At 43.8% G+C, this 62,498-nt stretch overlaps 1 protein-coding gene across 1 annotated transcript; it reads left to right on the top strand.

The window, feature by feature from the left end:
• Positions 1–1,918: 1,918 nt before the first annotated feature.
• On the top strand, positions 1,919–17,693 carry LOC139745748 (lysozyme C-like). The gene is made up of 5 exons (XM_071656310.1): positions 1,919–2,005; positions 11,205–11,332; positions 13,415–13,570; positions 15,205–15,304; positions 16,499–17,693. Exons 1-5 carry the CDS (start codon positions 2,001–2,003, stop codon positions 16,785–16,787), a joined length of 678 nt encoding a protein of 225 aa, XP_071512411.1. The 5' UTR covers positions 1,919–2,000; the 3' UTR covers positions 16,788–17,693.
• Positions 17,694–62,498: the final 44,805 nt, after the last annotated feature.

Raw genomic sequence — 62,498 nt, 5'->3', positions numbered from 1 at the left:
GAAATACTTAGATAAAGTGGCTTATATTCGGTATTTATGAAACTGGAGAAAACACTCATTAGAGATCAAAGAGGTACCTAGCGAAAGCTGCAACAAATATGCAGTAAATATAGAAACTTACTGAATGCAGGGAGGGGGTCTCAGCCGGAAGGATAAGACATGTATAGCTGTAGGAAGGGAGGGGCAGTGAGTGGCTTCCTATGAGGGTGTGTTCGACACTTTAGTCTGTTTATAGACAATGTTGCTTAAGTCTAACAGAGAGATCTTTACCAGTCTGTCCAACATAAGAATTATCACAAAATCTACATGTTACTCTATAGATGCATCCTGCAGAACTTTCTGGTGAGTTCCTGATTAAGATATTCTTTATAGTACTGTCGTTGCTGAAGGCAACATTTACATTAAAGGATCTAAGCAACATGGGAAGCAAAGTAAAATTATCATTGAAAGGGAGAACTAAAAGGTTCTTGGTGTCAAGGGGAGGTTTGGTTCAACTCTATGCTACACTTGATCGCCGTTTCCGTGTTAGCGATTTAGAGCCAGGAACACACAAAGAATGGCCACATTCGCTCAGATTCATTCTGTCATGTATAATGCATTGCAACCACATCTCCGTATACATAACCAGGACCCACACACTTTTCCATGATTTTCTCCGGACGCTTCGTACATCGATCCATGTATACCTCATTGTTCCAGTTCACTTTATCCCGTGCACGCCTTTCACCCTCCTGTATGTTTAGGCCCCGATCGCTCAAAATCTTTTTCGCTCCATCCTTCCACCTCCAATTCGATCTCCCGCTTCTCCTTGTCCCCACCACTTCTGACGCATATATACTCTTCGTCAACCTCTCCTTACTCATTCTCTCCAGATGTATGACCATTAAACATGATGGCTTGCCCTTCGACTCTCGTGCTCAAAGGTCGTACCCTTGTGCTCAAGGGTCGTACCCTCGTGCTCAAGGATCGTACCGTCGTACTGAAGGATCATCCATTCGTGCTCAAGGGTCGTACCCTCGTGCTCAAGGGTCGTACCCTCGTGCTCAAGGATCGTACCGTCGTACTAAAGGATCATCCATTCGTGCTCAAGGGTCGTACCCTCGTGCTCAAGGGTCGTACCCTCGTGCTCAAGGATCATACCCTCGCACTGAAGGATTGTCCCATCTCGCTAAAGGGCTTTTTTCAATTGATAAACTTTTTCTCACAGTTGAGCGAGATGGTAAATGTTCAATCCCTTCCTAGTATCACCGTGTATCAACAGCCATGATGACGTCATCATCATCACGAACACTCCTCTAAATCCTTCAGTGCCACCTGCATCAGACAGTCCGCCAAGACATCTCACGATGTAGCGGTAATCCCCGCCACGCGACACAAGAACGTGTTAGCGAACAAACAGACACACAGACGCCTCGGCAAACTTAAGTACCACGTAGAGTAAAAAGAAAAAAAAAAAAGTGGCTGGAAAATGAACCAGTCGCTATTACGTGATCTTGTGTGTGTGTGTGTGTGTGTGTGTGTGTGTGTGTGTGTGTGTGTGTGTGTGTGTGTGTGTGTGTGTGTGTGTGTGTGTGTGTGTGTGTGTGTGTTCGAACTTCAACATATAGGAAACGGGTGTGTCTTCTAAAGCCGTCCGTTCTCTGAGGTTTCCAGAAACCTTAATATCTTTCCTAGGTTTGATAGGATCCTTATCAGCCTCCATCAACAGAACGTCTTGAACACAATCGGATTTCAACTGGCGTAGAATAAACTAGATAACGTTCAGGTCGACTTTGGATTGTCCAGTTCTTGAGAGTCTCGATCAGACAAGTTTGGTAGATAACCTTGCTAATCTTGAGGGTCACAAAAAAACAAATACAAACTCGCGCTCGGGGTCCCCGCGTCGAGCATATAAAGCTGGGTGTCCCTGTGGCCTGCTGTATGTTAGCCCACGGGACGTGCTAGAGTGCGGACGAGGCGACCCAGACCCCGAGCGAGAACCCTGAACACAACTCGACGAGATGAGGTAAGCAGGAGGAGGAGGAGGAGAAGGGTGTTTGTGTGTGTGGTGCCCCGTGTGAGAGGTGTCTGAGAGTCGAGACCTGGGTATACTGCTCGCTATGAGGGGCTGGTTTGGAAGAGAGAGAGAGAGAAGTGATGGTACTTCGTGGGGTGGAATGAACCGTGGTGCTCAGCGGAATGAACCGTGGTGCTCAGTGGAATGAACCGTGGTGCTCAGTGGAAGGGGTTGTGGTACTCAGTGTAAGGGATGGTGGTGTTCAGTGTAAGGGGGTGGTGGAGCTTAGTGTAAGGGAATAGTGGTTGTGCTCAGTGTATAGGATGGTAGTGCTCAGCATGATCAATGAACAAGAACCCGCAGGAAAAAGAAAGACAGAGATGCTATACAAATACTTGTTGTTCTACGTTTTTCTCACACATTCTTTAGAGCAAACACCTGAACCACATATCCTCTATTACTCCGAGATTCGCTCTGATCCTCCCCAGTCCGATGCTGTTCATGCCTTCAACCTGTCAGTCACCATTCTTCCATACATTCTACGAGGTATACCCATCAAACTCATACCCCTGTAGTTTGAAGACATATTTGTCCCCTTTGTCTTTACATGCATTCCGCTAATCCTCAGGCACCTCACCATCATTCATACATGCATTGAAAATCCTAACTAAGCAGTCAACAACAGAGACATCTTATTTCTTTAGATATTCAACTGCAATGCCGTCTACACACGCCGCCTTGCCGCATTTCATCTTCCGCAAGGCTTTCACTACCTCTTCTCTCTTCACCAAGTCACTTTCCATGACACTCTCACTTCGCATACCTTCCAGTCCTAAGCACATCATCATGCACATTCAGAATTCCTTCAAACTACTCACTTGAGCTCCTAATCTCATTACTACCTGTCATCCCTTTCTAACTTGCCCCTTCCACCGATGTTCCCATTTTTCTATTGTTTTTTCTCATAATATCAATCTCCTCCAATAACATCTTATCATCCCTGAAGTTTACAGATAATCATTCACTCTATTTCTCATTTTCCCTCCATGCAATCCCTGCACTTTCCTCTTGACCTCCTGCCGCTTTCTCTTGTACGTATCCCAATCATCTGCACCCCTTCCCTGTAAGTACCGCCTATACGCCTCTCTTTTCTCTTTCATTAGCAACTTTAGTTCATCCCACCACTCGCTGCCCTTTCTCACCTACAGTTCTACCTTCCACATCCCACTCTCTCCTCTTACACATGCCATCGCTGCTCTCTCTCTCTCTCTCTCTCTCTGAGATGATAGCATCGACCAACACTATCGCGTCGAAGCTAGCACGTGAACAATAAAGCAACAATGGGAAAACTTGTATACTGCGTCTTAAGCAGCATACAGCGGGAAGTCGGAGGATCAGGAAGACTTGGGCCTGTTGCGTCAGCAGCGGCAGGCAGCAAGAAACATCAGCATCACCCTCAGATACAGCCTTCGGTGCTCCCCAGCCTGCGAGTTATTTCCTACCTTACCTCGGTATCTCCTCCCGCCCATACCTTGCCCCAGGCTCACCTGGAGTTCAGCCAAGCTTCCGAGTTTTCGACCTTTGACTCCTCCTCGTCCATTCATTCCGGCCGAGGGAAGAGGTTCTTGACCTTCGCACGTACATACAGTGGCCTCGGGGGACGACACTATCTAACTAGGGCCATTCAGTGTCAGTGAGAAGGTCACGTGCCTCATCTCTTGGCCTGGACGAACGTTTTGAAATTCGAGACACGTTTGCGGTTTCTGACGAATCTCCTTGAGACTTCCACACATCTTAGCACTACTGATCCTTCTCTGGATACATTCAAATGGCCTTTAAATGGTCTCGACACCGGTACCTGTAGCCAGAAAGCCCTTCACCCTTTTTTAAATCCCTTCATCAGTCTTTTGACTTCACTTAATCCCAATGACATAACCTTACTTGATAAACGATGTGTGATTGCCTCAGGGGATCATCTGGATTTCACACCTTCGAGCACAATAGGACTCTTGAACAAGATGTTATCATCCTTGATGACCTGAACTGTTATCTTATCCCCAGTGGAGGTCAAAGGTCTTGCCATCATACCCAAGGCCTTAGAGTCGTGCATAAGAGGTTTTAAGACGATCTTAGGTTTGTAGATACGGTCGAGTTTATGAGGGAAAGTATTTGATTTCCCGACCATCTCTTCCAATCCACTTGCCTGGTTTAGGTTGAATGCACCCTCTCGCTACCCAGTGGTCAGGCGAAGACTCTCTCGCTACCCAGTGGTCAGGCGAAGACTCTCTCGCTACCCAGTGGTCAGGCGAAGACTCTCTCGCTACCCAGTGGTCAGGCGAAGACTCTCTCGCTACCCACTGGTCAGGTGAAGACTCTCTCGCTACCCAGTGGTCAGGCGAAGACTCTCTCGCTACCCAGTGGTCAGGCGAAGACAGACTCGCTCTACCCAGTGGTCAGGTTACGAGTGACATTAAGAGAACTGTCGTCTGCACGAACGATATCACGAGGCAAAAAAATAAAAAGAAAACTGAATGAATAAAAACTCGACAATTCACACCTACGTTAGAGTGTTCTGGTTATCAATTTCTTCTCAAGTTACGTGGACGAAGATACCGTTAGCGACCGACACAGTTATCATTGTCGTTCATAAAGTGGAGGTTATGATGGCGGGAGGTTGTCGTTCATAGAGTGGAGGTTATGATGGCGTGAGGTTGTCGTTCATAGAGTGGAGGAGGTTATGATAGCGTGAGGTTGTCGTTCATAGAGTGGAGGTTATGATAGCGTGAGGTTGTCGTTCATAGAGTGGAGGAGGTTATGATAGCGTGAGGTTGTCGTTCATAGAGTGGAGGTTATGATGGCGTGAGGTTGTCGTTCATAGAGTGGAGGTTATGATAGCGTGAGGTTGTCGTTCATAGAGTGGAGGAGGTTATGATGGCGTGAGGTTGGCTCTTGTCCCTCATCATCCTCACCTTGATCACATGAGCCTCCTTATCCCCCAATCGTTCATCCTGGGTTCTAATATTCTTGTCTCCGCGCGAGTCCTTGTTATTTATAGCTGGTTATCACCACAGTGCCTTCAGTCCTGTGAGGCAAATATGGTTCTTATGAGAGTAACCGTTGGAGACAAATATAATTCTTATAACAGTAAGAATCACCTCTAAGGCACTTCGCACTTGTGTGACCCCGACATTAAAGGGTTTTTTATTCGTCTTCCGAACAAGTTTTCTCTTTTTTTTCCTTTACATTTTTTTTCTAGTAAATGAACAGGTTTCAAAGTGCATTCGCCTTGCCGCTGTTGCTCTGTGGCACCACCGCTTCATGTCGTCTGGGTATTCAGGACGTGTGATGACTCTGGCCTGAGTCGGTCTCGTCTCGCAAAGGAGGAGGATGTCGAGTTTTGACTCTGAAGTTCCACGAAGATGTTTTGTGAGGTAAACCAGTGATGCGCTTTCCACCCCCTTCCTCTTTCCACCTTTATTTGATCTGAACGCCAGCCATCTCACAGCATTTTTGGGTAATCTCTCTCCGTCTGTCTTGTCTTGCCTCTTTGACGACCTCTCTCTCTCTCTCTCTCTCTCTCTCTCTCTCTCTCTCTCTCTCTCTCTCTCTCTCTCTCTCTCTCTCTCTCATACACACACACACACACAGAGTCAGTAGATCTAAGACACCGTATTCCTGAAAGGCAAAGAAAAAAAAATATGAAAAAATAATCTTGTTTTCCTTTTTTTTCAAGAGGGAAAGAACAACAGATTACGTTCTGTGCTGAACTAACGGAGTAATAACATTCACCAGACAAAACTCAGTCGTGATATTTTCCTGGTTATCACAATCTCTCGAATCCACTTCTTCCGTTGATCTGTTCGCTGTTCGCTCTCAGGCATGAAGTTGCATTTCTCGAACGAATCCTGCGCCGGTAAGATGTATCATTGATCAGGTCAGAGACCTCACACAACCAAGTAGCTTCTTCAGCATTTTCTCTATGTCTTGATATGAAGCAAATGATCATCAGTCATCTCCACTAGATATAATCCAGCCAACCATTAGGTCTCCCCACTAGGTACGATGGAGCCAACCCTCTTCACCAGATATAATGGAGTCAGCAGTTAACCGTCTCCAGTGGATATACTGCAGCCAACCATTACCCCACTTCACTAGGCATAATGGAGCCAACCATTAGCTCTCTCCACTGGATATAATGCAGCCTAATACCATCCCTCTCCACTGGATATAATACCGCCAACTATCGACCCTCTCCACCTGATATGATACAACCAACGAACAGCCCTCTCCACTGGATAAGATACAGCTAACCACCAGTCCTCCCCATTAGATACAGCGTAGTTAACCATGAACCCTCACCACTACGAGACTTTTGTCCGCTTCCGTTGTGATGTGATGGTATCTCATACTTCCTTTATAAGCTCCCTGGAACCTACTCCTCCTTACTGATCTTATGCTACACCAGAGGAACCCTCCCTCAACTTCTGTCTTAGCGTCCCTCTAACTCTATTCTAAGGACTCCCTTCCCATCCTTCCTTTAGATTCCTCCATCATACCTTCTTCCTCGGGATCTTTTCTCCTCCTCCTCCTCCTCCTCCTCCTCCTCACCCAGCACCTGCCGAACCCGCTGGACTTGTACAGCTCCCGCGGGTAAAACAGTAGCGACTCCTCCTCCCCAACTATTTACAGCAACAGTCATAACCTCACCCGGTCGACCCTCAGCGCTAGAACTCGTTTTACAGTGAACAGTCCTCCTCCCTCACTCCCTCCCTCACTCCCTCCCCGACCTAACCACCTCCACTCCTGACCAGGTATGAAGAAGTGTTAGGTCAGACGCAACAACAGTTGTTACCCAACATCTTAATAACCAAATGGCATAAGATCTATAACTCTAACGTGGACTTTACTTGAGTTATGTCTCTTTTACACAAAAGGTTTTACTTTGACGCTAACACGGCTCTGAAGGAAAGATATTCCTCTTTGTATCGCTGAAGATTATTTAGATAATTCTTGATATTTTCTCCTCTTTGCCTCACTCCCAGTAACGACGCAGCACGGCAGGCAAAACCATCATTCCTCAGAACATCCTTATGATATCTGGTAATTGAAAAAAACAGGTCATCGTGTGCATATAAGGCTACACGACTACGTTAACCACTTGATCACGAAGGTACGACCACTGGGCACGGTGGCGGCACGACCCCCCATTGAAGATGACGACCTGGTTCTTGACCAGGGTTAAAGCTAGACTGTCGCCATCATACCAGAGGGGTCGACCCCTCGTACTCAAGGGAGTCAAACACTGTCAGCCTGGGATCCGGTACAACGATCTCTCTCTCTCTCTCTCTCTCTCTCTCTCTCTCTCTCTCTCTCTCTCTCTCTCTCTCTCTCTCTCTCTCTCTCTCTCTCTCTCAGACGTTAAGAAATGACACCACACTCATCCACTAACTGTCTCTCTCTCCTCTTGGCTCATCCTTCTTCATGCCCTGCACTTTAACTTCTAGTGATCTTACGTGTGTCCCAACTTCATTTCCTCCATCCTCCCACCTGTAATGGAGTCGTATCAATTCCCCCAAAGTACGACCAATGCTTCACAAAACGAGTAGGCCTCCCGTGCTTCAATGAGGGGAAAAATACGTTAATCCTTGCGAAGGAGGAGTTAAGGTCTAGCAGCTTGAGGGAGGGAGAGGTGGTGTTTCCTTCAGTATGCTAGTGTGATCTATGGAATGCAAAGACTCAGGCCCCCCGAGTCTGATGACGACTCCCCCCCCCACACACACACACACCTTCCACCAACCACGACGACTCGCCTACTTCAGTACGGTAACTTGAGGACAATGGCAACAACTTCATCATCGAGGACAAAGAGATCTCGACTACCCAGATCATCTGTCCTCTTGTGAGTGTGACACATAACATAGCTCCCATGTCATACTCGGCCCCTCGAGACAGCGGGCCGTCAAGGTCAACGAGGTGTCAAGCTAAGGTTAACGAACGAAGGGTGAGAACTGGGTGTTAATAACGAACGAGGGTGAGAACTGGGTGTTAATAACGAACGAGGGTGACAACTGGGTGTTAATAACGAACGAGGGTGAGAACTGGGTCATAACAACGAACGAGGTTGAGAACTGGGTCTTAATAACGAACGAGGGTGAGAACTGGGTCTTAATAACGAACGAGGGTGAGAACTGGGTGTTAATAACGAACGAGGGTGACAACTGGGTGTTAATAACGAACGAGGGTGAGAACTGGGTATTGATAACGAACGAGGGTGAGAACTGGGTCTTAATAACGAACGAGGGTGAGAACTGGGTATTGATAACGAACGAGGGTGAGAACTGGGGGGTGATTATAACACGTTGCCTATTATGCTGTTGTGTGGACGACGTGTTAGCTCAAGCATTGGAGGAGGCTATGGTATTATCAATTACATTTTCATCTTTGTCCTTTGGTGGGATTATATTAATTACTTCTCCGATGTGTTGATAGATTTTCCTTCCACTAGGAGCAAGAATTATCTTCTCGCTGACTTACGATTATTACGATCATTTTGCCCAAAAGGCAGAGCTAGCGAGTAGCTCACGTCACAGGGGAGGTATACTGTTACAGAAAACGGGTCGTGGGAGTTACGTGTTGCCAAGTGTGATGGCGTTTTGAGAAGCCTAGAGTGCACGGTTGTGAGACTGAACCTTCGTCTGTTGGTCACACGTAGGTTAAAGGCAGGAGGAAGAGATTTTTCCCTGAGTCTATGGCGTGGAAAGTGACATTCACTGAAGTACTGTCTCGCTAAGCCGTCACTAACCTTCCCTTCCCGCTGACGACCAGGAGGGTAGTACCCTACACCCTCCTGGTCGCTGGCTGCCCCGCCACCTGAGAGAGAGAGAGAGAGAGAGGAAGGAAGGGGAGGGTCACCGACCCTGGTTAACGTGTCGTAGGTTTGGTATGGACACTCCGCGCAGCACTATGTCTCCTAAAAGGAGCAGATATCTGTTGCCTAGGGGGTTCCCGCCTCACACACCGTGGGTCACCTTGGAGGGTAGGTGGGTTCCGATCCCTAGCCCAGCCTCGTCCTCCTCCTCCTCATCAGCAGCAGCAGCAGCTGGCCAGCCATCATCTCCAAACCCCTCACCAAGGTGAAGGGAACCTTGTTTTTCGCAAGTCGTATTGCGACACTTCGTTCGCAACCCTTCGGGGAAATACGAACGCCAAGGTAGTCATTCAAGTCATCATCTCCAAACCCCCACCAAGGTGAAGGGATCTTGTTTTTTCGCAAGTCGTATTACGACACTACGCACGCAACCCTTAGGGGAAAATACGACCGTCAAGGTAGTAATTCATTCAAGTCCCATTACCAGCAGCGTCTCAAGGGTAAGACGTGGTGCTCATTCCGCTTAGGATGCAGGTAGTGAGGGGCGTCAGCGAGAAGAGATTTACGGGAGGACTACTTAATGGGAGGAGGGAGGGAAAAGGGGGGCATTCTTCTTCTTCTTCTTGAGAGCCTGTGTTTAATGGGTGTAAAGCAGTATTATCTGATTAACAGGTTTCCTTGTATGAGTGGCGGGGGCAGGTGGGCTACGTGGAAGGAGGAGGAGGAGGAGGAGGAAGAGGGGTAAGGGGGTGTTCGGCAGGTGGGTTAGGGAGTTGGTCTGGATGGGGAAGGGAGAGAGAGAGAGAGAGAGAGAGAGAGAGAGAGAGAGAGAGAGAGAGAGAGAGAGAGAGAGAGAGAGAGAGGGAGTGGTGGTAGGGGGAAAGGTGGAGTGAGGAGGCCTTATGAGACGTGGGATCTACGTACGGTTGACGGAGCCGCGTGAGATTAAAGGCCATGCCACCGAGATGAGGGTGGGACACGCGTAAAAACACTAGAAGTCTAGCGTGTGTGTGTGTGTTAACCTACGTGTGGCCGAGGCAGCCGGACGCCCTACCCAGGGTTCGAAGCCGACCTGTGGTATATATATACATACATATATATATATATATATATATATATATATATATATATATATATATATATATATATATATATATATATATATATATACATATATATATATATATATATATATATATATATATATATATATATATATATATATATACACGCATATACATTTGTACATATTCATACTTCTTCGCCTTCATCCATTCCCAACCCCATCCCGCCCCACAGGAAACAGCAGAAATACATGAAGGAAAAGAAAAAAAATTAACATAAACATTTCCTTCTTTTGCCCCTACAATCGACACCGTCACCTTGCATCAGCGAGGCAGCGCCCGGAAACAAATGAAGAATAGCCACATCCGCTCACATCCACACACAAGCCATAGCTAAATATATACATTATATATATATAGTGTGAACGAATGTGGCCTTTTTTTGTCTTCTTAGCGCTACCTCGCGCACATGCGGGGGAAGAGGGGGTTGTCAGGTCATGTGTGGCGGGGTGGCGACGGGAATGAATAAGGGCAGACAGTATGAATTATGTACATGTGCATGTATGTATATGTCTGTGTGTGTATATATATGTATACGTTGAGATGTATAGGTATGTATATGTGCTGTGTGTGGACGTGTATGTATATACATGTGCATGTGGGTGGGTTGGGCCATTCTTTCGTCTGTTTCCTTGCGCTACCTCGCTAACGCGGGAGACAGCGACAAATGATAATAAATTAAAATAATTATATATATATATATATATATATATATATATATATATATATATATATATATATATATATATATATATATATATGATGGGAGATTCTGGAATTCTGGAAACAACCAATGCAAGTTGCCTTTTACTTTCCATACCCATGAAGCAACGTTTCCAAAGGTCAGAGAAGCTTGCGTTTTTACCCATAATGTTAGCATGTGTTTCCTCAGAGAGTGTGTTACCGAAACGTTGCAGAGGAAGAGTTCACATCGGACTTCAATGTCCCATAACCATCCTCCCTGTCCTCCTATGTCACGATGGATGACGTGTGTGTGTGTATGTGTATGTGTGTGTGTATGTGTGTGTGTGTGTGTGTATGTTTAATCTCTTTACCATCTTGCTTCTTCATCATCTCTCTGTGTCCTCTCAAATATCTCGCTCACACAGAGAGAGAGAGAGAGAGAGAGAGAGAGAGAGAGAGAGAGAGAGAGAGAGAGAGAGAGAGAGAGAGAGAGAGAGAGAGAGAGACCTTCTAATCTTCCCTTATCTGGCAGGATGTTCGTGTCCCTGGTGTTGGTGGCGACCGTCCTGGGCGTCTCCACGGGCAAGATCTTCGAGAAGTGTGAGCTGGCGTCACTGCTGGAGAAGGTGTATGGCGTAAGCAGAGAGGACGTCAAGAAATGTGCGTGAACATATCATATTTGATCTTGATCATTTCCGTCTCTCTGCTGGCGAGTTAGAAGCATTTTGCGAGCAGCTCGTGATTAACTTACACCCAATTCACCAAACGTATGCTGAATTAAGATTATGACCCGTGTAGATAACTTGTAGTACATGAATATGTCTGTCTGTCTGAGTATTCATCAAATTTCTTGTATTCCATCATTTTCTCTGTCTCTGGGTATTCAGCCTACATAATGTTATGGAAGAAGTTTCTGACATGAAAGTTGAAAAGACAGAACTGGGTTTGGGGGTTTCACAGCTGTCAAAATGACCTGCGTGAAGTGTCAGGCCTCATGTATACAAATACACACAAGCTGAGGGATCATTAAGAAGGAAATAACATACATTTTAGGACTAGCGAATACACGTCAAGGAAATCATCACCAGAGTATACCATAGATCATATATATATATATATATATATATATATATATATATATATATATATATATATATATATATATATATATATATATATATATATATATATATATATATACATATACGAATAAAGTGCATATGAACGCGCACCTTCATAGAACATACAAACCTTCAACAGCCAGGATCGAGCCCGAGACCCCTGTGCAAGAGGCAGGCATGCTAACCGCTAGCCATAGCCTAGCGGTTAGCATGCCTGCCTCTTGCACAGGGGTCCCGGGTTCGATCCTGGCTGTTGGTAATATATATATATATATATATATATATATATATATATATCATTAACATAATATCACATGTATATCATGCACAACTCATCACATACACGCATCAAGTCATATACTCATGTACCAAATCACTTCTGTCACTAATAACTGGAGTTGAGTGCGTACGAACACAAGACTTTTCTCATGCATTTCCTCTTGACCCAACAGCTGGCCAGATTGCATGGTTGCCGACGCCTTGTTCATGACGTCTGCATGGCTGCCTGTGCGTCAGGATGTTTATTCATGACATCCGGACATGGTACTGGGCGTCATGAAGTACTCTAGAGTCGTAGGATATGCTATTTGGTAGAAGGGGGGGAGGGGACGGTGGGAAGGGAAAGGGAGAGAAAGAGAGAGAGGAGGGAGGGGCGGTTTTCCGCTGACCTTCTAAACGCGTGAATCCAAAAGTTCGACACCCTTCCTGTTGACAACCCAGGACGTGGTGGCTGTAGAGAGCCACAGGATGCTTGGAGGAGATAAGGTTTTATATATATGGCAGGGAAAGAGCAAGTGTCATGGTACTTGGTGCTTGGGGGAAGGTTAGTGGATGTCATGGTTTGGTTGATGCCTGGTGAGGTTAATGGATGTCATGGTTTGGTTGATGCCTGGTGACGTTAGTGGATGTCATGGTTTGGTTGATGCCTGGTGAGGTCAACTGGTGTAATGGTTTGGGTGATACTTGGAGAGGTCAGCGGATGTCATAGGTTAGTGATGCCTGGTGAAGACAGTGGATGTCATGGGTCGTTGATGCCTGGTGATGTCAGTTGAATATCATGGCTGGTTTAAGTCTGGTGATGTCAGTGGGTGTTATGAGGGGTTGATGCCTGGTGAGGTCAGCGACTGTCATGGTGTCTGATGCCTTCTGTCTGTCTCTCTCTCTGTCTTTCAAAGCGTCAGTGCTTATCTTCGTCGACAGACAACAAATTTCCAAAGACCATCTTTTTCCCCCCCTATTATTCCCCTTCATAGTATTCTCCTTCCTGCTTTCTCCACCATCCTCTCCTTCCCCATTCCCTTCACCATCATCAAATTCTGAACACGTGCCTCGTATCTCGTCCCACCACGTCATTACCATCACCACCCTTACTCCTACCTCCACTACCAACCACCATCGGAACTGCCGACACCTACCACTATCACTCCCCCTCCTCCTTTACCACCACCAGTAGAAATACCACCTATTGTCACTACTACCACCACCACCAGCATCATCATCATCATCATCATCTGACCATTGCCTCCTACTACCACTCCACCGTCACCACCACCACCAACACAACCCCGACCACTACCAGAAGACTAACCAGGTCCTCCACCTCCTCCTCCCTCGGCTGCAGGGGTGTGCATAGCCCAGTACGAGTCGTCCTTCGACACCAGCAGCGTCAACGACTTTAACACGAACGGCAGCAAGGACTATGGTCTCTTCCAGCTGAACAACAAGTACTGGTGCGACGACACCTACGGCAAGAACGTGTGCAGAATGCCATGCGCAGGTGAGACGAAGGAGTGAGTGAGGGAGTGAGTGGAAGCGAGTGGGTGTTGGACGAGTCTCTCTGCCTTGATGGGTGAGGAGAATCGTCTTCGTCTTATAGTTCCCAATATGTCTGTCCAGAGAGATGGTGAGTCTTTCAAAAGCCTCTTTATATATGTTTTCCTCAATACCTGAAGAACGCCAATATAACGGTGTGTGTGTGTGTTCAGGTAAGCGGAGGGAGTGTTTGGTGAACACGCCCCCTCTCTCACGTCGTATCCAGGTCAGCGACTGTCACAGAGTTGGATGCCTGGTCGGGTCTACGTAGTATACTAAACCTCCCTACTATTAGGTGAGGGTATTATACCACTGTGGGATATCCGATATCACACCTCCTTTCTCTATGAAGTTTTCTCCATTACTGGTAACTTCAGACACCAAACCTCCTTCGTCAAAGGTGGGAACTTCATATATACCAGGAGTGTCCATAGTATTAAGTGTCTACACTAAGTATGACCTTGAAGATACCAGATACCACTGGACCTTCTGACCCGACGAGGTTTTCGATGAAAGAAATCCTACATCCTTCTAATTAATACACCCAAGTTCTTTCTATTCGTATGTCCGATCATCGACGAGCTAAGCTAACATCACAGCACAGTATTAGAATACTGATGTGTATTTTTTCCACATCAAGATAATTGGACTTCCTCATGTTGTAAACCCGCGCTGTCGAGAGTCTGTGGGGAGAAAAAATGTGGAGTAAAAAACGATATAGAATAAGCCAGTCAAGGTAACCCAGTTACTTAGCTTTGTATCACGTATTCTGCGGAAGCCATGTGTGAAGCACTATATTCTAAGTGGTTCTTGGTGATGTCGCTTGTATATGCTACGGAGGTCATAGTACAAACCCAAATAGATAGATAGATAGATAGATAGATAGATAGATAGATAGATAAATAGATAGACAGATAAATAGATAGATAGATAGATAGATAGATAGATAGATCCATAATATCCTAGCTCAACCCCTACATGAATTAGGTCATGTTATATTGCAAAACCTTTATGTAAACTTCAGCCTGTGCTATCCATAAACATGAGCTTAGATATATTCCTTTATAACGCCTACGATAACTCCAACATAGTCTGTCGTAGCATATACTATTACGATATTACATTGCTATAACTGTTGTGTAAACTCACATGAATATACATAGACTTGACAAGTTCCTTCATAGATATATATATATATATATATATATATATATATATATATATATATATATATATATATATATATATATATATATATATATATATATATATTTTCAAGATGTACACGGTCCAAACACCGTAACAATAACACGAGTCTATTAGACAAGAATTTATGTTCTACCACAACGAGTGTGTTACGCAATTTCATCAGTGTTCCGTCGTAGTACTCACGTAGCATTAACATTATGCATGTTCTACCACGTCTTTATTTACCATGATGTTTCATATTCCAGCTAAACCCCAAAACGTTAATTTTGTACATGGACTGACGCAGCTCACACACACACACACACACACACACACACACACACACATACACTTATACTCACACGTGAATAAGTGAGTCAACCTATTCCTATCTTCCTGTCTCGCTTCCAGACCTGCTGGATGACGACTTGACCGACGACGTGGCTTGCTTCAAGAAGATCATCAAGGAAACGGAGAAGTGGAAGGGCCAAGGGACAGGATACACCGCTTGGTCAGTATAGCCTTAGGGGAGAGATAGAGATAGAGAGAGAGAGAGAGAGAGAGAGAGAGAGAGAGAGAGAGAGAGAGAGAGAGAGAGAGAGAGAGAGACCTCTGTGGGTTTGGCGGCGTACGTTACGCAAAGAATGCGTTTTCGTCATCACGTCGATATGAACTGTCTTGCCTGTTTTCCTTATATTCATCTACGTCACAGACTGGGCTCACTCCATCCCTATTGTATGCCATGGAAAGTGTGTTCGAATGAGGCTTTTGATGTTCCACTGTGTCGTCTAAAAATGTTCGTTATCTGTTGCTCAATGATTGTGTCTGTCATGAACATTTTAATAGCATGAATTTGCATCGCTCTGGTTACCCCCATTGGCGAGACAAAAGTCCAGTGTTGAGCATTTCATATCATCTCTGTTCGTAGTTGTGAGTTAATAATGATGAGCTGAAAATGGAAGTTTGATCCTAAACTCAGGCTATTCACTTTTTTTTTTTTTTGGCATTCATATATCTACTTTGTCCCACATCTGTGGACTGGCTTTACACACTAGTGATATATATATATATATATATATATATATATATATATATATATATATATATATATATATATATATATATATATACACATACATGCCGTTCTCTCTGCCATCTGTTTGAACATCTTGGAAGCGAATCATGTTCTTCACACGAAGTTCGTACGTGAACTTCAGGGCGGAGTGTCTCCTCCGTGGCTGTTCATGTAGCATCTTTAAGATGTTAAGATGTCCTCCATTGTTGACGACTATATATATATATATATATATATATATATATATATATATATATATATATATATATATATATATATATATATATGTGTGTGTGTGTGTGTGTGTGTGTGTGTGTGTATCTGACGTTACCGGCACTATGTTTTACTCCTAAGGGCTGGAAATGGGAGTTCTGTGTCACACGTTTATAAGTTTGGAAATGCTGAGTCGAGAAAAGATCCCATTTGCCACTCGGAATTGTGCTCACAGTGGGTATATTTGCACACTGCGAAGACAGTAATACCTTTATTAGTCCATTTTCTTTACATCAGCAGGGGAACTTTCCCTTACCTTATGGCAATGTAATAATGTTCACGAGAGAATTTCTATGTTATGTGTTTGTTGTAATATAACAATCGATCTTCATAGATATTCTATCTCTTTCTTCACAGGGTTGCTTACACAAACAGGTGTCAGAACGTCGATCTTAATGAATACATGTCTGAGTGTTGGTCATCTTCATTTTCCTCCAACAACATCAACATACGTGACGTAGCAGCCAACGGTCAGACCAACACAGAAAACGACTATTATGACGATTCCAAGGGTGACTCTCCCATTATCAACAATGCTCGCGTGCCCATCAGGTTCAATTATCTGCCTCTCTTTCGGCCTTTTTATCAGCACGTACGGCCTACTCCTGGTGTAGTGGTACCGTACTATCGTAGGTACTTTTATTAACCCGGTCGTCATTAGTAGAAACACACAGTATTCCAGGGAAAGTAATTAATCATTGGAGTTTTAGGAGATGAAGATGTTATATGCTGTATTCCACACTTCCACAGATGTGTTGATTTGTGAATGTTGGCATTATCTATGCCAAACCAACGTCATGTCCTATGGAAAAATAATTGCCACTTCATCTTTAGATGAATAGTACAAATTCTGTGCCTTTTTTGCAAATGACAGACCTTAATGATATTGTTTTTTCTGATATACATATATATATATATATATATATATATATATATATATATATATATATATATATATATATATATATATATATATATACAAAGCGATGCATAACACCAATGCAACAGACACTTTTTTTACAATTAATTTTCTTTTGTTAATAAACTGAAATATAAAATCCTACAATATCTCTTATATGTAAGTTGGGTGAAATCTTCTCCTCTACCATATATATCAGCAGGTGTGTTTCCTCACACCCAACCTTCCTAGCGTCCATATTTTGTACAAGAAAAACTTATATATATATATATATATATATATATATATATATATATATATATATATATATATATATATATATATATATATATATATATATATATATATATCGTTATTCCCAATTGCTTGGCTAAGGAAAATAGGAAAATGCTTTGTATGTCATGGTGCCTTAGATAATATATTGCTGGTTATATGTCATTACAAGAAGTCTTCATGGTGCCCCAGAAGCCTATTGCTGTATGTATTCCTCTGTATTGCACTATGATAACAACTATGTTGCTGTACCATAGTGTTGTTCGGTGTTGCCATCTTAAACCACAATGGCTTTACCCTAAAGAATGTTTTCATCTGATCATATTTTGTCTTGGATATTTGAAGAAAAACAGAAGTTGGTGTTGGTCTTTTAATGGCACTATCCCTTTTAGCTTAAGGAAATCGAACCCGGTCATCTACGATGGTACAATATGATCTACGAGAGCTATTAGCGTGAAAAACCATCACGTCACAAATCACCAACATTTGAATTACTGGATCAAAAATATCAAACATAAATTTGTCAGTAAAAAAGACTTTTTTTATCTTTTCCTCTGTCAGAAGAATGCACCAGAGAAGCCGTGAGTGTATATATATATATATATATATATATATATATATATATATATATATATATATATATATATATATATATATATATACTGCAGGAACAATTAATAACCACCATTACATCTGTGTATCATATAGTACTTAATGCGCAATAATGATTCCATTGTCAACATGAGAACACTGGTTCATATATATATATATATATATATATATATATATATATATATATATATATATATATATATATATATATATATATATATATATTTATATAGAATGCCCTGATCAATAAAATGAAGTCTTTAAAGCAGTTGAAGGTATTAATGAACAGTTCTTCGAAAGATATACATATATGGAACAACCGGAGGCCACAACATGAAATCCAGCAAGCAAGATGTTGTTAAAGACGTCGAGAATCATAACATGAGAGTTGTGGACGAATGAAATAAACCGAGTTATGAGACTAGGAATGTTGACGTCATACACAAAGCTAATACGTTTTATGATCATAAATTGAGCTCAAGAGACGATATGGGGTCCCTTAGCGTGTAAAAATCTCCCCTCCCTTAATGTATGAATAAACAGCTACATACATATATACATACGCCCACTCGCACATAGTACACTGCCCCATACGCATTCCTACGTAGACGCAGTACGCAAGGTCACACGCATAATATGAGTTATGATTACAGTTTCTGCTAATGGGGTAGGGAGTCCCCGCCAAATAACATAGCACGGTAAAAGAATATTAACCGAGGAGCCAAGTGTCATTCTCGTGGACAATCTCCAGTGGGAGGAAATTGGCCGGAGACATCGGTCGTCACGCGAGGACGTGACTGGTGGCTGGCTGCAGCCAACTGCCCCTGACTCATACTGACCTACCTCACCCTCATGCTGGGAGAAGGGTCTCGTATATATATATATATATATATATATATATATATATATATATATATATATATATATATATATATATATATATATACATATATATATATATATATATATATATATATATATATATATATATATATATATATATATATATATATATATATATATATATATATATATCAATAAAGCATTTGACACTGTCCCCAGACACATCCTCATAGAAAATACTTGACACCACCCTCCATAACTGTGACAAAAAGCGGTTGGTCAGTATCATATAACCTGCCATCGTAGCAGAATCACTCACAATGGCTTCCCCTCTAAAACACTTAAGCCCTACAATGGAGTTCCCCAAGAAGCAGTTCTTTCTCCAACTCTCTTTAATCTCTTACTACATAACCTCCCGTTGGCTCAGATAAACCCCAACAAGAAGGTCCTCTCGCATGCAGAAGACCTCACAATCACACCACAACACCCTGACACCCACAATGGCAACATCAAACATGCACCACAATAATACACATTTGAAAAGATGGCTCACCCAGACCAAATTGATTGAATTCCACAGAAGTCTGCAGTCATTTTTTTTAACCCAAAACAGACACGAATCCAGCTCACACTCTCCAATCACCTTGAATGGACAGTGTCTCTCACAGACCAAAACGCCAGCATTCTGGGCATCACCTATGTCACACACACATGACATTAACTCCCCACACGAATGCCATTAACACAAAAGCAGCACACAAACTTAACTCCCTCAGAATACTAACGGGCACCATCTTTGCACAAGAAACATCCTCCACCCATAATTCATCCGCTCCACTTTAAACTTTGCCTCACCTGCCTGGTCTTCCACTCTCTCAAAAGCAAATATGTCTATAAACAACACAAAATGGGCCACTCAGAACAATGATTAGATGCCTGGTAAACACAAACACTCATCACCTTCAGGATGAAAGAAAGATCTTTCCAACATAGTCCCACCTTAACATGCTCGACACTCACTTCTATGCAACACTAATATGTCGAACCCTCCCACCCGTAGAACCCTCCCACCCATACCATTCTATAACTAACCACGAACACCTAATAGAAATAAAAAACTTACCCCTGCCTCACACTTCAGTAACCTCTACTCACCGTTCCACCCCACCCACAACAAATATAACAACGACAAAACATTTAAACACTGAAATAACCCAACAAACGCTAAACATCAGACCTTCCAATTCAGTCTTGAACTCCATCCCAACAGATACACACGCTTTAGAAACCACACTCTCCAGACAAACACGAGTCACACTTTCTTGTATATACTCTGGCCATCACCCAACGATACAACACGACAAGCACCGTTTTAACATATCCCGAGACCCTTCATGCCTTCGATGAAACTACCATAAAGAAGACACTGGACGCTTTCTGTTCAACTGTCCTGTACTTTCTGCACACAGACACACACACAATACAACACTTTACGACCTATGGTCCTGACCAGTGGAAGTGGCCCAGCCTCCTGAGTGCTGCAGGAACCTCGTAAAAATAGATGAGACTCTTGAAGCAGGACGTAGGTCTATACACACACACACACACACATATATATATATATATATATATATATATATATATATATATATATATATATATATATATATATATATATATATATATATATATATATGTACACATATATATATATATATATATATATATATATATATATATATAGAGAGAGAGAGAGAGAGAGAGAGAGAGAGAGAGAGAGCAGAAAGGAGATAAAAAAAAGAATTTGCACCCTAATAACCCATAAAAATTCGTTATATGAGCATGTTGATAAAATGCTAAAAGAAGAAAAAAAAAACTGGTTGGAAACGTTGTTTTTTTCAATTACCTAAGCCAAAAATCTCCTCCCCCCCCCTTCCCCTCCTGCGCAAGTACAAGGGCTTCGTTTATCGGGAAAAGAGGATAATGCAAAACCGATATTGATAACCCTGCCGTTGACAAAACAATTTGACATTCACGGCTTGGGCTCCGCTCTTGGGGAAAACGTACACTGAATACAAAGCGCTTGTTGCTGTAAGATATAAAGCTGACTGTTCTGTGTGTCCAGGCGTCTCGTTGCTTCGTTTCTGACCTTCGCTGTACAGGGAAAAGAGAAAATGTAATGTACGATATATTGTATGATAGTGTTACACTGTGAACACACACACCTCTGGATTCTTTGTCTAAGGCAAAATGACATAGTAACAAAAGGCAAAATGACTTAGTAAGAGAAGGCAAAATGACTTAGTAAGAGAAGGCAAAATGACTTAGTGACAGAAGGCAAAATGACTTAGTAACAGAAGGCAAAATGACTTAGTAAAAGAAGGCAAAATGACTTAGTGAGAGAAGGTAAAATGACTTAGTAACAGAGGGCAAAATGACTTAGTAACAGAAGGCAAAATGACTTAGTAAAAGAAGGCAAAATGACTTAGTAACAGAAGTCAAAATGACTTAGTAACAGAAGGCAAAATGACTGAGTAACAGAAGGCAAAATGACTTACTCACAGAAGGCAAAATGACTTAGTAACAGATGGCAAAATGACTTAGTAACAGAAGGCAAAATGACTGAGTAACAGAGGGCAAAATGACTTAGTCACAGTGGTGTCATAGAGTGTGTGTGTGACCAACGTATAGTGGAAGTGTTCAAATGGTATATCTCCCACACACCTCCCTCACTATTTATACAAATCCGAGAGATGATGCCTCTGAGTCGAAGTTCATCTGCTCCAAAATGTGGTCCACACCCGGAGTGTGTCATGTCTTTGATCTTGAATTAAGTAGGAGCCATGAGCTTCAAAAGGAAACATAGGAAAAAGAAGATGTGATATCTATATGATCTATGTAATGTCTTATATATCATAATCATAGACATTTAGTGTATACTTTGCTGTTTTAAAGTCTTCGGCGAATATTTTGTGGGTATGATGTCACCGTTCGATACTAGAAATAAGTTCAGAAACGGTTTAAAGTCAGCGTAGATATTTATAATTCTTTATCTGGTTATTTACACCTGCGCCCCCAGTTTTTATTTTTAGGGTAAACACCGACTGGGGGTCAAAAAAAAAAAAGATAGTACGTCATGTCTCTGACGTCACAGCACTGAATATTGACGAGGTAAACAACGACTGGAGGAGGAGGAGGAGGAGGAGGATGACCTCCTCCTCCTCCTCCTCACGGTACTGTGACGACAGCTGGTAACCTCCTGAGTTAATAAGAGCTGTCGTACGCGCATCCTTCGCCCTCGCCGTCATCGTGGTCGTGAAAGTGACGCACCGACGCTGCTTCACTGCCGGTTCGAACCGGAATACGACGACGAGGGGAGAGAGAAAGAGAGAGAGAGAGAGAGAGAGAGAGAGAGAGAGAGAGAGAGAGAGAGAGAGAGAGAGAGAGAGAGAGAGAGAGAGAGAGAGAGATGTGGGGTGTCTAACATCAGAGAACATGGCAGAGGGGTTACGTCACCAAGGGCAAAGCTTCGAATCAGATTTTTATTTTTATGGCTATTTTCTTTTTTTTTATCCTTATTCTATTTTTTTTCGTTGTAGACATAAGACGCTACCCGTCTAAACCCACCACTGGATTAGCACCAATACTGGCAATTTGGATGAAATGTAAAATAAAAGATTACTAGATCATTGTTGCAAAATAGACTTATGATATACAGTGAGTATGATATATCATACAATTAGTGCTTGCGTTACGGTGGGATGTATATAGTTAGAAAGCCATCACCACCTTGATCTGTTAACCACATCATCATCAGACACACACACACACACACACACACACACACACACATTACCAGGAGATGCCAACAAATGAACTAAACTGGAATCATGATAAATGAAATAAATCTCCTTTATCGTAATGGCAGGATAACCGTCACACACACACACACACACACACACACACACACACACACACACACACACACGTCTTATATCATTTATTGGATCTCAATCATCTGTCAGACGAAGGCAACACCAAACACTAAAGCTGGACGGTCGGTCCCGCTGGGCCATTTTCTTCCCCCGTGGGGGACAAATGAAGTCCATTGTCTGCACAAGTTGGCTCCGAACAAAAGGAAAATTAGGTAAACTTAAATTGTCTCTCCTCGTTTTCTGACGATTCCGAGCAGCAACACACAGGTGACAAAAGGCTCAAGCCAGCCACCCCAACAACCCCTCGTCTTCACCTCACCTCGGGCCACCCCAACAACCCCTCGTCTTCACCTCACCTCGGGCCACCCCAACAACCCCTCGTCTTCATCTCACCTCGGGCCACCCCAACAACCCTTCGTCTTCACCTCACCTCGGGCCACCCCAACAACCCCTCGTCTTCACCTCACCTCGGGCAACTCCAACAACCCCTCGTCTTTACCTCACCTCGGGCCACCCCAACAACCCCTCGTCTTCACCTCACCTCGGGCAACTCCAACAACCCCTCGTCTTTACCTCACCTCGGGCCACCCCAACAACCCCTCGTCTTCACCTCACCTCGGGCCACCCCAACAACCCTTCGTCTTTACCTCACCTCGGGCCACCCCAACAACCCTTCGTCTTCACCTCACCTCGGGCAACTCCAACAACCCCTCGTCTTTACCTCACCTCGGGCCACCCCAACAACCCTTCGTCTTCACCTCACCTCGGGCCACCCCAACAACCCTTCGTCTTCACCTCACCTCGGGCCACCCCAACAACCCTTCGTCTTCACCTCACCTCGGGCAACTCCAACAACCCTTCGTCTTCACCTCACCTCGGGCAACTCCAACAACCCCTCGTCTTCACCTCACCTCGGGCCACTGCAGACGGTGTCTGACGAACCCGGAAATCAAAGATTTTCTCAGTTTTTTTACGTTACGAAGTTTACACAGATGGGTTACACTGTATAATGAGAATCCCACGAAAATGAGATGGCATCGTGAAATTTCTATGTTACGAAGTTTATATAGGTAGATAAGACTCTATATAACCCCACGAAAATCAGATTGCATTGTGACATTTCTATTTTACATACTTGACATAGATAGATAACACTCTATATAACCCCACGGACAGTAAGTAGACTGGATTGTGGCATCTTATCTATGTAAAATGCTAGATTTCAGAGTGGACAGAAATCAGTCATTGTGCAACTGACGATTTTGGCGCGATTATGGATCGGTTATGATGTGAAGTCACGCGTCAAGCGGCGTCGGATCTCTTCCATCGCGCATCTGTCAGTCAATAACAGGTGGCGCAAGTCAGTCAGTCAGTCAGTAACAAGTGGCGCACGTCAGTCAGTCAGTCAGTCAGTCACAAGTGGCGCACGTCGGTCAGTCAGTCAAAAGTGGCGCACGTCAGTCAGTCAGTCAGTCATAAGTGGCGCACGTCAGTCAGTCAGTCAGTCATAAGTGGCGCACGTCAATCAGTCTGTCAGTCACAAGTGACGCGCGTCAGTCAGTAACAAGAGGACGTCCTTCCTAAGGTGTGAGATCTGCGACAAGATGGTAGATCTCGTCCACTGATAGTGACGAGATGGCAGATCTTTCGTCCACTGATAGTGACAAGATGGCAGATCTTTCGTCCACTGATAGTGACGACAAGAGGGTAGACCTGTCGTCCACTGATGGTGACGAGATGATGGTAGACCTGTCGTCCACTGATGGTGACGAGATGATGGTAGACCTGTCGTCCACTGATAGTGATGAGATGGTAGATCTTTGTCCATTGATAGTGACGAGATGATGGCATATCCCTCGTCCATTGATAGTGAGGAGATGATAGTGACACCACTTCTCCAAAGGAGTGTTTTTCGACCTTCAGCGTCCAGGGGCAAGGCTATTCATACTCAAGGGTCGATCTGTCTGTCTGAGTCACAGGCCATATCCTTTTGTGCTCAAGGAGGGTTCAAGGTTGAGGGAGTCGGGGTGAGGTATGTCTTGAACCTTTGTGACCCCTGGAATCCTTTTGCGCTACAGCTCACAGGATGAGCATCGGGTCCACAATGAATTTGCCCGGCACAAATCAAATCAATCAATCAAAACAATTGAACCCGAACTGGTGTTTACGTAAAAGGCAGCGACGGGAGTTGAAAGCAAAGTGCCATGGATTCCTTTTTTTTTTTCTTTTCCATTCTCCTCCTCCTGAACTACTTTCGAAGACGTCTTTTATTTCTTCATTTCCCCTGAAGGAGACGTCGGCGAAAGTGAGTGAAGAGGAACTAAAACCAATTCGTGCCTCTTGCTTTTTAGTGGTTATGGATAACACCCGTAAACCGAACTGATTTAAGTAATATGTCTATCAAGAGAAGGTTTAGGGACAAGAAAAATCGTATCTTTGGATGATATTGAACCTGCCAATATCACATATAGTAACAGTGGGATAATACTGTTCTAAACATTTTACTTTAACATGAAATTTCCAGTAACTGGGAGAGATAAGTTATACAAAGCGGTTAGAAAACATTTGTAGTTGCTATCAAGGAAAGTTTAATTGGGAAATGGGGTTCAGTAGCCAGGAACGACTAGGCTTTGGGTTATAGAATCCATGGGAATCATATCATCCTCTATTAATCTCTGAATGAAAAAGCAATGGGTTTGTAGACGTATCGCAAACGGATATCTATGGAAAGCTATGAATATATATAGACCTTAGAAGAAGATATAGCGCGAGGAGACGAGCCAAAGTCACCATGAAAGAAATTTGAAAGACACTGATCCTCTGTAATCAAGTCGAAAGCGTGTCACTGGAAAATCTTCCTCATATCATAGTTCAAGGGACTGTTTTGGGGATGATACGGAGTAGATGGAAAAATAACGAGAAACGTCTTCATCTGTCAGGTGTGTGTCTGGTCGTCTTCATAACAAGATGATTTCAAGAAAACGTCGAAGTAGAGAAGATGGCAAACACAGAACTCAGAATTCAAGAGGATAGTTCTTGATAAATGTTCATAACGACGCATGTTTCCAGTGTAAGATAAACCGGTTTCAGTCACCACGTGTGTTGAATTCCATAAAGATATCTTAGCGGGTTGAGAAATAGAGACACTAGGAGAAAGACAGGGATAAACACACTGACAGCAACATGCCACTCAACTAGTGAGGAAAGGCAATTGGTGAGTGTATCTAAGATCATCTTACACTAACGCTTACGCTTGAAATAATCGTCAGCTTGGTGGCTAGGCCACGGACGCCCTCTCACCAGCCACACACTCATGTGTCACCACACAACACCAGGAGCTGCCGCCCTCTTTAAGGTGAGGCTTTCAGTGTGACTCACTGTGATGGGGAAGGGATGGGTGGGAGGGGCGTCTGCCGTGCCCAGCTGGTGACGGAGTTACATTGCAGAAGATGGACACCCGGGCCAGACGCCCAGACCACCTACCCCAATATTGGTAAGAGCAACGTCAGGGACACTCCTCATCTGGAGTGTGTTAGGCTAGGCCATGTGCGCTGGGTTCTGGTGTGAGGCCAGGGTGTTGCGTGTTGGGTCCTGGTGTAAGGCCAGGGTGTTGCGTACTGGGTCCTGGGGTGTAAGGTTCTCGTGTGTTGGGTCCTGGCGTACCGGACTCTCTTGTAACGGTGTCCCAGGGTGCGAGGCCGAAGTATGCTGTGTCCTGGGATGTAGCCCTCGTGTACTGGTTCACACTGTACCGGACCCTCGTATGATCGGTCCTGATGAGCTGGGTCCTGGTTTATCTGGCCTTCGTGTACTGGGTATTGGGTCCTCCTGTGCTGAGTTCTGGGGTGAAGGGGCCCCTCTTGTGCTGGCTCCTGGGATGCCAGGCTCTCGTATGGCAGGGCCCTCGTGTACAAGGTCCTGGTATGAAGGGGGGTCCCTCGTTCTCTGGTTCCCGGTATGCTGGGATCTGGCCTGTCAGGCTCCATATATTGGGCGCTGCTTTGTCGGGTGCTGGTGTTATGATCCACAGTTATCACTGTCATCAGTCCTTGTTCATGAGAGATGTAAAGTTATCGGACGCCTCCAGTCTATCTAGAAGTGGAGATCACAGCCAGACCCAGCTCCCTGTCGTTCACCCTCTACTGTCTACCGTCAGGCTCTGGACACTGACTGTCTCGGGCTGGTCGCCTTTTCGTTGACAACTACACTAACCAGATGAGGCAGTGCAGTTCTGACGCCAGACCAACATCTACTTTTATCAGAACGTCAACATCCTCCCGCCCTAACATCATCCTTTGAGATACAACGACATCCGCTACTCTTGAGCTGCACAGGTAGTAGCACACGAAATTCCCAGCCACCAGGCTCGACCCAGCTACCCAGCAGCGTCCTCACTCTGTGATATCACGCTTCGGTGATAATGACCGTACATAACACAACCTGTGTAAACACATGCGGCTATAAACATGAGAATACTGGGGGGTAATAAAACATGAAATGCAGAAAGATGCGACAGAAGGCGAGATAAAATTGTCTTTAGAATATCAATTGATCCGAGGAGTGCATATGAAGGTCAACAGAAAACGAAAGGACACATTGGAACATCATATCTCACAACAGCCCCTCAGCTCCCTCCCCTTTTAGTCGCTTTCTACGACATGCACGGAATACGAGGGGAGTATTCTTTCTCCTTTATATATATATATATATATATATATATATATATATATATATATATATATATATATATATATATATATATATATGAGAGAGAGAGAGAGAGAGAGAGAGAGAGAGAGAGAGAGAGAGAGAGAGAGAGAGAGAGAGAGAGAGAGAGAGAGAGAGAAGAGAGAGAGAGTGTTAATGGGATGGCCTTGATCAGGGCATTCATTTGCCCGTGTCGTCACTGCTAACATAAGACTCTATCAGGAGTTAAGGATTCTATTACAGGTCGCTGCAGCAACCGTCCTCCACGGGACTAATAAGCAAAATTGGTGACAGTAAAGTGAACATGAGCGGGGGATCATCATTCTCTTGGCTCTATCTAAACTTACATGTCTGAGAAACGATATCTGATAATGGCGGATCCACAAGGGGTCCTTACAGGATTTCGAAATGGAACCCTAAAAGGTGAGCAGGAGGAACCTAGAGACATTTCTATTCCTCTCTTACACCGTTGGTTGTCGTTTATAGTTGGATAAGCCACTGTTGTCATGTTGGTAGAAAGTAATACTAAGTTTCTGGGTGCGTCCGCCAGATGTTCTGGGTCAAGTGCTGTGAGAGGAGGAAAGAGATGAGATGAACGTGTACTGGCTCTCCCTGCTCTGTGAGGTATGATGACCAAAGTGTGATCGTAGGCAATAGACGCCTCCATGAAGGGGGGTGTCTCAAGCTTTGACAAAGTCTTTGGAATGAATGGGATGTTAAGTTTCACTTCGTCCATCCCTCGTTTAGAGGTCAATTAAGATGTTCAATGATAAAGGCTTAGGGGTTGATTTGTATTCATCAGCCCACATTCAATGATTCCGGCATGTACTATGTAGTATACTGGTTTATGTGTGGTAATCAGTCTTTATGTGGGAGGACATTCACTGTTTCTGTGATGTGTAAGAACTGATTTGTACGCTGGTGAGCGCTATTGAGTCCAACCAGCTGACAGGCTTCAGGTGATGGGATGGGTGATCTTGCTCACCTTCCTGACGTATACCAGAGCACTGAGCCAAATAGACTGTATCCTCCCTCAGAGGAGGCCTCCTTCATAGGTGTGTTATGCAGACTACAGCAACATGGTCGCCTTTACCATGCCTTGTCCACGAATGCCTGAACAAAAGCTGTCATTAGCTACATCAAGTCTTCTCATCACTTAAGGTGATCAACGTGCATGTGACTCTTCGTATCTCCGGACGTGGAACATTCGCTACTGCTGTAGCCACAGTCTCTATTCCCTCACCCTGGCTGGGCATTGTCTGTCTAACCAGCAGCTGCAATGTACACACTCACAACACGTAGGTTGTGACCACCACCTTGGAGGAGGGGTGGCACAGTGCTTGTAGCACGGCTTCCAAGGACTCACGCCACCGGTGGGTCAACCTGCAGTTCCTCGGGGGTGTAACAAGACCGAGTCCACATGATCAAAATGATCATGATGTGCCACGCAGGTGAGTCTGGGTCTCTCTCTCTCTCTCTCTCTCTCTCTCTCTCTCTCTCTCTCTCTCTCTCTCTCTCTCTCTCTTCCCCTGTCCGACACCTCAGACGAAATTTGTTCCCATGTAGTTTTTCTTGTACTCAAATGAGGGCCCGTTAACTCGCCTGCGAGTTTGAGCACAGGGCCATTTCTCTCCTGGACTCGACCCATTACTAAATGGCCCTCTTTTATGTTAGTTACTCTATGCAGTCTATGCTGGAGGTACATTATATCCCTGTGTGCTTTCTGCAAGCATCGTCTCACACAGCAGGAGAGCTACACAGCTACTGCTGCTAGTGGTATCGTTCCTGCTCTGTATATAATGACCTGTTTCTACTATACGAGGAGGGACTTGTACACTCGTTGGGCCCCATCTCTGTGTGTGAGTGTGTGTGTGTGTGTGTGTGTGTGTGTGTGCGTGTGTGTGTGTTTATGAGTCTCATGTTCATATCTATAGATATGAACACGTATATATATATATATATATATATATATATATATATATATATATATATATATATATATATATATATATATATATATATATAGATAGATAGATAGATAGATAGATAGATAGATAGATAGATAGATATAGATATAGATATATATATATACATACATAGGTGAGCCTGGTGAAGGATACATGGTTCGTGGAAAGTTAATTCCAGCCATTCTGGAAGCCGCACTGATACTGCTGGAAGTTTCCAGTCTTGTGGTGGAAGGCGCTGTTGTGCGGCGTGATAACTTGCGTTATTGAAAATGTCAACAGGAGACACTGACAGCTCCAGTATAATATATATATATATATATATATATATATATATATATATTTTTTTTTTTTTTTTTTTTTTTTTTTTTTTTATACTTTGTCGCTGTCTCCCGCGTTTGCGAGGTAGCGCAAGGAAACAGACGAAAGAAATGGCCCAACCCCCCCCCCATACACATGTACATACACACGTCCACACACGCAAATATACATACCTACACAGCTTTCCATGGTTTACCCCAGACGCTTCACATGCCTTGCTTCAATCCACTGACAGCACGTCAACCCCTGTATACCACATGACTCCAATTCACTCTATTTCTTGCCCTCCTTTCACCCTCCTGCATGTTCAGGCCCCGATCACACAAAATCTTCTTCACTCCATCTTTCCACCTCCAATTTGGTCTCCCTCTTCTCCTCGTTCCCTCCACCTCCGACACATATATCCTCTTGGTCAATCTTTCCTCACTCATTCTCTCCATGTGCCCAAACCATTTCAAAACACCCTCTTCTGCTCTCTCAACCACGCTCTTTTTATTTCCACACATCTCTCTTACCCTTACGTTACTCACTCGCTCAAACCACCTCACACCACACATTGTCCTCAAACATCTCATTTCCAGCACATCCATCCTCCTGCGCACATCTCTATCCATAGCCCACGCCTCGCAACCATACAACATTGTTGGAACCACTATTCCTTCAAACATACCCATTTTTGCTTTCCGAGATAATGTTCTCGACTTCCACACATTTTTCAAGGCTCCCAAAATTTTCGCCCCCTCCCCCACCCTATGATCCACTTCCGCTTCCATGGTTCCATCCGCTGACAGATCCACTCCCAGATATCTAAAACACTTCACTTCCTCCAGTTTTTCTCCATTCAAACTCACCTCCCAATTGACTTGACCCTCACCCCTACTGTATATATATATATATATATATATATATATATATATATATATATATATATATATATATATATATATATATATATATATATGACAATGGCATGTTTACCAAATGGCGTCCGAGCTTCGCCTTTTCGATGTATATCAAATGACTGTTATATTTCTCTCTTGTGTCTCCCCTGATGATGTGATTAATGCACGAAAGTGCACTTGGGAACTTATCATGTTTCATTTTCCCCGTGGACTCATAGGAATATATATATATATATATATATATATATATATATATATATATATATATATATATATATATATATATATATATATATATATATATATATATATATTATATCAATTACCCGACTAGACACGAATAAATGTGTTCCTCAGTCTGTCGGCTCCCTGACCCATAGACGGGGTACAAACTCTTGGATCACCTGATTCTTAATCCTTGGGTCTAACTGGGCCATTTTGGAAAAAAAGAGAAATCACACTCCACAAGCATGGTAGTGAACTGTAATCTCATCTTTCCACCTACGAACTGGACTCATGAGGAAAACATAGAAAGATGGGGACTGCACATTATTCACAAGCCAGACATAAACAAACACCAGACGTGGTCTGATACGTGATGGATGAATTCTAAAACCAAAGCAAATGTTAAGTAATGCGGAAGGGACTGTACAATGAGAGGGTTTGTCCATCTAAATAACTACGTGTGAGAGGGTCTTAACCTGTCGATAGATCTCCATTCCCGGGACGAACTGCAAAGTAGATAAACTGTCAACTGGCAAATATCAGAATCACTTTTAAGTACATGGACGAGGAAAGTATTCAATTACTTTTTTCAGTACATGGCCGAGGAAACTATTCCAAGGCTATTCAAGGAGATGCGACGCAGATTTGGTCACCTCACTTAAAGGAGCACAAAGAACACACAAAGTTCAGAGGAGTGTAACAACACTAGCATCAGACCTAAGATAGCGGAGTTACAGTGAGAGATTAAAGGACATGAACTTGTGCACTGTAGAAGAGACACCACAACGTCCAATTTTCTAAATCATTTGATAATGTCTCCTGCGAACAGCTCTTGGAGAACTACAGAGATAAAGTAGCCAGACGCTGTAGCAGGAAACTGAGCAAGTGATCTGTACAGAAAGATAGAAACAAGTACTTTTATTGTATTACAGTAATGGATGAATGGGGAGACGAAACTGTGAACACAGACAGGATGAAAAAGCTTAAAAAGATGATCGTAGTTCAGGGGCTCAAGAGATGAGGCCCCACGAGGCCCCATGAGGCCCCACGAGGCCCCACGAGGCCCCATGAGGCCCCACGAGGCCCCAAGAGGCCCCACGAGTGTAGACCTCCGTCCTAGTACTGTACAGATAAGTAATTGACCCAACGTAAAAGTACCTAATGTACTGAGGGTATATGAATAAGATATCAGAAATATACATCAACAAAATAGCCAGACGCTTTGATAAATCTCCACTTTACCTCTTCTGCCCAGTTGGAACGGGCCGTCTAAAGACAAGGGACTGTGCTAAGCTTAGGCCTGGCGAATCTTAAACTGTATTTCTTCTACCTCCCTCAACCCCTCTTGTATAACCTCATAACAAGAGGATGAGATAATTTGTCGCGTTGGTGGGTAGTGGAGTGAGGTGGATCCTTCAGGAGTGAGACGCCTGTGTCCCAGGGCGTTGCCCTCCTGTCTCTGGTGATGCAAGACTGACTGGGATACACAACTCACCACAGCTTTGCCACTGCTCTGTAGTCCTTAACGGAGGTTATGCAGGTTATTCAGATGCCAAAAGTGGTAACTTCATCTAAACAGCTCCTACATAGCTCCCTAAATGACGTTATTTTAAAGCCTATCAGAAAATGATTACCTTCTTCGATGCAGCTTCCATTAATGGCTGCCTTCCTCGACACAGCTTCCCAGAATGGTTATCCCTTTCAAATGCACCTCCCACGATCGTCATCTCCTTTGACACAGCTCCCGAAGTGGTTACATTTTTCTCAATACGACTTGACCAAGTGGTTGCCTCCCTCTACTTGTCCTTGCATCAGTAAGAAAAAAAACAGTGAGCTGGAGGAGAAATGGCAGGGAGGAGAGGGCAATATAGTTGTCTCACTGGGAAATTTTCTCTCCGGTTCACTCCAGACCAGTGAGGACAGACAGGTGGAACCTCTCCCAAGATTGGTATGGACAGATGAAAGGGAACGAGAAACGTAACTATTTCAGTAACAAACGTTCTTCCACACTACGATAACTCGGACCTGTTATAAGGGATAGAGGAAGTAAACACCTGATTTCCCTCGCGCGTAATCCTCCCTTCACTTTGCTCACATCCCCGAAGAGGTGCAAAAGGAGGGACATCAGTCAACAAGGAATAACAGAAGCACCTTCTTCCTACACCTTATGACCAGTACGAAGGAGGAAAAGGAGTCGCACATTTCACACACCCAAAGCAGCACCTCTCTCCCCACCATCTACAACTAAGCCAGTGAAGGGATGAGGGCGACGCATGACACCCGCTGAGTGATGCTCTTAACCTACCTACCTCACCCACTCCCACTCTAACCAGAGAGAATTAGAAGACGAGTGGGTCCGGGGAGCTTAGTGCAGCAGCTTCCTCCTCCCTCACCACTCTGGCGCAGGCGGTTTGGCCTCACTTTCACGAACACAAAGTGTATGCAGATTAGAATTTACATATCTCTCCTGGGAAGCTGTGGGTGAAGAAATGCCGGCAGGGACAGAGGGTAGAGTGGGTGATTAGAGGTGAGGAGTGGTTGGTGAAGCGGCTGTGGTTGGATGAAGTGGCTGTTGGTGAATGGAATGGTTGTAGTTCGACTTGGTGGCTCATTGTGGGTGAGGATAGAGCGATGAGTATGGGGGGAGGGTGGCGGTGAAGGAGCGTAGGGGATAGGTAGTGGTAGGAAGGAATATTGGATGTCGCGGAAGGAACGGATACTGACTGGTGAGTACACAGATGTTGGAGGGTAGAGATGTAAAGCGGGAGAGGTAAGTAGATGGGGATGGGTACGAGCGGCGGGTGAGAGAAGACGAGGTACGTAGATGTTGATGAAGATGGGATGTTGCAGACAAAGGTATGTAGAAAAGATAGTAGTATATCGAGGCGGTGGTGAGGTGGGTAGTTTTGATGAGGTAGGAAGTGATGGAAAACTAGCGAGTGCTGTGTAGGGAGTGTGGCAGAGTGGTGATGGTGGTGGTAGGCGAAGATCAATGAGGGTGGCAGATAGTGGTAAGTGTCGGATAGGGATGGACAGCCGGCGTTACAGGAGAGAGGGATTAACACTGGTCACTGTGTAGTTACGTACGCTGGGTGTGATTAACACTCTCAGAACGTATACACAACTAGACCTATACTCCTTCATATTTTGTCTACTCTCTCCAACACAGAGGCTTTGCTTGCTAGAACTGCTGTTATGAATATAAGACATCATGGAAGAAGACGGTAATTCTGTTGTATAAAGGCATGAACCAGGTAAGTGGTGGCTGTGTATCATTCCACCATGTCTCTCCTCCCAGCAGTAATCTTGGTTAGCTTCACTGTGTGTTAGACATATGAAGGAAATACACAGAACCTCAAATGTTAGACCAAAATTACTACCATGGCTTGTGCAGATTTGATTGTACAATATCTTGCATTAAGCTGCATTTGTACATCAATACAATAGTACAATAATCATCGCAGGCATGTCTTCATATAGCAATTTTTAACAAGATTTAGCATTTTACATCACACGTTTCGTTTAAATGGCAACTGATGTTTAGAAAATGCCACACCTTGTTATCACACGAGTAAGGCCAAGGTCATCACTGATGGTGCTGGGTTGACCTGGTAACCAGAGGCTGCTCGGTGCCCCACACACACACACACACACACACACACCAGTCTAAGGCAGGTACTCAACGATCGACCAGCCCCCAGGGGAGGATGAACACCTGGGTTGAGTGTAGGCCGACAGCCACGCTGATGATTCGAACCTGTGCTGGTACGACTCCGGGCTGGGTCTGGCTGATCCATACAAATAAAAGCTGCCTGGGAGGGACGATGTCAGTCAGGCTCGTCACAGACTAGCGTCACATAACGACTGTTTCCCAGGAGACCAAATCTTCCCTGTGATATTTGCCATCGAGAGAAGCTTAGCTTCCTCCGTCGTGGCTGCTCGTCACCTTGCCTCACTATCCTTCATCATCCTACCTCACTGCTCGTCCTGCCTACCTCACTACTTCTCCCGTGCCTACCTCACCTCTCCTCCTGTATGTCTCAACTCCCTCCAGATAGCGACCCTCTCACACTCACTTCTCGTTCCCGCTGCCTCATCCCCCTGCTCACTGCTCCACCTGTTTGCCTCACTGTCTGTCCTGTCTGTTTTATTACTCCTTTCCCCTACCTCACAGCTCCTCCTGCCTGCCTCACTTCCTCTTGCTGGCAGCCTCATCGCTCTCGCCTCTCGTTACACTCCATCTCACCCGTCTCCTCCCTGTGCCTGCTCCCCTCACTCAGGTCAACCTTGGCGTCCCTCTCACCCATCAGTGTGATAACGCCGGCCGTGGCCCCCTCTCACCATCACTCTCCTCGCTTCTCAGAAAGTCACGCTATCCCTCCCCTTCCTCTTCCCTCATGGCCACACTCACCCTCGACCTTTGCCACACTACCCCTCACACTTAGCCATGTCACCATCGCTTTAGTCCTCTCATTCCCTCATTCCTGGCCGCACCTTCCCCTCAGTCCTGTCCACGCCTGCCGGTGCCACACATCTCGTCACCAATGGCTAGCTGAGGTCACACCGTCTCCCCCTCACTGCTAGCCAGCTGGCGCCACATCTCCGCCTCACACAAGTAGGGTAGCCGGGGACACATCTCCACCCACTACCCCTGACCAGCCAGGCGTCGCGCTTTCCCCACCACACACCTTTCCCTTAATAACGGACGGACGTTTCTGGTGTGTGCTGCCGCCTGGTGAGGACAACGAGCATTACTTAGATGCCTTACGCAGCGAAGCCTCGTCTGCTCTGAGTGCTCTCGTGAGTTCACAAAAGAGTCTCTACTCGAGGAATGGAGATAAATCTGCCTTATGCTTCCCCTGTGATTTATACAGGGGGCTCTTGAAAGAATCTGATCATACCAGGAAAGCTATAGAGAGTGTCAACAAAAAGCTGAGGCGAAGCGAGATCCATGGTACATACTAAACATTCTGGGAAGGCGAGAGAAGTTGTTAAGACCCAGGTACGAGATTTTCAAACTCGGTTGTGTAAGGGAGAGACGACGTTTGAAAGCAGCGACCAATTCCAGGTAGGAAGGAGTGGGAAGACCCCAAAGGTAGGTACAATGGAAGGCAGACACCAACAGATCACTCAAGTCCTCTCGAAACTGTTGGTGATAGACGAACAGATCAGAAAGCTGGTACTCAGTGTGAATGAGTGTGAAATATCCCTGAGGAATGTATGACGAAGATGGCATGATTAATGTGATTCGTCGACTTGCACAGAAGTATATCTCAAGTAAGTCTTCATACGTAGCTATGGTATTAATCTTAACTATTCTTATGGGGGAAATCGTTCCATGGTTTGATAACCCTGTGAAGCAAAAGTACTTTGCTTCATTCAAAATAAAAACTTTTGCCCACGAGTTTGTATCCATTACTATGCATGACGTCAGACTATTATTAAAAAACTTCATAAATGAATATCTTCAAAGTCCTAGATAATATTAAATAGCTACATTAAATCACCTCTCAACTCCCTCTGTTATGAGTTAAATAAAGTCATGTCATCTACACAGCTTTCATAGGGTTTCTCTGTCAAAAGTCATGCTGAGAATCGGTCAACAAATGCTGGTCCTCTAATTGCTCAACAATCGTTTATCAAACGACAGTTTCCGCAGGTTCTCCAACTACGAACTTCTAGACAACTGGGTGATAATTTCCAAGCAGGACTTAATGCATGTTTTGAATATGGGTGTTACACTGACAAACTTTGTGGTACTTTCCCTTCCAATAAGCGACGTATTGCAAAGCGCAGTTCAAGGGCTTGGCTGTATGATTTTAAGCTTCTTTCATTGTTGTCAGGTTAGACTAAGCGATGCGTTCCCTGTATCCGGTATCATAGGTCTCACTGGAAGGTTAACACACCATAGAGACTGGCCAAGAGGTCGACCAAGCCGCTGTCTAACGCTTCAGGATCCACCAGTGTTGCGTACATTAAAGAAATTCGATAGAGTAAAGAGAACGGCTGAAAAGCGTTGGACTGTGACAATGAAAATTTGGCAAGCTCCGACGTTCAAGTTTTATTTACCAACGCGCCGATGGATGGGGCTTGTATACAAGCAGTCAGAGGGACGGTGGAAAACATACGGGATGGGGAGCTACAGGTATGAGGGAGAGAGAGAGAGAGAGAGTGCGTGATACTGATGCTGCTGCGTGTTAGATCTGAGGTATTCACACTCAGTGAGGTAGAGGAATTGACGACAGCACGGGGGGCGCGGCCAGGCGATGGGTTCCTCCCCTGGTGCTGTCTTGGCATGGCTGGTACATGGGGAGTTACACAGACCACACAGACCCAAGATCTACTGCAGAGAAAGACAGCTGCAACAGAATCACAAGCAGGGGCGCCACGAGGCGCAGAGAGGAGGACGACGGGGATGGTAATAGTTCCCGAGGAAACTCACATAAACAAAACAAAAAGATACGAATGTTAAACAGCAAGACCGAGATGTATAGTTTACAGTGGAAGTGGAGGAAGATGTTAAGATGGCGTTTTTAAGATACGATAATGCTAAGGTCTGACTATGGTGTAAAGTTATCGGCCTACCTTAAACTCAGTGTACCGTAAACCTACCAACTATATATATATATATATATATATATATATATATATATATATATATATATATATATATATGTATATATATATATATATATACTTTTTTTTTGTTGTTTTCCGCGTTAGCGACGTAGCTCCAGGAACACGAAAACATCGCCCCCTTTAAATCCCTTGTGAAGTCTGTCTTTAATTTCCACGAAAATGTAGTCGATGATAATAGCAGCCTATAATCACTTTCATTATGAGATTAAGTTAACTCTAATGAACAGCAAAATACGACCTCCAATCTCTATTCCTCAGTTATTACATGGGGGTACCCTGGAACTGCGTAGTTGAAATCTTGCTAAAATATCATCACTGTTTGTGATATCTACGTACAGAGATAACAAAGGCAAGACGGAAAGCTATGGTGTGCCACTGGCTAGCAGAAGTACACTGTGGCTAGAGGTACTGCAAGGCGATATGATCCATCTCCCTTTTGTTAGGCATCTGGACAAAGTAATCCAATAGGAACGGCAACGAGAGGAGGGTGACTGTGTGTGTCCTCCAGAGACAAGCCAGACCACCTGATACTTAAGGTAAATGATACTGACACATCACCGAGGACAGTGTAGCTGTAATTCAGGCGGGAACGAATTACTACAGCCCGAGGTAGATCAAGGGGGAACATCCTAGTCGAATCAGAAAGATTATGAATGACCAGGGGGGGAAATTATGGTAGCAGAACTAAGCCTAGGCACGATGGGGTATATGTAGTTTTAAGTAGACTGTTAGGGATATGTAAATGCGTTGAGGAGGACCATAGAGTTAGATTATGTAATTTATGGGAAAGCTTTAGCAAAGGTGGAAGTTTAGCTGAAAGGAACGCAGTGCATTTGAAAATACAGACAGCGTTGGAACAGCATGGTCTGGCGAGGTGCTTGACGAAAAAAAGAAAAAAAAACTATTAAGCACGATTAAGTTAGTTACAGGTGAATTCGGCTCGGGAAGTCAGCTGTGGGTCAGTTCAGGGAGGTAGAATGAGACTAGGAAATGAGAGTTGGGTTAGGTTAGGGAGGACGTGAGAGTGAGAGACACGAAGGAATTCAACAAAACGATGAACCAATTGGTCCTTTCGAGGCTTCGTGCGATTGTGGAAAAGATCCGAAAGTCATATATTTAGTGTAGTAAAATGTGTATAGATTAGTGGTGTTCGTTGAAAAGTGGCGAGGTGCGAAACGAGGCAAAGGCTTAGTAAAAATATATACAATTTCACACAAAGTCATTATATTACGCAAATAACTACATTAAATCTATACACTTTATGTGCCGTACTTCGATTATCATCAATTTTTCTCCTCGTACTAACCACCGATTCGGAACATCTCTTTTATTCAATTGATGATCGTTTTATGCTGCTTTCCACACGCAGGAAAGACAAGTATGAACCACATAACAGCATGTGGGCCGTCTAGTTAATAATACCTCCGGAACAGATGAATTCTAATGATACTAGTAAGATTCACACTAAGATAAGAGGGCGCAAGTAACGTGAGTCGTGGATTTAAGGCAATGTATTTATCAAATTCATCTATAAAAGTATGCATGTTGAAGTTTCAACTACGCTAAATAACGGCCGGCCCTCCTTTAGGTAACATATTGCTATGAAAATCTGATTGTGGTTTGTGGGTGTAAAATGTAAACCAGCTATGTCCCGAGCCAGACAAAATATTGCATAAGACTGCATAATAACTGGAAAAAACATATTCAAATACTTAATTAAAATAATATGGTGTGAAATACCTCTTCATCGTACAACTTGGCATTTTGTCAAGCATGACGCGACCGAGGCTACCCCACAGGCTGAGCAGCGCCAATCACACACCGGGATCATCAAGTGGCAACGCTCGGCCAATTACCGCATTGCCCAACTAGGCTGCCTTACTTCACGCCCGTCAGTGATGGTTTGGACAGTGCTTGAAACACTTTTCGGTGCTACAGACGTGCTTCTCTTGTTATTAGTTAGTGATGACTCGCTTTTACGATGGAATGTAGTTCTACCTCAGTACTTGGTGTACCATCTGGTGCCACCAGACGGCATGGGCATGTGGAGGTAAACGAAAACAGACAAGTTACAGCCGAGTTAAGGAACACCACTTTAAAAGCGCGTGGAGACGAGAAAAATCGGCCAGCCGTGTGCGTGGCAAATTTAAGTGTTTCCCGAGCAGATCCTGAGCGCTCAGACCATGAGGCATTTTTCAGTGACCAATCATGGTGCTACAGTGACTGTGTGGAACAGTACATTCCATAGTATGCATGGCTTGAGTGGAAGAAGTCTTGTGGATATGGCTTGCTTATGGAAGAAGTCAGCTAATGGTGCCTCAAATCGCCACTTGACCTTCTTTATTAAGGTACGTAAGTTTAAGTTGTCTTGGCGGCTTTCACATGATTTATTTCTCTGGGAATAATCTTGGTTGATTGCCGCTGTACTTTCTCCACTCTATTCTTCTTTTGCCAAGCAGCGTGACCAAAACTGAACAGTATTCAAGATGGGTACAAACCAGTGAAATGTGCTGTGTGAGGATGTATTCCATATTTAAAAGCCCTACGTATGAATGCAAAACTTTTATTCGCCATTTTTACTAAACTTCTTTGCCCTGCTTACGTGGCTTTACGTCCTCAAAGAATGTTACATCTTTTTCCTCGAATACCCTTGTAACAACAGAATTTGTACTGTAACTTGCCCTCCTTTTACTACCGATATATTAGATTTTGCCCTACTCGGTATTGAAATTATTTGTATGTGAGTATTTTGGAGAGTTACCAAGCCCCTCAAACGTCTACCATTTTTGTTAATACGGCAAAATATCGTTTTCCGGCTTTCACTGATGTCAGCCAGAATGAATATGAGGTAAGGATAGTCGGCGAATCTTTTATTCAAGGTCAGCTAGAGGGCTTCTGCGTCAGGAGGTCAGCTTGAGGGCCTCTGCGTCAGGAGCCCTTCACGCCGTGAATTGTTTCACTTGTAGGTGCTAGGATAGATCTAGCCGAGGCTGTGCGGTGACAATACTGCGCTCATTATTTGTTATTAGCTAAGTACATATGGCGTCCTCGAGTAAAGGTTGTATGAGCTCCTGAAGAAGGATTACCAGCTTACTCGTAATTTTAGAGGCAAATTTAATGATGTTTTAACTTTAGATTAATACACATGATCGGGACTAGGTTTACCTTCTTCAGTTAGGCGTTCATTCTTGATGAATGATTCGTGAACCTTCGTATACAGGACGGGCTTGAGTTTGTAAACTTGAGGACACGTTTATCTATGCAGTTTGATATATTCATGATGAACGGCCTACGTCTGAACGAAGTAAGTGCTGCGCACTCTGGCAAGCTCCACCCACACTGAGTCTGCATGTAAGGTGTGGTCAGAAAACGCAGCTCTCGTGAAGCAGACGACTTCCTCCTCACCCCTCCATAAGTAATTCTTGGAACAAGCCTGTCATATATAGATATATCCCCCGATGATAATATACGCTGTATAAAGAAAGAAATTTACGAGTTAGAAAGTAATGCATACGAAAATTATGTGAGTATTGCCTATGAATTTTTGATATATGGAAAATAGATGTTTCCTTGCTGAATTCATAATTCCAGGGTATACCATATAACAGCTTGAGGAAAGACAAATTTCTGGTGGTGTCTTGCTCTTAGTTCAATGTCGTTTCAATTCTGAGCAGGAAAATACCGTAGCTGTTGAAGATATTAATCATATTGAGAGGGAGCTTCGTCATCTAAATTTGACATCAGCCGCATTACTTTTATAAGTTGATTACATCATAACAGAAATCAAGCAACGATTTCGTTGAAAACATGATGCGAATTGCTTATTAAGTGGCGGTCCTTTGAGTGATTTGCAATCACGTATGTTATAATGGTTTCCATATGTTTACCAACTATGGACGTTAAGGTAATTAGCCGATATATCCTGTAACGGACGTACTATAGATTTTGAATATTGGTGATATATTGGCAAACATACAATCCCAGGAACTTTCCTCAGAACAAGTGGTTTAATTAAACGAACAGACAAGGGCTTAATCATCTCATGTTCTGATTCTTTCAGTTCTCTTCATAAAACGTTATCTGGGTCTGCTGTTTCACTAACTTTCATTCCATTCATTAGTGATAGTATAACTTCATGTTGTATGTCAGTAGTATGTAATATGTTTTCCTATTTTATCGTTGCATCTGGATTCGGGACATAATTCGTTCCTTCAGTGGCAAATACTGATGGACATATAAATTACCATTCAAGATGTTTGTCTTGGTTTCCTTGTCGTGAACCACGTCGCTGTTATAATTGTTTGGTCAATGATTTTTTTTTCCTTCAGACATAACTGTAAAAATTATGGCTTTTCTTATTTTTTTTACGATATAGGCTTCATACAGACAGTTTACCTTGACGTGTTTAGTTCATTTGTTTTTCTTTGGAAATTTACGGTACCCACTCATATCATGTTAGTTATCATTCTCTATGAGATTCGTATGTGATTCTTTCTTAGAAGTCAGACATTTCTTTGTTTAATTTCATTGTTCCAACGCTTCGGCTTAGTTTTAGGAATGAACCCTCTGCTATGCACTGGTACATAACTTCCCTCTACAAATGAAGCTTTTTTTCAAGCTACTTCCGTCCCACATTATACAAATCTGAAGGTCTAATATATGGTATCTTTCCACGACCATGGTACAGTCTAGCCCTGCAGGCAAGTCAGAAATTACTAGTGGGTGATCATTTGTTCAAAACTTTTCTCTAACTTCAACATCATCACAGACAAGATCCTCATTTGTAGTTAGAACCAAGTCTAACATGTTCCCGTCGCGAGTAGGTTTCTCAACGAATTGTATTAGGAAACTCGTGAGAAAGTTTACGTAGATCCCACGCCCGGAGCTACCAGAAAGGGGCTTCCCCCAACTCTGATGCTGGTATATTAAGATCTCCCAGTTTACGTACATTAGTCATACTGATTTCTGGTAATTGGTTATAAAGTCTTTGGTTTACATCTGGTGTCTGTGCAAGGGATCGTGTAAACAAATCCTACTGATATTTGGTTCCTAAGCTTATCTTTAATTTCCACTAATATAGAATTGATATTATCTACAGCTATAAATTTCTCACCACAGGAATAACATGAGATTTAACAAAGAACAAGACAACACCGCTTACATATTTTTAGTCTGCTCAATAGTTTGTGCCTCGGAGCTACGTATTCAGCAAGGAAATTTCATCTCGTGTTACATAACCAGTATTCAGAGAGACAGCATCCATGTCATCATGGGTCTTTCAGTGGAGTTGTTTTTAACGCTGGAAACTGAGGCGTTATTATAGCTACATACGGAGGGGTTACGGGGTCTGCTCCACATGACCAACGTTTTCTTTGACAATATCACACGTGTAGACTCGCTGGAAAAACTTCGAAGACATTGCAAGCCCAGTTTATTCAGCTATAAGTCGTCCTTCGGTAATATATCAGTCTGTACGTAGAAATGTTGCCACAAGATTTACAAAATTATCTTCCTCTTGTAAACATAGGTTCAGTGATCGATCATGAAGACTGAAAACCATACTATAAAGGAAACACTCCTGGTAGCCTATCCTTGGTTGTTCTCCAGGAATAATGACATTATTATCATCATAATTATCATTATTATTATCATTTATCATATCTCCAGAAAACTTATCCTCAGGGTCTCCTGCACCTCGAAAGTTGCCCTTCGTTCAGTAGCAGGGAAAGGGTGGGTTCCTTTGCAATGAGCGCCACTACGACGAGTTTGTACTCCGTTAAAGCAGCCTCGCCGATGGAGTCTTCACTCGCGGCGCGAGTGGGAGAGTCCGGTAACGCCCGATAACGTTATTAGTTTTGTCTCGATAAAAAAAAATGAGCAAGCTGGCGATATTTCTCGAAGATCCCCTCCCGATTTTACCCTTTCTGTCCGTCGTTTATACCAGCATGACAAATAAAAATTCACCATTGTCAGCACCAACACAGACTTCCTCAACAGCGGCTTCACCTACGTCATCTTCTTCTGCCACCAGGAAGGCAGGATCGTCTGCGGCAAGATGGGGTGGGTCCCTGGCGCAGGCCTCCTCCAGCTGACCTGGGAGATGATTCGAGTCGCAGACCAGACTAATGCCGTGTCCACTGTGAGTCGCAGACCAGACTAACTCTGTACAGTCCACTTTGTCACAGACCAGACTAACTCAGTACAGTCCACTGTGAGTCACAGACCAGACTAACCCCGTGACCACCACTGAGTCAGAGACCAGACTAACCCTGCACATTCCACTGTGAGTCGCAGACCAGACTAACCCCGTGTCCACCCCTGCGAGTCACAGATCAGACAAACCCCGTGTCCACCACTGTGAGTCACATATCATACTAACCCCTTGTCCACCACTGTGAGTCACAGACCAGACTAACCCCGTGTCCACCACTGTGATAGGTTTGGGTACTTCACTACCTCGAGAGACGCTTCTTTGACCTCGGATGCTCACTCCTTTGACGAACCTAGCAAGCTGGTATTTAACAGTTTCCTTTAGGACATCTGTGTACCTTGTGGGCTAGAACATGAATCGTACATACAACTATAGTCGGGAATTCCCCCCACTCCAAGGATCCATATTTTTTGGCCTAACTGCAGTTTAAAGAGAGTGTAAAACAACTGTAAAAATGGGACGTCGAACTTCCTGGACTGGCACGCACACAGACTGACTGCTGACTGACTGACTGACCTGCCGGGGGGAAGAGAAAAAAAATATATAAAAGAAATTCGATATTGGTTAAAAATGTGAAATGATTTTTGTAGTTGATTTCAAACGTAATGTTTCGGACTTGTATCATAGTCCACTTCTGGCGCGGGGGGGAATAGAAAAAATATATAAAAGAAATTCGATATTGGTTAAAAATGTGACATGATTTTGTAGTCGATTTCAAACGCAATGTTTCGCACTTGTATCATAGTCCACTTTTGGCGTCCCATTTTCTATACTGACCAACATGTTGTCATCGGTAATAACATGCGCCCAGCGACAGATCATCTCAGGCAACAGAGAAGTGTGGGAAAAAAAAAGATAACAGACATTAAGCAGGTTTCCGTAGGCCAGACGAGAGGAGAAAAGGGAATTCCACATCTCAGCTGTATTATGGTAGAAGGAATTGTTATCTTAACGTCTCGCCCTCAATCGACCAGTCTCTCTCTCTCTCTCTCTCTCTCTCTCTCTCTCTCTCTCTCTCTCTCTCTCTCTCTCTCTCTCTCTCTACACACACACACACACACACACACACACATAGACTGTGTGGAACTGCAGGCAAACGCGTGCTTTGGATCCAAACCACTGGGGCGGGGGGGGTGTCGGTGACGCAAGCAAACAGCTCACGAGTCGAGTGGCCAAAGTGGTGCCAGTAGGAGAAAGAAGGAACATTGCCGCGTACGAAAAGGGAAGGGTGAAGAGAGGTGATGCTAAGAGGATCAATGAGGTTGAAGGGTTTTGATTCCATTGGTTAATAGAGAGGCGGAAGGTGAGCCACCCTGTGTGTGTATAAGCAGTACCTGTGTGTATAATACCTTTGTATAGACGAAACAGATGATTACAAGAATAATGATTACGGCATCTATACAACACTCTGAGCTCGTGGGAGGCACATATTGTGATGTTGTTTATGTGGCGTTTCCATGACAGAGTGGAGTATATGGTTATGCCCAACATATTTGAGTATACCTATCACCACAATATAGTTGGGCATTTTTTAGCTGACGGCACGGGCAGCCGAGGCCCTAATCAAAGCCATCCCATTTACGCTATATATATATATATATATATATATATATATATATATATATATATATATTTTTTTTTTTTTTTTTTTTTAGGATAAAAAAAAAAATATATATATATATATATATATATATATATATATATATATATATATATATATACACACATATATATATATATATATATATACACACACACACCCTAGCTTGAGCCAGGTACCCATTTTATCGACCAACCCTTAGGTGTGGATGAACAACTGGATTGCCTGTGGACCGACTGCCACTACCTGGATTCGAACCTATACTCTCGACCCTGGGCGGCCAGGTGAATGCGTCAGGGTCAGCATCAATTTGTCGTAATCTCTAATCCTTGCATCAGTTTGTTGAAATGTTTTTGATTTACCTAATCCCTAGATCTGCGTTATTGGTAGAATGTGGAATTTAACTGTCGAGTTTTATCTCCATATGAATATTATTTTTTTTTTTTTATAGATATGTGGGATATAATATTCGCAGGGTTTTCCGCCCAAAGCAGGACCCGACTTTCGTGATTTTAAACTAGGTGGTGATGGTGAGGTTGCTGTGGTAACCATCTTGGTGATGGTGAGGGTTGCTGTGGTAACCATCTTGGTGGTGATGGTGAGGTTGCTGTGGTAACCATCTTGGTGATGGTGGGGTTGCTGTGGTAACCATCTTGGTGATGGTGGGGGTTGCTGTGGTAACCATCTTGGTGATGATGGTGGGGTTGCTGTGGTAACCATCTTGGTGATGGTGGGGTTGCTGTGGTAACCATCTTGGTGATGATGGTGGGGTTGCTGTGGTAACCCTCTTGGTGATGGTGGGGTTGCTGTGGTAACCATCTTGGTGATGGTGGGGTTGCTGTGGTAACCATCTTGGTGATGGTGGGGTTGCTGTGGTAACCATCTTGGTGATGATGGTGGGGTTGCTGTGGTAACCCTCTTGGTGATGATGGTGGGGTTGCTGTGGTAACCATCTTGGTGATGGTGGGGTTGCTGTGGTGACCCTCTTGGTGATGGTGGGGTAACTATGGTAACCATTAGTTGCTATTGATCCAGAGACAGATAATTATAAAGATTCAGCTTTACATTGGCCTCTAAAGATGTAAAGTGCTCACTCAGATACCGGGGAACTTCGATATGACTAAAGCAGCTGTTGATGAAGGAACTCTGTATTGAGAATAAAGAATTGAATGAGCCGACAGACACCATTTCCGATCGGTAAAATATGAAGTAAGTTGCTGTTATAAGAAGAGAGTTGAATGACTGGTAGTTCGAGATTGTAACACGAGTTGATGAAAAAAGGAGACATGGTACTTGTCTCAAATATTATATACCAATATGTCTTTTATCAGTTTTGGGGAAAGTGTGACAAGAAATAATCAGGGCTAAGGCTGTTCTACTTTTACAATATATATATATATATATATATATATATATATATATATATATATATATATATATATATATATATATATATATATATATCCTAGCCTGAGTCACATTCCTACTTTATCGACCAACCCCTTGGGGTGGATGAACGGCTGGGTTGACTGTGGACCGACTACCTATAGATGCGCTCGACTTTGGGCGGCCCGTGAATGTCAAGGTCAGAAACATATATTAACTGAGATTCCAAAATCCTGGCAATTTTTTTTTTTTGTTACTCAATTTCCAAAAGTCTTGTTTGTCTTATGCACGAAGAGAAAGAAATTGTAAATTGGAAGCAGCTGACTGGTTTCACGTGACACCCGGGGTACCACAAGGTTCAAGTTCTAGAACCCATACTTTTAATAACATGGAACAGTCACCGGGAGACATGTTTCACCACCATTCACCATCTCAGAACCTACTGACAACACGAAATAACAAAAGACAAACGCAAACAAATGAAGACCATTATGATTGAGAGATTTATATAAAAAAAAAAGAGGAATCGTTAATGGGTTTCATGACAGAAGATTGTAAGGTAATGAATGTATTTATGGGTGATAAAATGTGTTAAACGTGAATGCAAAAAATACTTGACAAGCCACCATTGCAAGTGCAGGAGGGTAAAGTATAACTTGTCCGTGATGAAATCATAAACGTCCATACACGCACCTATACATATACATATCAACGTATCCACTTATACATGCATATACATGCCTAATACAATGCCCTGCTGCATACGACAAAGGCGAAGCAGACGGTTAGGGTAGGTTTCAAAGCTAAGAAATTTAAATTATAAAACGAAAGATACGATGCTCTTTACGGTGCCTTAGGCAGACAGCAGTTTACTATACGCTCTTCAGGTCTGGTCACCGAGGTTTTTCAGAGACGAAGATGAAATTCGAACAAAGAGCAAGAAAATTAATTACTCCGTTCAGAAATAAACTTTATGAGAGAAAGACTCGGAAATGTAAAAATTTTCTTGAAAACAAAAATGAATCATGCAGACTCTTGGTGATGAGATCTGCCCAAAGTTTTTTTAAAACAATATAAGTTCGACAGTGTAACTCAAGACTACTTGTTTGTTTTTTCTCTCTCATTAGAGGGAGTTGCAGTGGCCAGGTACCGCTATTTGAAGTTAAAGGGAAACGTGGACACTAAAGTATGTTCAGCGGTAGAGTTACGGAACGCTGGAATCAGCTGCAGACAGGTACAGTCAAGGATGGAGACTGTCAACACATCTGCATTAAGGCTGAATTAGTACCTTAATGGTAGTCATCAGCGATGAATAATACTGATCATGAATAACAGAATGTTATGTGCGTACTTAGCCTTCAGCTTATGCAGCAGATATAGAGGCTGAAAGGCGTCCTCCTCCTCTTCCTCCTCCCGAAAGTATCCAATGGCTCGTGGTGTGATCCGAATGTGTTCCCAATTACTGTAATCCTTTCCTATGAGATCTAAACATCTATCATCCTGCCAATCGATATGCCAGAAGGATCTGGGGGGGAGGAGGGATCTCCTACTTTACTATCGTCTCTCTGTCTATATTGATTACGAATATAGGATGGTAATATTGTTCTCCGGCAGATAACTTTTTTTTCTTTATCATTTATCGGCCACCTGGTGCCGTGCCATCTTCCCTCACTCTTGGCCAGAAGTTGAGATGCTTCCCCTTACCCCCTAGGCAGGCGACGCCACACCCCTTCCCCTCGCTCCAGGTCAGGGGGCGCCACACCTTCCTACCCCCCCTGCCCCCTCCCCTTAGTCAGCTGGCACCACAACTCCTTCCATTACTTAGGCAGCCGACGCCAAAGCCTTTCCCCCCCCGCCGCCACTTCCACTTCACCCCTGGCTAGCCGGCGAGACACCTCCCCTCACCCCAGGCCAGCTCGTACCACCACCCCCTCTCCTCACCCCCGGTCAACGAGTACCACACTTCCCCTCACCCCCGGCCAGATGGCGCCACACCTTCCCTCACCTAGGTGGGCCTAGGTAGCCTACGGACGCCACACCTCCCCTTATTTCTGGCCAAAATGATGCCACACCTCCCCTCACTCCACCCCAGCAGGTGCCACACCCCCCTCACCCCGCCCCAGCTGGTGCCACACCTCCCCCTCACCCCACCCCAGCTGGTGCCACACCTCCCCTCACCCCTCCCCTCTCCAGCCGGCGCCACACCTCCCCTCACCTCAGCCAGCTGTGCTCGGGGCCCGGGCGGGCCTGCCAGTCTACCCTCAACCTCGGTAAGGACAGGCGGCGGGCGGCGCACGCGGGGCGGCCAGGTCCGCGCTGCGTTAACCCTCTCACTGGCCCCGTCCAGGAGAGAGGAGGAGGAGGAGGAGGAGGTGGCGGAGGACCACCACCGCCCTCACTCACCACCCTCCCCTCCACACACATATATATCCCCCCCCCCCTTCGCACTGGAACCTCTATAGTGTTACTGGAATCCTCTCCTGCACTACCTTAATAACGCCACTAATCCCTTTCCTCTCCTACCTACCCCATCGTCTCAATTTTTTTTTGATATCCTTCGTTATTTTTTTTTTAAAAAATGCCCTCCACCCTCCCTCTCCAATCCGTACCGTGACGCCTTGTTACACGTCTGTGCCAACCCTGCCAACATTTAGGAGCGTGTTGCCCCCTGCCAACAAGCCATGCCTCCCGTGTGTGTGTGTGTGTGTGTGTGTGTGTGTGTGTGCCTACCCCGTTGCCACGGTTGAGCAGACCAAAGGGCCTCTTGTGGCCTGTTAGAGGGTCTTCATCAGCTGGGTCATCAGACCTGATCGCGTCTCCAAATCCCCCCCCCCCCTCTCTTTTTTTTTTTCTGTGTCACTCGTGTCTCCTTTGTGAAACTAGTAACCCTCTGTGTGTCACTCACGTTTTCTCTGTAACTCACATTTTCTCTGTAACGAGTACTTCCCTCTGTGTGTGCGCGTGTAACTCGTGCTGCCTTGTGTAACGAAGTACTTTCTGTGTCACTCGTGATTTCTGTGTAACCTCGCTTCCTGTGTAACTAGAACTATCTGTATGACGAGTGATTTCTGTGTAACTCGTACTTTCTATGTAACTCGTAGTTCCTGTGTGACTATAGTGCTTTCTCTATCACTAGTGATTTCTATGTAACTCGTAGTTCCTGTGTGACTATAGTGCTTTCTCTATCACTAGTGATTTCTATGTAACTCATAGTTCCTGTGTGACTATAGTGCTTTCTCTATCACTAGTGATTTCTGTGTAACTCGTAGTTCCTGTGTAACTCATGTTGTGTCTGTGTAACTCGTGTACTTACTCCCGTCACTCATACCTTCTGTGTAAGTGTTGGCCTCTTATGTATTCTCTGTGCCCCCCTTGGTGTTTACATAGCTACACAACGTGCAGTTTCTTCTCCCATAGTGAAATACGCGCCACTAGGGAGGTGCACTGTGTGCTCTGCGTGTTCACACCCCCCCCCCCTATTGTAAACCATGTGTACGCCGTGAGTTTATCCTGTTTACCGTAAACACTTGTGCACCTGTTCACTCGGGGTGCTGTTAACCAAGTGTAAACCAGTCCACCGGGTGCAGTGTAACCCCGCGCAACAGCAATCCACTTGGTGTGAAGTAGACCTAGTTCATTGAATCTGCTATAAACCACGTGTAAACCAGTCCACTCGACTGTAAACCACGTATAATAGCAATCCACTTAGTGTACCGTAAACCACGCGTAATTCAGGCCACTTTTTGTTCTGTAAACTGTCTCAATGCATTGTACTACACCAGTTTACTCATTGTTATGTAAACTGCACATAAACCACTTGTACATCAGTTTACACAACGTAGTGTACAACAGGAGGCTCCTGTGTTCCTAGTGTATTGTGTACACCCTTCCTCTGCTCGCCTGGTTTACTGTATACCAAGTGTTCTTCTCTTTTGCTTACTAGGTGTAGTGTACACCAAGTGTTCTCTTGCTTCCCTAGTGTGCATTGCGACAGATGTTCTCTTGTTCCTTTATTGTTCAGCAGCGAGAGATGTGCATCTGTTCATCCTCCCGCGAGGTGGCTGTGTCACATGCATATATCTCTATGTCTCTCGTGTTGCGTATGCGCCCTCTCTCCACCCCACCGCATCCGAACCCACCCCACCCCATTCCCTCAGTCACTGCCTCCCCCTGCCGCTCTCCCCCTCACTCACTGCGCACCGCGGGGCCTGTCCCACCAGTCACTGTACACCACGGCTCCTTCTTCTTCATTCACTGCACACGAGTGGTCTTCCCCTCTCATTCACTGCATACCATAGAACCATCAGCCTCAGTCACTGCACACCACGGGTCCTTCTCGCTCTTTCACTGCACTTCGCGTGTCCCCCTGCTCCCCTCATTTACGACATAACATGTGTCTTCCCGCCCCCCCCCCCCCTGTATACCACGTGAGCACCTGCACTGTCAGTCACTGAACAGCACGTGTCCACCCGCCCCCTCAGTCAATACACTACGCGTATCCACCTGCCCCCTCAGTCAATACACTATACGTATCCACCCGCCCCCTCAGTCAATACACTACGCGTATCCAGCCGCCCCCTCAGTCAATACACTACACGTGTCCACCCTCCCCCTCAGTCAATACACTACACGTGTCCACCCGCCTCCTCAGTCAATACACTACACGTGTCCACCCTCCCCCTCAGTCAATACACTATACGTATCCACCCTCCCCCTCAGTCAATACACTACACGTGTCCACCCTCCCCCTCAGTCAATACACTACACGTGTCCACCCTCCCCCTCAGTCAATACACTACACGTGTCCACCCTCCCCATCGTCAGTCACTACACACTACGTGTCCTCTCACCCCATCGTCAGTCACTACACACTACGTGTCCTCTCACCCCGTTAGTCGCTGCAAACCACGTGTCCTCCCTCCCTCTCAGTCACTGCGTACCAAGCGGTCTTCCTTCTCCTCAGTAACTGCACCCCATACGTTCTACCGCTCCCTCGTTCCTACTCACAGCCTGGTTTTCTGCCTCTCAAGTCTTTGCCCACCACGTGTCCTCACGTTTCCTCAGTCACTGCACACCACGTGTCCTCCTCCTCCTCCTCCTCACTCAGTCATTGCACACTGCGTGGCCCTCCGTTCCCTCAGCCACCTCATGCCACGTGGTCTTCATCTTCCTCATTCACTGCATAACAAGTGCCCTTCCCTTTTCCCCCCTCTTACCCCAACCTCAGTCACTGCTCACCACTAACCTATCCGTTCCCTCAGCACACCAAGTGCTCTTCTCAGCCAGCCATTGCACTGTACACAGGGCGAATTTCCCATCCTCCACAGTGTATCCTTATTAATGTTCGCTATGTGCTCGTTGTCCTCTATGAGTATATATATATATATATATACTGTAAACCACGGGATTCCCCAGTGTACCGTAAACCAGTGGTTCTCCCGCTCTTACAGAGTTACGAGTTACTCTGGCAGTATACTTCGCCAGTCTACTGCCCGCCCCCCGAGCTCTCATACTTCAGTATGATGTACGCAGTGTAGAGTACAAGGCGTAATACACTTTTGAGTGTACTGGGCGCGTTGTGGTTGGATAGTCTGTTATTTGGGCTTTATGCTTCTCGAAAGCCCAGAGTCTTGTATGTAAATTTAACATCGATCAGTCGAATACTCTTCAGGTATTGAAGATACACACTCTCGCTCTGTATATATTTATAGCCCTTGTGTAGTGTTATGATACTAAGTGTACTACAGACCGTATAATGTGTGTGTGTTCAGAGTGTGGAGAAGAGCGGGAGTGCCTCCTTATCTATACCACCAAGTCCTTTGTTCATGATTTGCTGAAAATGGTGTAGTTATTACATGGGAGGTGTTTTTTTTTTTGTGTGTGTATTACATATATCATTCGAAAATTCGTAATGTGTTTGTTTGAGTGGTTCTTCACACACACACACACACACACACACACACACACACACACACACACTCTTCCTTCCATACACGCCCACCTTTTTCTCACGTAGGAAGGTAGAGCCAAGAACAGACGGGAGACTGGCCTCATTAGCTTACATCAACTCTCTGGCTCTCATGGATAAGGCAACGAAACCAGACCCCCCTGTCCACAGCCAATCCTACGGACCTTCCCGTGGTTTCCTCTCTGTTTCATAAGCTCTTGTTCAGGCCCCAATGACAGCACGTCGACCCTTGTATACCACATCCCTACATTTCATTCTGTCCCGTGCATGCCTCACACCCTCCTGCACGTTCAGGCCCCGACCCATCATACCATATATCATTGCATCTTTCCATCTCTAGTTCAGTCTCCTCCTTCTTGTCCCCTCCATTTCTGGGACACGTACCCTCATATTCAGCTTCCCCCTTACTCCCAGAAGTCTAAAACTTCACTTCCTCCAGGTTTTCTCAATTCAGCCTCATACTCCAACCATTCTGTCCCTCTCCTCTTCTGAACTTCATAACCTTACTTTTGTTTGCATTGATTTTCAGATTTCTTTTACACGCTCTCCCGAACTGAGACACCTGCTTCTACAGTTTCTCACTCATGTCTGCCTCTAGAGCCGGTTCATCATGAAACAAGTGACTCACCTCCCTGAACCCCCCACCCCCAACAGACTGCAAATCCTTCCCTTTTTTCCAAGACCCTTACATCATATCCGTCACCACCCTTTTTGTAAACAAATTGTACAACCATGGTGACAGCACACAACCTTGCCGCAGACACACCCTTTCACGTAACCATTTACTCTCCTCTTTTCCTACCCGCACAAAAACCTTGGTAAAAAGTCCTTACTGCTGAAGGAGCCACTTCAGCAGATGACTAACAGATACAAAGCATGAAGATGATGTAGACGTTCATAGTCCCTGGGTCATACATACTGGGTTACACGGGAAAGTAAGTGAAGCTGTAGAAAGAATATTAAGCACTGCTTGAGATGGAGAATCAGGGAACTCTATACTCTAGTTGATGAAAGGTTTAGAATAGTACAGAGCATACTGGATCTCTGCTTGTTAGCTGAAAGAGAGATTTTAGAGACGACTCAACAGTGACGATTTTGGCTGAAAAGTGGGTGGCACCAAAATTTACGAAGGTCAATAAAGCGGGAGATCGATAGACGGAAATCACTTGATTATTTTTGCCCTGAAAGAAGACCATTCAATAGATAAGGAAGTTAGGGGAAAGGAAGATGAACTGCTTATAAAAAGATTACTGGAGGCTATAGAATTACCGGAGGCAATTACGGTAATCAAAGAAGGGAGAAAAAGAGGTGGTTATGGTCAAGACGTAAGGGGGCGACCAGTCATGGTTAAATTGGAGTCCTTTAAGCAGGAGGTACTAAGAAGCTTAAAAGACAATATGGAAGTCAGTCGAGTACTTATCAAATGTGACAGATCAAAAGAAGAGAGGAAGTGAGGCAAAGAGTACGGCCAGATGACACACAATCTCGAGGCGCCAAATGAGGCACGAGGACGGAGAGGCCCCTCCAGCGCTGCAGAGAAGGCAGCAGTGTTAGAGACAATAATGTCAGATTGAAAGCAATGTATTCCAGTGATGGATTAATTAGCAGTGGTAAAGAGGTAAAGAGCTGGAATTCAAGGATCGTATAAAGGAAAGTGCACCTGATTTTGTTGGAGTCGTTGTAACAAAGCTTAGTAATGGGATCAGATCTCATCTGTTTTGACCTAGAGGAATACATGATTGTGATTAGGGAAAGAGAAAGCAATGGATGGTAAGGCTCGTCCCTCTTCAAAGGGGATAGCTTTGACGTTTCAAGAAATAGTGGAAGATGGCCCACTCAGACAAGATATAAATGGGAAGAATAACTATAGGGAAGAGTGCATAGTGATGTTAATGTTCCATAATCCTCCAAAGAATTGCAACGATCCAAAGTGAGTATACAGTAAGGATGGTACAAGGAGCTGGAAAGCACTCGCGTCTCAGAAATGATAAAATACTGATAATGGGAGCTTTCAGTTATGGGGAGGTAGAATGAGGGAATTTGGATTTTCTTGGTGAGAGGGAGCCATGAAATCAAACGTTTCAGGAGTGTATACAGGAAAATTTCTTGTACCAACATGACATTGAGCACGCTAGGATAAGAGGGACCTACGAGTCAATATTACGAGATCTTTGCTTCACACACTAGCATGAATATCGATCATGTATATGATACATCAGCTGGAAAGAGTAATCATGTAATGGCCAAGTTTGACTACGTGTTAAATGAGTACATGAAAAGAGCAGAGGTGAGACAAGACATACAGATATAACCGTGGAAACCACACAAATCTCAACAATTTCTGTGGTAACGTAAGTTGGGAAATGGAATCCAGGAGCCAGGACAAGTGGGAAGGTTGGGTGGGTTGATTGTATATATGAGCTGCCAGAAAGCATTTGACTCTATACCTCTATACCACTAAAGGAGTCTGATCAATGAAGCTGGATCACAAGGCAGGAATCGGGGAAACTCCTTTAGTGGACGGAAGGTTATATCAGTAACAGGGAACAAAGGACACATGTCAGAAGAACCTTCTTTAAAATGGGTTGTGGTGACCTGCGAAGTACCACAGGGTTCTGTTCTGATACCAATATTCTTCGTGATTTATGTGAATGACTTGTCTGAAGGTACTGACTCCTACCTGAATATGTTTGCAGATGATGCAAAGGTGATGAGAGAGGAGAAAAGCGAGAGAGGATTGAGTCAGTCTACAAGGTGATCTAAACAGACTCCAGAATTGGTCTGATACTTGGTTGATGAAATTTGATGCGAAAGAAGGCATGAGTATGATTCTCTAGCTGGAAATATGGTTTAGGATTCTGAGGATTCTATGTGTGTGGGAAAGACATGGAAGCTTACCACCCCTAACCTGTCGCCAGAGTCCCATATTAGAATTATTATGGAGACTTTTTTGGGGGGAGCAAATTTCAGAGTAACTTAAGGCTTATTATGGACAAGGAAATATGCAGTAAATTATTTTCATACCGTATATAAGGCCAGAACTAGAATATGCTTCTCAAGCTTGGTTACCGCCCCTAAAGAAGCACAAAGAGCTGAAAGGGAAAGCCTAGATGAGGGCAACAAAGCTGGTACCAGAATCAAGAAAGCTGAGTTTCTGAGAAAGGCTGGAGGCTTTAAAGTTTCCCACCCTGGAGGAGATAAGATTGAGGGATGACCTGATCGCAACTTTTAAGTTTTTGAAACACTGATCAATGATATAGGAACAGAGCAACCAGAGGAGATAACATGAAATTAAGGAATAGGTCTTTTAAAAACAACATGTAAAGAAATACTTTTATTAGAGTGGTAGACGAATGAAACAGAATGACTTGAAGACATGGCTAATGCAGACAGCATGGAAGAATTGAAGAAGTTGTATGATAGTAACTGATAGATTCGAGAGAAGGGGCGCCCCACGAGTGTCAAACTCCCACCCCATACAGTACACATAGGGAACTTCACCCAGAGACAGCTCACTAAACAGTGACTAAAATCATACCTGTAGAACAGAGTGTGGAAGTTACTTGATGGATCAAAGCGGAATGCTAAAGACGGATTATAGCATGAGATTTTCTAATCAGGAGGAAAGGTTTGATTCCACTCTTGAGAAAGAGGTAGAGGAAGAACCATTTTACGTACGTGAAGAGTACTTCATACTGGGGGCGAATGATTGTCATCATTTTGTGTTCTATGATTTCCATCATGATGATATTACCCTTTCTGTAATGTTGATATTACCCTTCCTCACAATGTTGATATTATCCTTCCTCTAATGTTCATATTACTTTTCCTCTAATGTTCATATTACCCTTCCTCTAATGTTGATAATACCCTTCCTGTAATGTTGATATTTCCTTTCCTTTAATGATGATATTACCCTTCCTCTAATGTTGATATTACCCTTCCTGTAATGTTGATATTACCCTTCCTGTAATGTTGATATTACCCTTCCTGTAATGTTGATATTACCTTTCCTCTAATGTTATTACCCTTCCTATAATGTTGATATTTCCTTTCCTTTAATGTTGATATTTCCTTTCCTTTAATGTTGATATTACCTTTCCTCTAATGTCGATATTACCTTTCCTTTGATGTTGATATGACCCTTTCTCTAATGTTGATATTACCCTTCCTTTAATGTTAATATTACCCTCTCTGTAATGTTGATATTACCCTTTCTCTAGTGTTGATATTACCCATTCCTGTAATGTTGATCAGTACAGTGAGGGAAAAGCTTGACTTGGCTCCTCTGAAATCTAAACGTTACCTTTAAAATCTCGGGAATAAAATGAATATTTCATGGTAAAAACTGTTTACACGCCTGATTATCTGACATGAACAAACCCATGAAAATATCCTTGGAAAAAAATATATCAGAATTATCAGATTATGCGTGGTAGTAAGAATTATAGTAAAAAAAGAAATATGACCATTAATTATCCAATAATTCATGTTAATTATGACTGATCTAATATATGACCATTAATTATCCAATCATTGATGTTAATTATTACTGATCTAATCATATGACCATTAATTATCCAATCATTAATGTTAATTATTACTGATCTAATCTTATATTTATCTCCGTCCTCATCTGTACTTCCTTCTCCAAGAACAGTGGTAGAAAACCGCATCATATCATTTAGCCACCTGATGACGTTGAAATAACTCGCTAATGAGATGCTACGATAAATTATGCTGATAACTAAGCGTTGGCCATCCCTCGTGTCCCCCTTCCTCACTACATATGGTAATGTTCTCCTTTATGTGTGTAGGGGTGGGCCAGGGTACACACATCGTGAACGCCTGGATGCACCTTCGGCTCGCGTGCATTGTACCGACGTTATGAAATTCCAAAAATTCCACCTTCTTTTAAGAAGAATGTTTTCCTCCTCCTCCTCCCCCTGTGCCACACACGACTTGCAAAGATGGAATTGGTGCAACAAGCATGGGGTCAGGATAGCTGGGGAAGGCAGGTCATGTGATTAAGTCGATGACACGGTGGGAAGGAGAATATTATCGTATGATGACAAATATGTGCCAATGAGATAGAATAATCACAAGGTTAAAAAAAAAAGAGAATATGTTAGTATGTTAGAATAAGAAAGAAAGAAAGAAAAAGGAAAATATGGCGAAGGCGGAGGGAGGGTGTTGTATGCACACGTTAATGACACGACAGTGGGTTTTGTGTGGGTCTGACAGTAGCACAACCACCCCAGGATTGAGACGGTAGCGCCCGCGGCTGTTACTGTGCCCGCCTTTCCCCCCCGCATCACACCTGCTTTTGTCTGGGAGTAAAACCCCCCGCCAGTTTAATCCTATGATGGTAGAGGGTAATGCTGGTGTGTAGTGGTGTTAGAATGTGTAGTGGTGTTGGTGTGTCGTGGTTCTGGTGTGTGTAGTGGTGTTGGTGTGTAGTGGTGTTGGTGTGTACTGATGTTGCTGCGTAGTGGTGTTGGTGTGTACTGGTGGTGGTATGTGTCGTGGTGGTGGTGTGTACTGGTGATAGTGTTTATTAGTGTTGCTGTGTACTGGTGGTGATGATGTAGGTAGTGTGTGGTGGTGATGACCATTTTGGTAGTAGTGCATCGTGGTGGTGAGGGTGGGAGATAGTGTGGTGGTGTAACTGCTGGCGCTTATAGTGACAGTGTATGTGGTGTGTTGTGGTGATGGTGTTGTGAACAGAAATGAGGTCATGGTTTCAGTGTTGATGGCAGCGAGTGTGGTGGTTATGGTGGCGGTGACAGTTTGCGGGGAGGTTATGGCAATTTTAAGCTATGGAGTTAAGTGTTGGTAGCGTAGCGATTGTCGTTGTAATGTTACCGCTGGTGCGGTTCTTGCAGCTGTAGTGGTTGTAGGAAAGAGATAAACGGTGTGACGATTGTGATAGTAGTAGAGTTAATGTAGGGGTTGGCGTAGTGGTGGTGTAGGTGGAGATGGTGATGTTGGTGAAGTGATGAAGTAGTGAATTGATGGATCTGTTGTTTGCTCACGACTCTGTTGCCACTATTTCTCTCCCTGTTGTTCCTGCCACCAGTGGCCTCGCCGCTGTTGCCAACAGGTCGAACTATTCTGCAAAACTTCTGAAGTTCTGCGGCATATAGTTTTCCTAATGAAGGAACAGAGGATGGGGCCAAGTGAGGATTTTCCCTCAAAGGCTCAGTCCTCTTTTCTTAACGCTACCTCGCTAACGCGGGAAATGGCTACAGTCTCGTCAAAGAACGCCTCACTCGATAACAGTGTACATTTCCCTGCGACTGAAAGTAGCGCAGCCTTGAGCTGAAGGAACCTTTTGAAAGATCCTGGGTAACGCCAGGACTCCTTCATGGAAAATTGTCTTAGGCTAATTATAGGTAAATATATGAATATACGTTATATCTTCATTTGAATTATATGATCCCTTCTCTGAAGTTATCACTTATATATTTATATGTATAACCCTATCAGAAGAAACCTAGCAGTTTTGTAATTTGTTCTCCAGTTGTAGTCTTCATAAAGAAGGATTTCCTTGCTTTCAGTAACATTTCTTCTGGATAAGATCTTATCATCATAATGCCTGAAAGAAGGAAAGTGAGCTGTTATTTTAAAAAGAAATTATGTCAGTGAAATGTCTGCCTGGCATTCTTAATGATACATCCAAACTTGAAAAACGGTCAGGTGACATTTTCCATGTAATCTCGAAATTTGAGGGTAAGATAAATAATTTTCTTTTTAAAGTATAATGATATATAGCTTTGTTTTTTATTGCTGAGTCTACTTACGACTCTGTCTCTGTTTCACAACCCGGCATTATGTACGAATCTGGGGTAGAAATATTGTTTGGTGGTCATAAAAAAGGCCTGTAATTCCAAATTTTTTATATGTTAGAAATAGTGTATCATTACTCGCTTCGTATTATTGAGTCTATGGCATCAAAGGGAAAGCATTATGAGATATTTTCCATGATTACTTCAAGAGCAGAGGCGTTCGTTAATTCCATAAAGATAACTGCTCAATCTGGACCAGTCCTATCGACAGTAAGTACGTTTTTGATATGCTTCTAAATATCTGGTTCCTATTCTGCCTTCAGTAACTGGTAAACAGTTTACAGTCGAAGACTCAAAATTCCATTTGTGAAAGGAGATTGGGAATTTGAATCATGCAAAAAAAAATGTTTAAATGGCCAGATTTTGACATTTGGTCCTTGTTCTCTTAACATAATACTAAAGGGAATGGGACCTCCCTACACTGATAATCTGATCAGGTATACAGAGTTGCCGTAAAGTCTTGGTCGCAAGTAGATAAAGGATGTTGTAGAAATGATCAGTAAACATTCGTCTGTTCTTATTCAGTAGTGAAACATTTAAGTAGATTGGCGGAATGGCTTGGGGATCTACACTGAATAGCGACTTTGGTAAATGCTTTTCTGTATCGCCAGGAAGTCATCAAATGGCTTAACAGCTAACTGCCCAATGAATTTTGAACCTTGAATTTATGGACGGTATATAAATGACATATATATATATATATATATATATATATATATATATATATATATATATATATATATATATATATATATATAAGAGTGAGTGCTCAAATTACAGAGGTATAAGTTTGTTGAGTATTCCTGGTAAATTATATGGGAGGGTATTGATTGAGAGGGTGAAGGCATGTACAGAGCATCAGATTGGGGAAGAGCAGTGTGGTTTCAGAAGTGGTAGAGGATGTGTGGATCAGGTGTTTGCTTTGAAGAATGTATGTGAGAAATACTTAGAAAAGCAAATGGATTTGTATGTAGCATTTATGGATCTGGAGAAGGCATATGATAGAGTTGATAGAGATGCTCTGTGGAAGGTATTAAGAATATATGGTGTGGGAGGCAAGTTGTTAGAAGCAGTGAAAAGTTTTTATCGAGGATGTAAGGCATGTGTACGTGTAGGAAGAGAGGAAAGTGATTGGTTCTCAGTGAATGTAGGTTTGCGGCAGGGGTGTGTGATGTCTCCATGGTTGTTTAATTTGTTTATGGATGGGGTTGTTAGGGAGGTAAATGCAAGAGTTTTGGAAAGAGGGGCAAGTATGAAGTCTGTTGGGGATGAGAGAGCTTGGGAAGTGAGTCAGTTGTTGTTCGCTGATGATACAGCGCTGGTGGCGGATTCATGTGAGAAACTGCAGAAGCTGGTGACGGAGTTTGGTAAAGTGTGTGGAAGAAGAAAGTTAAGAGTAAATGTCAATAAGAGCAAGGTTATTAGGTACAGTAGGGTTGAGGGTCAAGTCAATTGGGAGGTGAGTTTGAATGGTGAGAGGCTGGAGGAAGTGAAGTGTTTTAGATATCTGGGAGTGGATCTGTCAGCGGATGGAACCATGGAAGCGGAAGTGGATCATAGGGTGGGGGAGGGGGCGAAAATTTTGGGAGCCTTGAAAAATGTGTGGAAGTCGAGAACATTATCCCGGAAAGCAAAAATGGGTATGTTTGAAGGAATAGTAGTTCCAACAATGTTGTATGGTTGCGAGGCGTGGGCTATGGATAGAGTTGTGCGCAGGAGGATGGATGTGCTGGAAATGAGATGTTTGAGGACAATGTGTGGTGTGAGGTGGTTTGATCGAGTAAGTAACGTAAGGGTAAGAGAGATGTGTGGAAATAAAAAGAGCGTGGTTGAGAGAGCAGAAGAGGGTGTTTTGAAATGGTTTGGGCACATGGAGAGAATGAGTGAGGAAAGATTGACCAAGAGGATATATGTGTCGGAGGTGGAGGGAACGAGGAGAAGAGGGAGACCAAATTGGAGGTGGAAAGATGGAGTGAAAAGGATTTTGTGTGATCGGGGCCTGAACATGCAGGAGGGTGAAAGGAGGGCAAGGAATAGAGTGAATTGGAGCGATGTGGTATACAGGGGTTGACGTGCTGTCAGTGGATTGAATCAAGGCATGTGAAGCGTCTGGGGTAAACCATGGAAAGCTGTGTAGGTATGTATATTTGCGTGTGTGGACGTGTGTATGTACATGTGTATGGGGGGGGGTTGGGCCATTTCTTTCGTCTGTTTCCTTGCGCTACCTCGCAAACGCGGGAGACAGCGACAAAGTATAAAAAAAAAAAAAAAAAAATATATATATATATTTTTTTTTTTTCTATAAGTATCCTGACCAAGGAAGTCCCTCTGCTTTTGAATCATCTCGCCTCAGAAAGGAAAACATGAAATTCACATCTGACGTAGAATTTTTAATCGTGTTCTTCCTACTTTAGAAATGGCGAGCGATTGCCTTACTCGCTCGAAACGTTAGTTTACAGAAAGCCTGAGTTCACAGGCTTATGTGCAAAGTTCACTTCCTTTACTTCTATTCATTTCAGACTTCATCATATTCGTATTTGACTAAAAGAATTTAAAAAAAATTTGTCCTAATTATTATTCTAGATTAAATGACGAAGTATTTTTTAGGAAAACATGTGTACGAAGACGGGTTCCCTCGTAATTCCACGGACACATACATTCAGTATATTGGGTGAGCTATTATAGTAATACTCAGTGCCAATATAAGTATCAAAAGCTTATCAAATAATTTAGAAATATATTTCCAAGAAACTTTTTGGCCTCTCTTGCATACACAAGTACACGCGCGATGGCTGTGAGGCATCGTATATTAGTAACATTCAGAGACGTTAGAAATCTTGGAAGAACGGAACACATATATTGGTCACTGGGCGCAAACGAGGTTCTCTAATTGCCAAACCGCCATTTTCGGCCGTTATAAATCGCTCACGGGAAAATAATCACCCTATGTCAGCGTCTGTGTTTTTAGTTTTGAGTAGGTAGGTGGGAGCCCGGGACTCCAGCT

Source organism: Panulirus ornatus, chromosome 1, assembly GCF_036320965.1.
Source record: "Panulirus ornatus isolate Po-2019 chromosome 1, ASM3632096v1, whole genome shotgun sequence".
NCBI lineage: Eukaryota > Metazoa > Arthropoda > Malacostraca > Decapoda > Palinuridae > Panulirus > Panulirus ornatus.
Note: the sequence above shows the minus strand (reverse complement) of the source record. Positions and strands in the feature narration are given on the sequence as shown.

Excerpts from the sequence above, each read along its gene's own strand:
- LOC139745748 (XM_071656310.1), top strand. Across the intron at positions 13,571-15,204 it reads GTGCAGAATGCCATGCGCAG|ACCTGCTGGATGACGACTTG; the intron begins GTGAGACGAAGG and ends TCTCGCTTCCAG. Across the intron at positions 15,305-16,498 it reads GGGACAGGATACACCGCTTG|GGTTGCTTACACAAACAGGT; the intron begins GTCAGTATAGCC and ends CTTTCTTCACAG.